Source organism: Pollicipes pollicipes, unplaced genomic scaffold, assembly GCF_011947565.3.
Source record: "Pollicipes pollicipes isolate AB1234 unplaced genomic scaffold, Ppol_2.1 Scaffold_7261;HRSCAF=8764_pilon_pilon_pilon, whole genome shotgun sequence".
NCBI lineage: Eukaryota > Metazoa > Arthropoda > Thecostraca > Pollicipedomorpha > Pollicipedidae > Pollicipes > Pollicipes pollicipes.
In genome coordinates this window covers 25,747,253-25,811,891 of record NW_023597054.1, presented here as the reverse complement: position 1 = coordinate 25,811,891, position 64,639 = coordinate 25,747,253, and the positions used below count along the sequence as shown (strand labels likewise).

The 64,639-nt window shown below is 54.4% G+C and overlaps 4 protein-coding genes across 4 annotated transcripts; 3 read left to right on the top strand and 1 right to left on the bottom strand.

Annotated features, from left to right (window-relative positions):
- Positions 1–9,728: 9,728 nt before the first annotated feature.
- Positions 9,729–19,568, top strand: LOC119112714 (translational regulator orb2; the record flags this gene model as incomplete). The annotated part of the gene is given in 6 exon segments (XM_037236992.1): positions 9,729–9,870; positions 11,279–11,391; positions 12,728–12,938; positions 15,604–15,785; positions 16,314–16,424; positions 16,818–19,568. Coding segments are annotated over 6 exon segments (876 nt in total), but the record flags the coding sequence as incomplete, so codon positions are not given.
- Positions 19,569–19,833: 265 nt separating this feature from the next.
- Hpd (4-hydroxyphenylpyruvate dioxygenase) lies at positions 19,834–35,039 on the bottom strand. Its single transcript, XM_037236156.1, has 9 exons — positions 34,917–35,039; positions 32,750–32,839; positions 25,801–26,031; positions 25,392–25,481; positions 24,582–24,881; positions 22,870–22,989; positions 22,291–22,413; positions 20,835–20,951; positions 19,834–20,213 (listed from the first exon to the last, which is right to left on the bottom strand). Exons 1-9 carry the CDS (start codon positions 34,917–34,919, stop codon positions 20,139–20,141), a joined length of 1,149 nt encoding a protein of 382 aa, XP_037092051.1. The 5' UTR covers positions 34,920–35,039; the 3' UTR covers positions 19,834–20,138.
- A 6,650-nt stretch (positions 35,040–41,689) lies between these two features.
- Positions 41,690–50,659, top strand: LOC119113137 (very-long-chain 3-oxoacyl-CoA reductase-B). Its single transcript, XM_037237486.1, has 8 exons — positions 41,690–41,821; positions 44,274–44,431; positions 45,032–45,078; positions 45,470–45,545; positions 46,038–46,209; positions 47,114–47,276; positions 48,822–49,037; positions 49,560–50,659. Exons 2-8 carry the CDS (start codon positions 44,284–44,286, stop codon positions 49,680–49,682), a joined length of 945 nt encoding a protein of 314 aa, XP_037093381.1. The 5' UTR covers positions 41,690–41,821; positions 44,274–44,283; the 3' UTR covers positions 49,683–50,659.
- Positions 50,660–60,278: 9,619 nt separating this feature from the next.
- On the top strand, positions 60,279–62,568 carry LOC119111231 (uncharacterized). The gene is made up of 2 exons (XM_037235051.1): positions 60,279–60,311; positions 62,257–62,568. Exons 1-2 carry the CDS (start codon positions 60,279–60,281, stop codon positions 62,566–62,568), a joined length of 345 nt encoding a protein of 114 aa, XP_037090946.1.
- Positions 62,569–64,639: the final 2,071 nt, after the last annotated feature.

Sequence of the window (64,639 nt, the reverse complement as noted above, 5' to 3'; positions counted from 1 at the left end):
ACTGACCGTCTGCGTGGGCGTGCCTCCGGCGGCCGGCGGCGGGGCCGGTTCGGATGCGGATGCCGCGTCCGGGCCGACCCCTCCAGCGGAGCGGGGGGAGCGCGGCGGGCCGCGGGCCGCGGGCCGCGCGCAAGGTGCGTTGACCCTCCTCTGCACTGGGACGGACGCCGAACACCCGGCGGGGAACAATCAATAGGTGGGGTTTTTATGCTCGCGTGCCGGCCGACGAGCTTTCACCGTGCGGCACAGCCGCTGGCAAACGGTGCCGCCCGCTAGCGATGTACTGTCGAGAGTGGGCGTGACGTGTCGCCGGCGGGTACGGGACCGGGCCGGCTCGTCGCCGAGCGGCACAGTAGATTAGATTGCCTTGTTTCTGAAACCAGCAGTGCGTACGAAACGGGAAAGAGCGTGCTGTTTGTCCCGGTTGATTGTGAAGGTGGAAACCTGTGCATTTTGACTGGCTTTAAATGATTGGGATCAGTGGTTGTTCGTCATGCTCATTCCTTCTATCCGTTTCAGTTAAGACGAATGTGTTAACCTGTAAAGGACATTCAGAAAAGGGTTATGGAGGCGTGAAATAGTCCTGCTGTATGCCTTTCTAGAAAAAGCTGGAAATATGTAGATTTTCGCTTAAAGTCGGCTTAGCCCCGTTTGGTCATGCCACATAAGTCGTCCATCATGCACAGTTGTGTCACACTTCTACGGGGCGTTGATCTCCCAGAGCTTGTATATTCTGACCAATGCCAATACTAGCGTGGCACGGTTATGTTTTGTGTCGTCAGCGTAGGTGTTAGTATGCTAGCAATAAAGTCGGATAAAGCAGACCCAGGGCTAATTGCATGCAAGCAGAGGAAAGTGCGCGTCTTGGGACTGACTAGAACGGTCATGCAAAGGAAGGTTGTCTTATTTTAGGTTTGATTGAAGGAGTTGGAAATTTTGATTTCAAACTGGTGCTGTGGGCGGCGAGTACGCATCGATCGCGTTTATATAATGGCTGGGTTTTGATCCAGAACTACGGTCGAAGATAAAGCGCAGACTTAATATTTCAGGAGTGTGAATTTATTTCAGGACTTTGAACACAGCTGGGGTTGGATAGCTGCGTTTTTTGAAATCACAGTATTATACTCGCTTTTTGGGAAAGCAGCATAGGAAAACCGCTTTTAGACCAAGGCCCTAAAAACGCAATCGTGTGTTGAGAGCGTCATACTCATTTCGGGTTCGCAATGTAACATCTTGTCCTTGAACAGCGCTTTGGTGCGAATCAGTTGATATCACGATAAACTGGACTACAACGAAGCTCATCGTGATGTTAAGGGAAGGCGCCTTAGTGTTGGTTGCCTTCTTCGATTGTTCAGTGACAGTGATATAGGATAAGTACAAACAGATTCGGTAACCAACCGAGTATGTTGTTTTTGTCTATTCCCTTTACGGAACGAATGTGTTTTCGGGCTTGGACATTGCACTACGCTGTGCAACGTTTTTAAACCCTTAAGTGTCTTTTCAAGCCATTCATCTCTGTTTTCTAACCATTTCCCCCTGCCCCCCACCCCCCTTTCCTCCTACAATGCAAATATTCAACCTTAGCAACATACCCCTTAAAATTGTTGTGTTGTTCCTTCCGTGATTCCGAACTCCCTTTCCATTGTCATGGTGTGAAGTTTCGTCTTGCTTCGTTGACGTGTGCAAAATCACATATATCCATACATGCTGAGGAAAGCCGTAGCATAAGAGCAAGCGTGACTGACGTTGTTTTTGCGCCTTCCGGCCCCGCGACCGCGTCCAGACTTTTAGGGCATTCTGATAGTCTGCGCCGAAGCACTGCCAGCAAATGAATACCTTCGGTGCTATGCAGCCAGGAAGGTACCGGAATTGCAATGCCAGCTCAGTGCTGGTGATTGTTGAATTTGTGACTGGTGGGGCATTGATGTATGCCGCGCACGTATTTTGCTGACATTTGGAAGATTTGTGGGATGCAAATTTTAAATTTCCCGTGTTATTTAGAAGCCATGCCAATTTTCTAAATCGCCTGGTCATGCTTGACGGCTGGTCGCCGTCTTGTAGCACGTTTGGTGAAATGAATGCTTGGTCGTCGCACGCATGATGCCGCACAACGTGACGCGGGGCTACGCAACTCACTCAGTTCACATGTGTGATCGCCGCGAGCTCACATTTCAGCAGCTCATACCGGAGGGCCCGGCTCCCCACGTGAACACGCTGCTTCCCTAGTAACTGGCTCTTAGGATACGGCACCGGGTTGCGTGGTAAATGCCTGTAAACAATCTGACATTTCTATTGGTAAAAAATTATGTGGAATATGATTTGGCCGCGGAGAGTATCCTGCGAGCGAAGGTTGCAAAAGATCTATCAACATATTAATGATCTATGTGCCTTGGCTGGTTGCTTCGATAGGTTGCAAAGTAGTTGAACCCAGCAGCTAAAACATAAAACGTACAGCATGTTATAGACGTGTAGAGATCCTCATGTTCTACACCTGGCTGTTGGCGGTGCATTCACGGTATTGTGCGTTTATGTTGAACTTTATCGCGATGTTTCGTCTCGGGCGGTACCGTCAGAACCCACATCTGAGTTATAAAAGAACTACAGCAAACCACACCGCTAGTGAAACCTAATCCATTAAAAAATAGACGAGTACACGACCGTCTATTTAGTATGGGTCTGCGTCGGCGGTGCGCTCCACGGCAGGCGGTGACTGGAGCTCCGCTTCCCGGCTTACAGCGAAGATCCGCCGGTCCGTTTGCGCTAGCGCTGCGGCGTTTTTGTCGCAGGCGGCTGGCGTTGTGCCTGCGTGACCGGTCGTGGTGCAACGCTCGTCATTGTCAAGGCCACGCGGGGCGGCGCCGCGTCGGCCGTGGGCGAGCCGGGCGCGGGCGGCGGACGCCGTGGCGCCGCCCGCGCCGCGCCCGGCCTCGCACTGCGCCGTGACACGGACCAGCCTGCGGCGCGGCCGCGACCCGGTGACGCGTCGCCCGCGGCGATATTTGTGTACAAAAGACGCCGCATCCGCGGTCGGGTCAATACGAGCCATCTATTGTCTGGCGCCTTGGCACACATCGATCCTGCCACCGGCATGCGCCGCCGGCGCTCTCCCCTCGCCGGCACTCCTCCGGCGTCCGGCCTGCAGCCGTCGCGCCCACTCCTCGGGTCCGTCGTTCGTCATACGTGCGCGGCGTCGGCAGCTTAAGTGGTATCGCGAGGCAGTTCAGGTGGGACGGACGAGCCGTCGTCCCGGACGCCCCCGCCGTGGCGTTGGTGCCGTCTGGCGGAGGCGGCCGGGTCGTCCGGTGCTGGCAGCGGCGCGGCGCCAAAACCCCGGTGACCCGGTCCCGGTCGCCGGATACGCCCCGGCGGCTCCAGGCTTTACGGCGGCTGACGGCTGGGCGCCCGTCCCGAGCACAGGGGACGGCATCCGCCCGAACGCCGCGCCGTCCTGCTGGCGGCGCGCTGCGCCCGCCGACGGAGCTCGACGGGGCGTGACTGTGCGCTTATGCGTGCCCCATCGTTGTGCGTTTGCGACGTCGGCCAACGGGCCTGCAAAACGTCCTAGTTGGATTCCCTTGGCAGTGATGCGCCAAGGCGATAACACAGGCCAAGTCGTGGGCGTGTTTCGTAAGCATGCCACCCACTAACTCACGCTATGCGGTGTTAATGCCCGCTAAATCCGCCCAGGTGCTCTGCTTTACTGTGGGTCCGTAATTATTGTCTGAAAAGCTTTGGTGCTTGTCCACGGAATCAGTGGGGTGTGGGAGTGATCGCCCATGTAAAACGAAAAGTTGGCGCGTGATTGCGCTAATTACGAACCCTGCATGTCGTTTGTCACCCTGGCCCCCAAAATAGCCGGCGAAGCGTGGCCAATTTGGAAAACCGGAGCCATTTGCGACCCGGTCAGTGTCGGTTCTATTGATCGGCTGGATTCTGTTTTGCTGGCTCCGCTGTTGGGCATCTTGCGCTCGTGAGGCTCCGTCCCTGGGCTGGCCGTGCGGCAGCGGTGGCCGCCACTCAGGACCGTGTCTGCCGCGCCACTCGAGGAGCACCGGCCGGCCCGGCCTCAGCTATCTCGAGTGTTGACTGTGGTCGCGTGCGGCGGACCGCCGCCAGCTGACGAGCAGCCGGCGTCGGCGGACGCCATCGGGGCGTCATCACCAGCGGGACGTGCGCGGTCACCAGCGGCTCCCGAGCGGAGCGTTAGCGCGACACCGGTGGGGTGTTCAGCTGGCGGTCGTGGAGGGAGGATTGTGGGCGGTCAGGCCGGGCTCGGCGGACGAGTCGGCTTATCCGTGCTGACAGCGGATGCGTTGCGCCCACAGGGCCGACAATCGGGTTCTGCTGTTGCAGACGTGTGGTTGACTGACTCGCTGACGTTTGTGCCGTCTCGGCTGTATGTGCAAGGCGAACGCCAGTTACGAGACTCATCGCTGTTTTGTTGCAGGTTACGTCAACTGCAACGCCAGCGCGCTGCATTCGCTGGGACAGCTGCAGGGTAAGTCCAGGCGCTGGGTCACCCACCGCGCTTGGAAAGCAGGCATGAAACTGGATGTAGTGTATACGAGGGAGGGAGAGAGGGGGGGGGGGGGATGCGGCCATATGCCCCACGTGGTCGGTGCGCCTCAAAGCCCAAATCATCATCAGAGAGAGGGGGACGTGCACGGTTTTCCCCCAAACATGCCATTTCATATGCGCCATTCTCCTCCGTCGATGTGCGATATCTGTGAACACACATTGTGCCTTTATACGTACATAACTATGCCGTTATTTGACCGATCAGGAGAGCTTCAGCTTTTGTGTCGACCATGTGCGGGATGCAGTGATAGCCTGCTCCTAATAGCCCATGTAATCGGCTTCTGTATAATCTCTGTGATGCGTGACTGTGTGCACAATATTGTGAGGATACGGTGCGCGAGCACCCGTTTGATGTTCCCGTGTGCAAATCCTGCCTCCGTCCGTTTGATGTGAGTGTTTACCAGTCTGCCGGCGTTGCCCGGCTTACCAAGAGCTGGTTTCTTTTATGCATCAAGTGTGTACAAACTCAGCCGAGGATTACTCAGGGAATTCAATCCCATGTGGCTCAGAGTGGCGCGCACTCGTCCGCGCTTGAACTGCGCAGGACGTGCTCGTCCGTGGGTGCGGCGCCGGCCTCTGCCAGCGGACGCAGCCCGTTCGAGTGGCTCGTGCGCAGCGCTAGTGTTCGTTGGCAGCGGTGCGCGGACGTAGGCCGGCCGGCCGGCTGACGGCTGGCTGGCAGGCGAGCGCGGGCTGGGTGGGGGCGGGTGTGGCGTGCCAGGCTCGCTCGGCCCAGCTGGGCTCGGGCCGCCGCCAGTGACCTTGGCTGCGGCACAGACGGCCGCCTCCGCCGGTGGCAGGGCTCACCTCCGGCCCGTGCAGGCGGCAGACGCGGCCCGCTGCGTGGCAGAGATAAATAAATGATGCGCGCTGCGCTGGCCGTGCCGGCTGAAATATGGATACGTTGGAAGTCGGCTGAAAGTTTCACGTGGGACAGGCGATTAATGGGACGGCCCGGATGCCAATGGGGCTCACTGAGGAGGTTGTGGCCAGACTCGCGGCCCAGACCCCGTCGTCGTATTCGGCAGCGTCATGGGTCCCCTGGCTGGCCGGTCTGGCGGCCTAGCGGCGGGTCGCTCAGGTCGCGTCCGGTGGCGCACTGACAGGCCGTGCAGGCGCTTGATGGCAACCCCCCGCCACCGGGTTCGCGGTCCGTACCCCACCACCGCCCGCCCCGCAGTGTTCTGGCCTTCCTGGCCCGCGGCCAGGTAACTTGCGAGTCGCAGGCGGCAGTGGCGCGACGTCGGTGCGTTTATAGACGTGTTTGTGCGCGGCGGTGCGTCGCGGCTGGCGCCCGACGGCCCGTGACGTCTGCCGTTGCACGCGCAGATCGAATCGGCCGGGGAGCCCGGCTGTGGCCGACCGCCGGCGGCCGGGTGTCGGTCACTGCACGTCACTGACGCTGTCATGCAGCGGCGGCGGAGGCAGCCGCGCTCTGTCGACTCGGCGCGCTGAAGCCGCGGCTGCCGTCCCTGCGGTGTGTCTGGCTGAGCGGCTCACGTCTGGCGCTGGCAGTGCGGCAGGGAGGCGGATCAGGATGGAGTTGCACTTTTCGAAGAACCGCTCCGCATGTCAGAGGCACCGCATTTCGCGTAACACCCATCTCATGTGGGCGTTGACATTGCCTGCCTCGGTCGCTGGGAGCAGGTGCGCTCTTGCGGTAGGGCGCACGGTGGGGCAAGACGACTCGTTCTGTTTGCCAAACCGCAAGGCTATCAAAACACAGACATGTTGAAAATTCACGGCCGTTATTAGGCCATGCGTCCCCAACGAGCTGGGTGCAGACGGCGAGGGAGCATGCGCCCAGCCAGTCGCCGGAGGGGGCAGGCAGCTGCTTCTCCGCGTCTGGGTGCTAACCACCAATCACAGGCCAGCCCGCGACCGCACCACTTCGATCTCACATGCCTTGCGGCTTCACGGAATTTAATTATCTCGTCCAGTGCTGTAAGACTGCTGTACGGCGGTGCAGTAAAGGGCCATTTGCGAAGCGTTGCCGTGACACGATTTCAAATTTCTGTGGGCATGCACTATGGTGCGAGCAGACCGGCGGGATATGGATGCCTATGGGGGGATAGAGGAAGCCGGTGGTGGACGCGAGCGGGTTGAGTAGTGCGTTTGGAAGTGCTTGCGATCGCGGGCAGCTTGTTCATCGCGCTGTGCCTTCTTCCATGCAGCGTGCGCGCCTCGAAGGCGGAAAGGTATAGGCTTTCCTGCACACTGCCTTGTCGCCAGTTTTTAAGTTTGCGTTGTTGCACGATCCTACATTCGCTGTGAGGTGATTCGAGCAGCGCACGCCCCTCCCCTCCGGCCTCGTGCAGACCACGTGAGGCCGCCTCACAGGCCTTGTCATGTATGTTCTGACCGGGGCGGTGGTGCCGGCCTGCCTGCGCGCCCGCAGTGATGCCGCGGTGCGGCCGGCTTGTCCCCGGCCGCGGAGCGAGCCAGCGAGGTCAGCGGGCGCCTGGCGTTGGCGGCGCCCCGGGCCCAGCGGCCGAACCCGTGTCGGCGTCCGCTTGCGAGCTCGCCGAGCCGGCTGCTGCTCGCGTTGTGCTGTGCCACTTAACAGTGTGTGCAGGGCCGGCCGCACCGTGCGTTTGCCCCCTCCGGTGCATTTTGATTATTTTAAACGGGTCCTGGCCGATTGTGTGGGTCAAGGGTAAAGGGCGGTGGTCCATATATTGACGTGGTCGTTTCCACCGCACTTGGTGTTCGAGTTTTAAGGCTATGCTGTCTCAGTGAGGCTGGTGAGACCTGTGGCGACAGCGCTGATTATGTGCCGCGACGATATGACCGGAACACGCTGCAGTGCCGCGTGACGGTCAGAACACTGTCAAAGAGAAAAACTTCCGTAGCTTCCAAATTAGCGCACACTATTTAAAGGAGCGAAGTGCTTTGGGCATGCATGGGTCATTTCACTGATTTCGAGTCCAGAAAATGCAAGCGGCTTGCGTGCAGTTTATTTCGCATTCCACCATGGTATCTTATCGTCGCATGTGCAACCAGTATCGCGTTGTGTGGCCACTGAACAGACGCTATGGAATGGAACGCAAGTTGACGTCAAGTAAATTACTTTCACGTGCAGCTAGAGGTCCTTCATCTATGTTAATAGACGTTAAAATGTATATCAGCTCACCCCGCACAGCCAACTGCGATCTGATTTAATATCTGATCCATGCCGTTTGCACTCAGTGATGTACATAACGCCTTTTTTGTAAGGATGCTTAAAGCTCTGATGAACATGACACATGGAGCAGCCTCCATTGCTTCCCTGCATGCTCACATGTGTACCGTCTGTCCAATGACGGTGTCGATTCCTGCGGTTCTGCGTCGGTTCTGGACATTTTACATAGAGTGACTCTTATTCCCCCGCGCAGCAGCCTAACTTAGTTGAAACATGCATTCGTGTTTTGTGCCTCCCCTTGCGCAGCGACGGTTCAGTTATGCTCAGTGACGTAAAAGAAAACATTGCCACGCTCCTATATAGCAAGTTGATGCGTCCGTGGCACCACCGCAACGTTCAGCAGAAGTTAAGCCTGCGTGTAACTGGTGTGTGCGTGAAGTTTCCCAAAGCCATGCTCAGTTTTCCCCAAAGGGATCATTGCCGCAGAATTCCGTCATATCCGCAGCCCAGCACTCACCGTAAGCGCCGTGACTCCGTGCATGTTTTGTGTTTCTGCCCGCGTCACGAACGTGTCCGCCGCCCGACTTGACGGGTCCCACCTCAGCCATCACGAACGGACTCGCCGTGCTCCCACGCCGCCGGCCGCATTGTGGTGGCAACACACCATAAAAATTGAATGTCTGCAACTCCAAACCATAAATGTGGGCAGCTGTCAAGAGCGGATGGAACATTGTACGGTACAACACAACGTGGTGCAGCGTTTGCCAAGTGTGTGTTCATGTTAGTCACGCGTATTCTGTGCAGCATAGTGTTGTCTTTACTCGCTTTAATACAAAACTACATTGGCTGTTTAAGCGTTGCGCATTTTGTTCCAATTTGCAATTCCCTCACTCCAATGGTGTAACTTGATATTCTACTCAGAAATCGCTGAACTATGGAAATTCGGTCTTTTGTTAAGTGGGCAAGGAAGGCCAGTGCAACGGCAGTACTGTTGTCTGCTTGTACTGTGTGATAGTCTTTGCCATTATCGTATCAATCATGAAAAGGCAGCTAAGCTGTTTTGAGACCTGGTAATCAGCCCCAATCTCGGAAGCCGCTATTGCGTTGCAATCTTTACCGCTCGATATAGGCCAAGCCCGATATAGACAGGGCAGCCACTGGCGATCAGAGGTCCAGTGGGCGCCATAGTGACTTCGGCAAGGTGGCTGTCCAAACTTTGCGGGGTCTTTCTCTGGTGTGCGTGGTTATTTGGAAAGCTATGAAATGCGTAGTTGACGCAGTTTTTGTTTTCGACTCAAGATTTATAAGTCACCTTATGCTATAAAGGGTTACCTAGATATGCACGCGAAACCGGGAGAGCGCATTTAGCAGATAACGGTCCCATGACATCAATGAACTGGCGCCTGAACGGCCGTTTTCACCCTAGCCAGCAACTGCGGTCCAAATGTGCCAATAATTCTGAGTTAATTACATCAACACAGATGAATGAAACAGCTGTTTCATAAAGACCCATGTGATTCAAATGTGGCATTTTCGCCAACGTAGCTGCCACAATGTTTGCAACGCTTGTGATCCCGTTTGCATCCAAGCACGGATTGATTGATCGCGTGTGCTTTGTGGAGGCCGGTCACGGCGTGAGCATTGAGCCTCGGCTTTTTTATATTCTCGGACGAACAACAGGATATGGGTAAGAAGTGCTCGAACTAAACCGGGTATTTTGGACATCTTAATGAATGTTGTTTCGCACCGCACACCATAATACCTTCATTCAGCAGCATTTCGCTGTTCTAGGCACCGTGAAACGCGCCCTCTTTCTGCCATTGACAACCCTCTGACGAATGCTTACGCTATCCCATTTCGCCAGCGGTCTGTTCGTTCCCATTTGTTCTCACCAGGCATGCATACGGGGTGTTCCGTCTCAACCACATAACCTGCCGCCGCCGCCGCCGTCGCTGCCGCCTGACGGGCCGCCCCTCCTCCGCCAGGCAAGCCGCCGTTCTTCCCGGGCCTAGACGAATCTGCGCACCTGCTGGACGAGCACGGCCTGCTGGACGGCCTGCCGGCGCTCAGTCCGTCGCGCACCTCGCCCCGCTCCTCCGGCTCGGGCGACAACGGCGAGCGCTACTCGCGCAAGGTGTTCGTCGGCGGCCTGCCGCCCGACATCGACGAGGGTGCGTTCCTTCCCGGCCCGGCCGGCCATCTTGCCCACGGGTGCGGGGTCACGGGACCGTTGGCGGCACTGTTTACAGAGGTGGCGCGTGTGTTGGCGGCCGGCGCTCAGCCCGCCGACTTCCAGGAGCAGGTGTGCGTCGGGGAGGCGTTAGCGACGGAGGCCGCCGCTGCTCCTCTCGGCGACGCTGCGGCACGGCCGGCGCCTCTGTCACGGCCGCTGCGCTCCTGCAACGGCCGCCCCACGTCCGAACGCACTGCATGGTCAGAGGCTCCCACGCACGCGGGCGCCTTGGCTGGGTGGCGGGGAGAGGTCTTTCGGGCGACCCACCGGCCATTCGTGACCTGTTGTGACCGCGGTGCGGCGCGTGGCTGGACAGGGATGTGACCTCTGAGAAAGTCGTGCGAGCGTTTGTTGGTATTTCTATTGTCGAGCTAGAAGCAGGCTTATCTTTATTTTTAAGTTCTATGCTTTGCAATTTTTGTTTGTGTTTGGTCCAGTTAGCTACTAGCTTACTCATGACAATCGTTTAATGCACCCTTACGCCTGCACGTTAGGCCCTGAATCTTGATAATCGTGTTAATTCTGTACTTTCCCCGCGTGCTGCATTGTGTTCCTTTGCGCGGGTCTTGTGCTCTTTCATCAGCTGGTCGGAAAGTTCGGGCGGTAGTTTGAAGTCTTTTCCTGGTCTTAATTACTAACTTTTCAAACTTTGAACTAACCATCCTTTAATGAGCCTTACCCTCTAAACCTAGCAAATCAATTGAGAAATGTCGCTTCAAATTCTCATTCTTTGCATGAAATGTTTTTTGGGCTCCATTTTGCGTCTCCCTCACTTATTGGACGTAAATAACCGGACTATTTAACCGTATGGTCATAAAATGCGATTGGGTGGGGCGGCGCGCGCACCATTTCCGCCGTCTGGCCGGTTAGTGTCGAGCGGGCGGGTCACCGCCGCCGGCGACGGCGTCAACAACAGCGAATCTCCCCGCTAGTAGGCCCAGCCCTTTTATCAAGCGGCAGCCATAAATTAGCCGGGCCGGGCCGTCCTTTTTTTCCTGTCGTTGCTGGGTGGCAGAGATGACAGTTTATGAGCGCGGGAGCGTTGTTTGCGTGGTCGAATCGATGCGTCCGGCGGGCGGCCGCGCGGCCATGATATACGCGGCCAGTCCGCCGGCCGGGATAGATGATGATGACGGTGGCCGGCCGGACCCAGGGGAGCGGGCCGGCCGGCTGCCTCGCCGCCGTGTGTGGTGCCTCCCCGCCGTCGGGCTATGCCAGCGGCGCCTCCGGACGGCCGCAGGACAGACGTCCGTCGCCGGCCGGCGGTTGCCGGCCGTCACGGGAGGCGGCTCATCTGCCTCGGCGGAGGACGCGGGACTGACCGCCGGTCGTCGGCTCTGTTGCAGAGGAGATCACGGCGTCTTTCCGGCGCTTCGGACCGCTGGTGGTCGACTGGCCGCACAAGGCCGAATCAAAGTCGTACTTCCCGCCCAAGGGATACGCCTTCCTCCTGTTCCAGGTAACAGACTGCTACTGCGTGGCGGAGTAGCCGCCATACCGCCGCGCTGTGCTGAATTGACACCGCCGTTTTCAGCTAAGTGCCTTTGGCGGCGCGTCGTTCACCTGACGGCTGGCACACTCGATTACGGGCACTCCTACAAGGTGAAACATCGAGCTATCATGTGCGTGCGTCGCAGCGCGGCGGCTATCTGCGGGCCAGGACGAGTCGCGGTCGTGTGATCTCCAACGGCAACTGGCGGCGATAGGGACGTGCTGACGGAGCGTGATAAGGCATGAACCGCACACAAAGGCAGCACCCGTGACTGCCGGGTGTGGAGTGTGGCGGGTGACGGGTCGAGGGGCGCTGGTGCGGCTGCCCGGCCGCGCCACGAGTGCCCATTTCCCGTGTTGGGCACAGCTGATGGCCGGGCGCGTCTGTGCGGCGTAACGAGCGCGGCGGGGGCGGCGCGTGCCGTGCGGGCGGGCGGCGGCGCTCGGCGGCCGGGAGCCCCGCCCAGGTGTGCGCGGTGGGCGGGTCCGGCGGCGCTATTGATCCGCCCACCGGCGGGCGGGGGCGGAGCGCCGCGCGCCTCGACGATCGATGTCGCTCCAGTCACCTGCCGATCGGCCCAGATCGGCCGCCGTCGGTCCGCTCGATACTATCGATCCGGCCCGGCCCGTCCGCCCCGACCGTCGACAGATGTGCGTGCCGGCGGCTGTGGCGCCCGCCCAGACTGCGCCGCCGTCTCGGGTTGGGCGGGCGCTCCTCCGGCCTAGGCGCGGATTAGTCCTCCCGCAACGGCCTTTTGTCTCGGCTATCAAGGGGATTTCGTCCAATCTGAAAATCTGCTGCGGGGCTTCGCGAGTCGAGCTTTGAAAAGATTTTCTAAGTGGGTGGAGGAGGCTGCGGACTTTCCCGCGGTCTTTTTCGTCCTAGCAATGCTCGACCCGTCTGGGCTGCGACGTCGTTAGCACCAGCGTTGAACGTCAATCAATACCACCGCCATCATCACCAGTGCCTTCAGTACTAGTGCCCTCAATACTACTGCCTTTGGTACCACGGCCTTTAGAACCACTGTTCCGAATCGAGCCACGCCTGGGTGACGTGTTGTGTTTTTTCACGCTGCCCTGCCATTGAACTGAACACATGGATGGATATTTCGTGCTTTATGGGAGGGCAGCTCTACCACGTACAGCGCATGCAGATGCCAATGCCAAATTGACGCTTGTTGTCAAGGTGTTCGCCCACCGGCGTGCTCTCAATGAGTGTGTGTGTGCTCTCAGTGTGTGTGTGACTGGTGGCGGCGCGTTCTGTGACCAGCGTCGATAGCCCAGCCCATCGCATCTGCCGCCAGGACGAGAGTTCGGTGCAGCAGCTGATCGACACCTGCATCCAGGACGACGACAAGCTTTACCTGTGCGTCTCGTCGCCGACCATCAAGGACAAGCCGGTGCAGATTCGGCCGTGGAAGCTCTCCGACGCCGACTTCGTGCTGGACGCGTCGCTGCCGCTCGACCCGCGCAAGACCGTGTTCGTCGGCGGCGTGCCGCGTCCGCTCAAGGCCGGTAGGTCAGCGCCTGTGCAGCCGGGCGGCCACCGCCGAGCTGGCGGCCGTGACCGGTCGCTGGCGACGCGGCTGTGTTGCGTAAGGACGCGTCCCGCGGTATTCCCCTCCCCCTCCCCCTTCGGCTCATTCCGGCCGCGGCCTGGATCGAATCGGCGCTACATACTGCGTCATGGAAGGGCGCATTAATGGCGATGCGGCCGAGGCTCCAGGACTGCGATGCCCGGCGTGGCGTCGCAGGCCAGCCGCTTCACCTCGCCGTCCGTTTTGCGGTCAGAGCCGGCGCGTCCCTGTTGGAGCCGGGTGACCGGGCTGCCGTGTCGACCAAGGCTGCCCTGGAGGCTCCAGGGCCTCCAGCTGTTCAGATGGCTGATGGGCTGGTCGGTGCGGGGCACCGATGGGACGTGTGTTCGGGCCGGCGCCGTCTCTACCGCTGTCCGCCCGCGACGACCTGGTGCTGGAGGCTCTCCCGCGGGGTCGCTCGCCTGCTGGGACGTTGTGAGTTAAAGTTGCAGGGTGCCGTCGGGGTCGATCGGAAACTTCTGCAGCAGTTTGTTGGTGTTTCGGCGCAGTCTGGTCTGTATTCTAACCAGGGGGCTGCCTCCAGCGTTGCTAGCGTGTCCGTGGGACGGTGTGCAGCCGGAGCTGTCCGCCCAGGCCGCCTTCCGCGTGCCGGCGCCGCCCCCGGCGGTCGTCACCGCCCCCAGGGCCGACGGCCGGTAGCTGCTCGGCCACCGGCAGAGCTGCGCGCGCCGCGGCGAGGTCGAACTCACGCAGCGTCACTCGGACCTCAAAGGCCCGGCGCCCGACAGCAGGCTGTAGAATGGACGCGCGTTGGTGGGCGCCGGCGCCTGCGGTGTGGAGACGCCTCCTTTGATGGAGCTTTCGGCGAAAAGCCTAGGCCTACTCTACTTCAAAGTATTCGCTGAAACCATCCCTTTTCTTGGCAGTTCTTCGTTCTCAGAGCCCACGAACCTCAAAAGGCCGATATTCAACCAGTTGACGTACTTGTGCGGGAGTTTCAAATTATTAGTGCGTTGGTGCGGATGTGCCTAACCGATAGGTCATAAGTTAATGGCTGGCAAGTTGTGGGGGTGCCATTTCGATGAAAAGCTCGACTGAATGGCCAAACCCATTTGCTATTGTCATTGTACCTGAATTCAATCGGTGACGTCAGCTTTTGGGTCCAAATAGACCCCTGCAGTCGAGTTCGTCGTGGGACGGAACTCGTATTGAGCAACTTCAAATGGTTCCACCTGCGACTCGGTGATGCGGTTCGGCGGGGTTTGCGGCGTCTGGCGCGGCGTATTCCCGTGCGTCCGGCCGCCTCGCGGCAGGTTTGGGTGAGATGGTCACCGCCGGCTTCGACCGGCGCTTGCCGTTCGCTCGTCCGGGGTGGCTTCCCTCGGGTGAGGCGCGGGCGCAAACGGGACCGGGAGACGCCGCCGCGTCCGAGCCCGCCCCGGCACGTCGCCGCTCCAGACCTGGAATCGATGTCGCCGGCGAGATCGACCGAGTCGCGGGCCGCCCGGCCGCTGGGTCCGCCGTTGCGCCCCTCAGCGGGTGGCGCCGGTCGCCCCCTGTCTGGCCGGCACATCGATCTACCGTCAGTCCCGGCGGCCCGGCACCTGTCCCGGCGCACGAGCCGGCCGACCTCGACCGGGGCCGCCAGAGCGCCCCGACTGCCCTCTGCTGCCGGAGGGGTGGGGGCTCCGTCCGGCCCGCCTGGTCAGATGGGCCGGGCGTTCTCCGGCGCGTTCTCCGCGCAGCGAGCTGCCCGTGGTGTCGGGCCGGCCGGACGCCCCGCGGCTGTCGCGCGCCGCTGGCCCGCAGTAGGCAGGCTGCCGTCGTGCTCCTGGCCGTCCGCACAGGTCCGCGCTCGACTGGCGTCTGCTCGACGGCATCCGTACCCGGAAACGCTTGTGTTGGCGCCCTCGAATGGACGTGGCGGTACGTCGCAGACCGAGTCCCGGGAAGCCTGCCACTGCGGGTTAAAACCTTTTGCCACGCCTGGGCGCAAGCGCAGTAAGTGTGCTGCATTTCTCCGAATTGATCAATGTTCATGTCAAACATCAGGCAAATCTGCCGGGAAGGATTGCACCGTTCAGAATTGCATGGTGGTTGGAGTGGTGCTCATGGGTCTGCTGAAACGTTAGGCATTAGGGTTAATGTTGTGGAACGCGGGCCGACTCCGTTCCAAAGATTTATCTCGCTAAGGCGAGTTTGTGCGGTGGCGTAGGAAGAAACGGGATCGTATTCTCCGCCTCGGCGTCTTACTGCAAATGCGCAGTCCATGCGTCGGGCTCCAGCCCTTGCTCATCATCCGCTAAGTCTTGGAATCAATTTTGACGGTGGCCTGAACTTTCGCTAAAGCCATCATTGAACTGACCTGACCGGCAGCCGAGCTTGCCACGACCAACGACCATTTGAACGTGGGTGTGTGGTGACCTGGCCTGGCCTGGCCTGACCTGACCTGACCTGACCGGACCTGACGTGACCTGACCTGCATTTGGGTTGCTCATGATCATGGACCGCCTGTTCAGGGTCGTCGGTGGCGACCTGACCTAACTTTACCGGTATTTTAGCTGGCCGCGATCGTGAACTGCCGTTACGTGGACGCCTGTGACGCCCTGACCTGAGCTGACCTGATCTGACCTGGCCGGCAGTTGAACTGGCCATGATCATGGACCGCCTGTACGGTGGCGTCTGCTACGCCGGGATCGACACGGACCCGGAGCTGAAGTATCCGAAGGGCGCCGGCCGAGTGGCCTTCAGCAACCAGCAGAGCTACATCGCGGCCATCAGCGCCCGCTTCGTGCAGCTGCAGCACGGCGACATCGACAAGCGGGTGCGTGACGCGTCGGCCGCCGAGCCCCGGCTGCGACGGCCGGCCGGCCGAGCTCCGACTCTGCCGCCCGGTCACCGCCGGGACGTGCAGGTCGCGCCTTTTTGCCGTGACAGCTGGGCTGTAATGAAGCGCATCTGCGCTCCGGCCCCGCCGGCGCTATTAGGAGGCCGTTTTTATCCGGGCCGCGGCACGCCGATCGATGTGCGTCGTGTTCTGCGGCCGGATGTCGCCCGGGCGCTGCCGCCGGGTTTGGCTCGACCGACCCGGCGGCAGCGCCCGGGTCGCGGGTCAGCTCTGGAGCGATCGCCGGACTCCTCGCAGCTGTGCTCGGGTCATGTGACGACGGGCTGTGCTGTGTAGCCGTCCGGGGCTATGCCTTTTCAGCGTTACTAATCACACGGTTGGTGCGAGTGGTGGTGTTGACGGTGAGCGGCCCGTCGTCTGGGCGCCTCTGCCGTGTCCGTGGCGGGCTCCAGTCAGCCGGGGCGGTAATCCGTTTGGTGCTGACGCCGCTCTGCCACCGCGCAGGTGGAGGTGAAGCCGTACGTGCTGGATGACCAGATGTGCGACGAGTGCCAGGGCACGCGCTGCAGCGGCAAGTTCGCCCCCTTTTTCTGCGCCAACGTCACCTGTCTGCAGGTGAGCGACGGGCCACGCTCGGACTGTGCATTACTGAGGCGTCGTCAGGCAGTGCCGGCTCCGTCCGGGGTCCGTGGGGCTCTCTTACTGCCGGTCTGTGGAGGCGGGCAGACGCCCACGGCTGGCCGCTCGCTGCAGCACCAGCTCGTCCCCAGTGGCGCGCTCGTGCTCAGCTCCGAGGAGTCGCCGTATGTTCGGTGTGTGCTGCGCGTTGGCCTCTGCGGGTGACTGCGCCGTTCACGGCGGACAGATGCCGGACGCCTGGGTGTGGCGCTGGCCGCTTGCCTGTCTATCGGTGCCCTCACGTTCGCGCCACCTGTGTCGCCTCGCTCGTGCTCAGCCGTGTCTGGCATGTCGCGCCGCCCCGTCTGACCCGACCGCCGCGCGTTGCAGTACTACTGCGAGCACTGCTGGGCCACCATCCACTCGCGGCCGGGCCGCGAGTTCCACAAGCCGCTGGTGAAGGAGGGCGCCGACCGGCCGCGCGCCGTGCCGTACCGCTGGTGCTAGGCGGCCGGCTGGCGCCGCACCCAGGACACGCCTAGTCAGCTCCGCTCCTGCGCTCCCCGGCCGCAGCGCGGCGCTCCCTCTCGCCGGCGCGCTCCCGGCTAGTTAATGTCCCGCTAGATGTGGATTTTCCAGGTGTGGTAGTGCCATAGACTAGGCATGCGCTGATGGGGCAGGACAGAGCCTGCCGAGGGAGAGGGTGCCGGGGCGGCGGCGGGCAGGCTGGCGGCGGTCGACATTTTATATACATATCTGTATAAACTATTACCGTAGCTGATAGCCACCTCGTAATTCGCCGAGCCTCTCTTGTATTCCAGCTGAGAGTCGTTTGGATACATTTTTTACTTTTTCACATTTTTGTATCGTTGGCGTTTGCAATTGTAAATAGATTTATGTACAAACGGCAGATATTTATATAACAGTACGTGGACTGGAAATCACATAGTTCCTCTTTATTTTTGGGGTTACATTTTTGTACATATAGTAATACCTCTTTGTAATCCAGTGGAGCGCCCCGCCGCTGTCGCCTCAGTCTCATGTGATCCCTGTTAACCGGCGCCGCCAGCCTGTGTGTTTCTCTATGTGGAGGGTGTTTTTAACACAGCCGACCGGCCGGCCCGCCGCCGCCCCAAGCGGTGGGGCTCGCGGGGGTCCGGCCTTCCGGCCGCACGCCGCGAGCCCTCCCGCACGTTTTCTATGTATCCTCGACACTTGAGTCATTTCGGGGACTTTGACCCCGTTCGCTCCACTATGGGCATATATATAATACGAAATACATGTGATAGTTGTATTTATCCCCCGATTGTGATTTAAGCTAATTTATGCAATTAATTTTCTAGTTCATACATTTATGATTTCAGAATGTTATCACTTATTTAGCTGGCGACGAATTATAGCTTAGACTTATCCAGCGTTTTACGTGTTTAGATAACACTTCATTAATTCATGTTAGCGTGGATATCTATGACTGTTCGGGTGATGACGCCGTTGATAAATTCGGGTGCGCGCGCGCGCCGCGTCGGTCCGGAGCTTTAGAGCAGCACGCTTATCTTGACCCGTGTGTTGTCCGGTGTTTGTGATAGTAGGCCGGGCCGGGTCGGCCTGCGGTCGCCCGCCCACTGAGCACTCGCGAGCCCTCCCTCCGAGCCACAGCCACCAGATGCGGGTCACCATGTCAAAGTGCGGCACGGCGGCGTCGCCGCGCGGTTCGGAATCAAAAGCGGTGTCAGGAATGGCCAGCGCGCGCGGGGCGGCAGCTGCGCCTGCGCCCCGCCGGCCGGCGCGGATCGCACGCTGGGCGTGGGCGTGTATCTTTCACGGTGTCGTACGGCAGGGGGTCCAGCTCCATAAGGATAGCAGCCTAACCCGAGCATAATCCGCTGGCGCCCGGCCGATTCCCCGTCCTCAGCCGCCGTGGCGCGGCCGTCCCGCCCCCTTCCAGGCCGCGCGTGGCCCGCCGTCCAGACGACTGCGGTGCCGACTGATGGAGGCGTCGCCGCGGGCTCCCTCGCGTCTCCCGCCAGCTTGAGCCGCCTCCGGGCCTCGCTGCTTTCGACCGCCGGCCCTAGCCCCTCCCACCCCACCCCTCCCGATCGAGGACGGCTACCAGTGTCCTGGCTCCCCCGGTGTGGTTTAACGGGTCCTGGCTTGCAACTTACCCATAGTTGAGCCTGAAATGATGGTAGTCGTCCGGCGGCAGCGGCGCCCCCCTGGCGGCCGCCGCGCGCGCTGCCCGTCGGCCCGGTTAGCGCAGTGCGGTCCGCCGCCGGACATAGCGTAGTGTGTCTGTCTCATTCGGTTCAGTTCGCTGCGGTTGCGCCAATCGATTGCAACTTGTGTGGTGTACAAACATGTTCTGAATGGTTTTGTACAAAAATTAAAGTCATTCATTTATTTTCCTAGTCCATGTTTACCACTAGCTGAACGGTTTTATATTATAATTTAGAAAATCGGATGTGATTTTATAATGCCTGATCATTATTGGCGGCGCTGAGCCTGGTTTGACGTAGCGACTACGCTTCAGAATGGTTTGCATTTCGCTAGAAGTTACAGTTGTCCGCGAGTGCGTTGCGGTCGGCGGCGCTGGCGGCGGCGCACGCGGGCCCGCGCCTGGTACCGCTCGCGGTGGCGGCCGGCCACCCCGCGCCGCCGCCAGCGCGCCCCGCTTTGGCAGTACCTGGGTGTTGAGTTACTTCCCGCGCCGCCCTGCGGGGGGGCGAGGGGTGTCCGCCGGCGGCCGCGCGCCCCCGCAGGGCTCCCACTCTGCGTTTTCAGTCACCTAGATGGTAAGTCGTTTTGTATAGCATTTTCTAATTTTGTACCGGCGTGCGGCCGCCGGCGGCTCGTGACCTCGCGGTCCCGGGCGGCCGGTGGCTTTCATTTAACCCATTTGGGGGAGTTTTTACGGTTATTTTGTTGTGTCAGACGTTTTTATGTTTTATAAATAATTACAGAAAATCCATAAATAGTGTTGTGTTTTATTTGTACTGCAGTTTTCTACAGAAGCTTGCCATAGTTGACCCTGGTCGGGTGCTGATTGACCAGGCGGCGTCCGGCGCCCAGCCACGTCTGTCCGAACCGTTTATGATCCACTCTGTATTAACTTATTGTAGCTATTTAAATAAACTGCGATTCAGCTCTCGCGTCTGTCTGGGCGCACGTGCCGTCAGGGAGTCCTCTGCTGGCGCCAGAACCCATCGCGGCGGGCGTGATAGCGTGTCGTTTGGAGCTGAAGGCGCCGAAACAAAACGCGGTCGTCACAGTAGAAACATCGACCGGCAGAACCGGAGTTGAATGCGAGCGTCCTGGAAGCGTAGCGTCTTCAAGTGGCGCGTTACACGAGTCGTCGCGTTCTGTCACGCGCTCAGAAGGCGGGCCGCTTATGACGCTCCAAGAGATCCGGCTTGTTTGTGTGAACATGTATTGGCTGACGTATGTCTGGGAACGACACAGCTAACCCGCCCGCAACCTTTGTTAGAGATTACACAGACGACACCCGGCGACTCTCCGCAGGAGTGTCTGCCTCGCACTGGGCATACGTGGGTGAGTACCGAACACTGCCGTGATTGAATCTACCGAACACTGCCGTGAGTGGGCACGTGCGAGATAATGGCACTGAAGTCTTGGCGCGCCTGGCTGCGTTCGCGGCCGCCGTCACGCGCCGCTCGCAGGCGCCCGCCGGCCCCGCTCCGTCCATCCTCGCGCCGCTCACAGATTCCCGCGCCGTGCCTGGTCGATCTCGATCGCCGTGAACAGCGCCTTGAAGTTTCCGGCTCCGAAGCCCTGGGGTCATAGCAAAGCAGAGCATCATTGGGCCGCGCAGTGCGTCGCCGGCCACGGCCGCAGACCGAAACGGAGGCCGTCGGCGACTCAGGGAACCGTGCACAGACGAGTTTGGCTGAAGCGGTGTTGGCCGGCCAGCGCGGGTCTCACGGGACATCTCGCCGGCTGGTCGCCTGGGGTTGCGCGGGGTCAAGCTGGTGCAGAGCGTAAGTGGAGAGGGGGCAGGGAGTCAAAACTTCGTGCCAAGGGATTCGAAAATAAACGACTGCAACGTAGCACACGTGGCATGGTTGCACGGACGATGACGTCGACAAATAACACTCGCCTGGTGAAAACGGGCCTCAAGGTATAAGTAGATGGCATTATTGTTGACATGTTTTTACAGTCGTTACAGTTATTACAGTTTTACGTTTAAAACGATGCCCTTGTGTTTTTGCATGTTCAAGGTGTCGTGTCTTTGGTATGCGGTATCCTTTCAACTCAACGTAACAGTCTTAACTCCAGGATCTACAATACACACCAGCGGCGTTGGAAATCGGGGTGTGTACGACCTATAGCATCAGCGCGTCCGCTCGCGACCTCGGGAGCCCTGCGGGGCCAGGGCGCAGACCGTTTTCTCACCTGGTGGTTGTGCCGCTGAATGGTTTCCATGAACAGCGTTGGCCGGTCCTGCATGATTTTGGTGAATATCTGCAGGAGGTATCCATTATCGTCGTAGTCGATTAGGATGTTCAGCTCCTGTAGAATGGTGAAAGTATACTGTTTAAGTTTTCCCGTACAAAACTGCGTGCATGGTGTCTCGCATCACATGCATCACGTACATTTGTATCATAACTTTGCCCTTGGCCTCACGCCCAAATATCGTGAAAATCCCTGTAAAAACGAAATTATTTTCCGGCCCGGCCATTGACTTATCACGTAGCACCGGGATATATGCCCGGTGTAGTACATATATTGGACACTTCAATGTAGGTGAATGTGCGCAAAACTGACGCCCAATGCGACAGGTGAGACGGGCTGTACGGAGCTGCCTCAGTGACACGCTACCCAACCCATCCATTAATTTGTCGATACCTGGGATCGTTGTCTGCAGGATAACCAATGATTGCACTTCCTGGTGACATGCGACGAAAAATTTACAAACTCGCCAGCTTTTAACAGCCAACACGCGATGCAAATGTTCACACCAGGCTGATTTTCATCTGCTGGGTGGTTCGGTCGACGTCACGTGACCATCTTCAGATGTGCGACCGAGGGCGCGGGAACACCACAGCAAATCATCGCGTATATCACCCGTCTTCCCAGCGGCGGGCGCATGACGCTCCGCCGCACCATCCCGGGTTGTGTGGCATTACACGGCAGCTGGTGCCCATTCCCCATACGTAGAGCACCAGCTGCGCCGGTGCACACCGTCACCGACAACGAAAACGCAGCACCACCCGCTACCACGCACCACTGAACATCCGTCCGCATGGTTAAGCCAAGCAGCACGGTCGTGAGAGCTGTGTGGGTTGATGAGCCAACTCGCAGGCGGGGATTAAGTTTTTCAGGGTTTCACCCCGCTTGTGCCAAAATTTCACCCCCGACCACATGTACATGGGTCACGGACACGTTTAGGTAGTTTTTGCCACCTGTAATTACTACCGGCCTCTCCAGCACTTTATTCTTTCACTCAAACCATATGAACACTCGCGCGCTCCGTGCCTCAGCCCCAGCAGCCGGTGAGCGCCTGCTGAAGACGTGAAATTTATTACAGGGTGAGCCTATGACGGCGTTCGACAACGTCATTAAATGGGCTATTGCTACGAGCCTTTGAGCCGCACGTTACGGACATGAGGCAAGGTAGGCTTCCGCTAGGCGACGCTGGGACCTTTGACTGAAATCATGCGTACAGAAGTCTCGCAATGTGCGATATCCCACTGGACGAATGTCATCCGCCCCGTTCAGACGGACTTGAGTCTGAGCAACCCCCTCCCACCTGAAGCCTGTAACCAACAACCTGCCAGCCATGTTAAAGGTGGAGTCCACGTTGGAGGGTACGCTCCACCCACCTACGAAGAGTCCGGGTCGCATTTACCTGCAGGACATCCAGGTCCTCCTCCACCTTGACCTTGGAATGCTTGAGCTGCTCGCGAAGCTGTTCATAGTAGGTGTCGGGGATGGTGAGGAACTCCAGGCCGCGGGCTTTCATGCTGCGTATCTGCCGGTCATTATCGGCGGCCGCGTCACGGCCGTGCCCCACGCCCAGCGTATCCTCTCAAATCACCGCTGCCATGTTCACCAACAGCAAGTGGTGCTGGCGCAGCTGGCTACCGCACGCCAGTGTGGTCCCACGCCCGCCGATGTGCTATCTCCACACTGACGGCGTCCAAGCCCTCCCTCGTTCGTATCCGTTCCGATCCCTGATGACCCGCGCTATGTCCCCTGATGGTATATGACAGATCCCCGTTGATGGCCGTTCCGAACCCCGATGACCTTCGCTATGTCCCCGATGGTGTCTGACGGCTCCCTGTTGGTGGCCGTTCCGACCCATGATAACGCCCAGTCCTTCCCCTCGTGGCGTCAGACCCCGCCCGTGCTCCTGCTCGTGTGCGTTCCGCGTCCGTCCGGAGACACCCGGACCCGACCGCGCCGGCCGCCAGGCGGCGCCACTTACTGCGCTGATGATGTCGCTAGTGTTGAGCGCGATGTGCTGTACGCCAGCGCCGCCGTAGAAGTCGACGTACTCCTGGATCTGGGACTTCCTCTTGCCCGGCGCCGGCTCGTTGATGGGCATCTGACGTCCAGCAGCGGGTGAATACACGGGCCCTCCGCCAGCCGGCCAGGGACAGATGAATACACAGGCACCCCGTCAGGTGGCCAGGAGCGGGTGAATACACGGACACCCCGCCAACCGCCAGGGGCAGATGAATACACGGACACCCCGCCAGCCGGCCAGGGGCAGATGAATACACGGACACCCCGCCAGCCGGCCAGGAGCGGGTGAATACACGGACACCCCGCCAACCGCCAGGAGCAGATGAATACACGGACACCCCGCCAGCCGGCCAGGGACAAATGAATACACGGACACCCCGTCAGGCGGCCAGGAGCGGGTGAATACACGGACGCCCCGCCAGCCGGCCAGGGATAGATGAATACACGGACACCCCGGCAGCCGGCCAGGAGCGGGTGAATACACGGACACCCCGCCAGCCGGCCAGGGATAGATGAATACACGGACACCCCGCCAGCCGGCCAGGGATAGGTGGACACGCTCAGCCGCGGAATAAGTGAAAGATCAGTGCACGGACACTAGGATGGTCACGAACGGGCAAAAACACGGCACTGTTACGCGGGAAGGGCCCGGTGAGGGCACGCTCGTGACGTGTCCCCTAGAAATAAGCGTGAAGCAATCTAGAGAGACAGCTGGGACAACTACCTAAACTTTTCTCTTGCGGATGCGTAGGGAACGTTTCGTCTTGCAAGTGACCAGGGAGAAAGGCCGGTGAGCGTCCCAAATTTTCTATATTTGCCACTGACATGTTAAAATCGTGCGCCTACGGTTAGCTTGACAGCTGCACAATCTTCCCACTCTGTCTCGATTATTTTACGTGAACCCATGGCTGAACAAGTCAGTTCAACATTGCGTTAACATTGGGCCATTTTGAATCAGCCATCGAGTAACTCGTGCCACTCTAGGCGTCGCCATATTCAAGAAGACGGACGATGGCTTGCTAGGTCATATTCAGTTCCATTTCTACCATAAAACTGATCGAAGTAACTCAGGTTGGGACATTGAACTCGACAACTATGGACAGTGTCGGGCTCACATTCGGCAAGCCTATAACCGATGGTCCCAGCCTCGCCTGCCGCAACCTGCGACAAACATGCCCTCAACACATCACGCTGCACACAATACCGTCTTGCTGCCACGTGCTCAGCGGCCGCCCGCGAACAGCCGGTCGTGGGCCCCTTGCCGACCGTGTGCCCCCTGTCAGTCGTGTGCCCCTTGCCGGCCGTGTGCCCTTCGCCGGCCGTGTGCCCCTCGCCGGCCGTGTGCCCGCTGTCGGCCGTGTGCCCGCTGTCGGCCGTGTGCCCGCTGTCGACTGTGTGTCCCTGCCGGCCGTATGCGTTCTGCCGGCCGTGTGCCCCTTGCCGGCCGTGTACCCTTCGCCGGCCGTGTGCCCCTCGCCGGCCGTGCGCCCCTCGCCGGCCGTGTGCCCGCTGTTGGCCGTGTGCCCCTGCCGGCCGTGTGTCTCTCGTCGGCCGTATGCCTCTCGCCTGCTGTGTGCCCGCTGCCGGCCGTGAGCGCACCGTCGGCCATGAGCGCCTTGCCGGCCGTGCGCCCGCTGCCGGCCGTGAGCGCCCCACCGGCCGTGTGCCCACCTTGATTGTCTCGTCCCAGTTGGTGACGACCACCGAGCGCAGTGCCGAGAAATCCGTGTGCAGCTGCTTGTCGTCGATGGACCAGAAGCGGTGAAATGTGAGCGAGCGCTCGTACCAGTTGGCCACGTTGTCCATCTGCAGGTCGGGCTGGTTGCCGACCACGTGGTCGATGAAGCGCAAGCCGACGGTGGGCAGCGTAGCCAGCAGTCGGCTCGCGGCGACTACCGGCTTGTGGTAACCGGGCAGGAACAGGCCGCTGTACGTGCCGCGCTCCACCAGCGTGTGCGTTGTGTCACCGTACTGTGGGCCATGCGGTGTCATTGTCATGTGATACTGTAAGCAGAGGTTTTTGAGCACCGGGGCCGGGGAGGGTTCACGCTCCCAGATTTCTGAACATCAGCGCCGATTTATGGGTGTCACGCATAACGGAATACCTTTAAGCCCTATTATGCCGTTTTGCTCAGCCTCCCCTTCCTCACGCAGGATGTCGGAAACGCTCTCCCAGCTGTTCGTGCTGCGTTCCGGCAGTGCTGACGGCACGTCGTGTGGCCGACATGGCCGCGGCATGGGCAGGACCGCCACCAGCACGGCGTCACCGCACAGGCCGTTCTCCACAATCCGTTGATTATTCGTCGCCGGGCACGTGGGTAAATGCCGTGGCTGTTAAGGTTAACTATGCGTTAGTTGCCAAGAAAGGTCAGTTTGCGAGCGAGAGAATCAGATATGTTCAGCTGTACAGCTGTTCAGCTTTGCTGCTCAGCGTAAAGGTCCCGGTACCGGCGTGGAAGGTAGTTTGCAAGCTGTACATACCGTTTGCACGACGGCGAATCGAACTGTGCCACCCTCGTCGCTCTCCTCCCAGATATCTTTCACGATTGTTGCGCCTCTCTTCTTCGCATGCTGTAAGCACGATGGGGTCTTTAAAACGCTTAAAAATATCACTTCTCGTCAGCAGAAGCCCTACCGCCGCGACGCTCACCAAAACAAGGCACCGCAGCGTCGGTAAAATACCGGGAGTAAGGAGGTTCAAAATTATTTTGGTCGTAGAAACAGCACGATGAAAATATGTCGTTTATGTTGCTTTAGCAATATCGTACTGAGACATGCTTTACATGACAACGTACTAAAGCTTGATCCCCTCTGCGGCGCCTGCTCGACGCTCGCTGCTCCTTGACGCCACCGTGAGCCTCAGCCTCATCCCGCGTGCGGCCGCGCTTACCAGGACTATGGTGTCCAGGTCCTCGACGGTGAAGGCCACGTCCTTGACGCCGTCGCCATGCTGGGTCATGTGCTCGCCCATCTCGGTGTTGCCCGGCCGCAGTGGCGACTTGAACACCAAGCGGATGTCGTTCTGGCCGATGCAGTGAGAGACGACATCGCAGCTGCCCGTCTCCAGGCCGGAGTACGAGTGCGGCGTGAAGCCCATGTGGGTGCAGTAGTAGGAAGCCGCCTGCGGGCGCGACAGACAGCTTGGCACCAACGCCACCATGCAGCGTGTGTGGTCAAGGTATGCTGCACGCCACGGGCCGAACGCGAGTGAAGGCAATGAAACACATGCACGTTGTTGGCTGACTTCCATTCCTTCTGGCTACGAAAAATGTCCTGAGTGCGACCGCGCAGGCAGCCGTGGATATTCGCGGTCGCCTCGCGCCCATGAGGCCATTTGACACAGTAAAGTCGCAACTATGCGCGTGTCGGTAGGATAAGCAGTTGGAGCCGGATGCGCCTGACACCCATATTAAAAGAGTATGCCACCTCTTCGCACTTTTCACGTATTGTTAGATCAGAGGCGTGCAAGCTGATCAGCAATGCCAGTTTCTCGGAACCCTTCTGAATAGCTTAGATTTTTATTTGAAGTAGCCGCCCATGGGCAAAAACATCGCTGGACTCCATGCTCACCACTTGGAAAGTGTTGCACTTCATTTGCCTTGATTTTTCCAACGTGCGTGTTCTGTTATGTTTGCAACGAACTGTGTCAAAATGTTTGTGTAGTAAATGCCACCAAAGCTTGAAGCATTCTGTTTAGACAAAGAGATATGCAAACATGAAGCTATTATCCCACGAATTTAACGAAACGTTGCATACGCTATGAACTGTGGCTTGTACTAAGGCTTTGATTTCTGCCCTATGGCGCTTATCACAGTGGCTTTCTTCTAGGTGCACTTTGGCTTTGGGAGTGGGAGTATCACATGTCCCATAGCGACGCACACAGCAGTTAATGCGCTTTTCGGTAACAGACTCTTTCCGCCCGCCGAGCCAACCACAAACTCTCTTTATTCACACCAGTAGAGGTGCCACGGCGACTGTCATGACGACGGTTGCTGCGGCAACCGCGGAGAAGAAGCGTAGTGCTGTGATAAGGCGTTGGCGGCGTAGTTTGAACAAGAAAATAATTAAAACTGATATCCCTATTATGTTTTAATGGTGCTGCAGTGGCACTATCCAGTGCTATTGTTATGCGTAACTAGTCCTGAGGTTTCACTACAGCATGTTTTTTTTTAAATTTATCCCTAAGGTATGATAGTCTCGTTAAAGGCTATTGTTTACGACTAGGCTCTTTTCAATTGCTCTGATTTTTTAAGACGTCCGCCTTTTCACAGAACTACTGAAATCGGTCCCGGTGGAAAATAACCTATATGTATTGAAAGCTGTAACTTCTTCCGGTATGTGTCTGGTGTCCTCCCTTTAGTTCTCCATTCGCTCTACCCACTGGTCTACCTGAAAGGCTATGGATTACACAGGTCTCTGTGGAAGGCCAGTCCCGACAGTGGTTCCCGCGCCTACAACGGTGATTTAGACGATGTTGTTGCGGCGCCGGAGCCGAATGCAAATATGCGAATGAATGACGATGTTTTCTCGGTTCTGCAATAAATACGCTTTGCGCTAATTAGTTCCAGAAAGCAGAAATGTTTTTAAATGTGTGCATGGTGCATGCAGAAATTGGCGTAACCTTATCGTTGAAGGCTTTTGACCAGACCTCCAATAATAACCGACAATGGTGTTCGCTCGAGTGTGCGTGGCCTGCCGTGCATGGTGATGTGCCATTGCGTCAGCGCGAGTGTCGGTCTTTTTCCCGGTCAGAATGTGTCGCCCTGGTGTTGATGCGGTCTTGGGCTGTTATAACGGCCCAAGTTGGACTTACGCTGCGCAGCATTTTGCCATTAGAAATGTTTTAATTATCTGTAACAGGTCGTGTTAAATGTGGGCAGGTTTACGCTGTTCACACAAATGGAGCCTAGGAAAAGACGTTCAAAGAGATGCTATGGAATTCCCCGTGGTGCAGTTGTTAAGTGTCGCAGTTGCTCAGAGCTGCATGCTGATAATCGGGTGGTGGGGATCGTCCCGATAGCCCAGTTGGTTGGAGCGTCTGCCAGCCTTTCTACCGATCCGTCCCACCCGTGGCGTGGTGGGCTCGAGTCTCTATGAGGCGCTCGCTGTTTGCTCCTGACTGAAATGGGGCGGATGGGAAGACATTGGGGCTGTTAGGGCGCTCCCTGACTGCAGTGGCCCTGCTGTTGGTGGCAGCGGCCGCGCTGAACTTGAGGTGACATCAGAGGGCAGGACGGACCGTTCCGAGCCTTGCGACGCGTTACACTTCGGCCGTGAAATTCTCTCGTTGACCTAGGATTTTCGCGATCGGATGGGAAGAGTCGGGGCGCACGCAACAAGTAGCGGTTAGTGTGAGCTCTGATCTAGACATATATCCATCGAGGGATTCTGATTCAATCTCTATGAAAGCATAAAAAGTGATTGCAAAGGTAGGTTTATAGTGATTGGACAGGCCAAGCTGAGTAAACGAGCCCGTGGTTGGGTCGTTGAGGCTAAAAAGGTTTGCAGCAAATGCTCTGTCTATTGCCTCGCCGTTATTAACCGCCCGGCATATTAAGTCTAGTCACGCCTCCTCATCTGCTTAGTCTGGCAGAAATACTACAGAGCCCCGTAGGGCTAGCATTGGCGATGGTCGGCTCCGCGCCATTTGAAGCGCAGGGCAGTGGAGAATATCGGCTGCCACGTGCTAATCGATTACATATGTGCCAGCTGTGAGGAGACGGATAGAGTGAGTACCAGAATATAACGGCTAGTAGAACACACGAACACAAACTAAGTGATGATCTCAAAAGGTGGGTCCTTTGTTCCTGTTGGTGTTATGACCAGCAAGATGTCAATAACAAGTCACGACAGAGCATCGGCAAGTATCTCACCATCAACGTGTGCGCACTTAAACGGCGACTAAGCAGCAGGACAGTCCTGCCAACCAACTGCCTAGAGCCAGCAACGGCCAGGTCCGGAGCCAGGACAGCCAAATCAAGCCTGCCTGCCGCGAAAGCGTATAATTTTTCGACAGCCTCCTGACCAAGGTCTTCCCGGCCCGGAAGAATGAAGCTAAGACCCAGCCTGGCTCAGCGAACAGGCGATCCTTGCGCTGAGAAACTTCCTTGCTGAGGATATGAGCTCCAGGGTTCTGAAGAAGCAGCGGCGGGGAGAAACAAGGACATGCAGATCGGTAGGGCACTGCACCACACCTGGCAGAGACCGGAACTACCAACCGGAGCTTCTCAGTAGCCTGGAGCCATCTGGACTGAAGCCACATAGCTTGGTGTTCAAACAAGACATGGGCACCATGCTCCTACGAAACCTGGAAAGCTCAATTTCTGCAATGACAACTACTTTGGCAGGCAAGGCGAAAGGAGCGAACGTCTTCATTCCAAGGATCCCGCTGATCCCATGTGGCATTTTCATCAGAGATCTTGCATAAATTGACCAACTGGCCATGACGTACTGGAGCTGCTTGTATCACAAGTTGCTCATGTCTTGTAACATCGTATGCGTGTCGCTGGCGTTGCGTCTCATTTGCATGTGTTGCGTGTTCTGTTTTGATCTATGTGGTATTTACTGGCGCGGCGTAAGAATAGCCACTCGCTGGCTTTCGCCAAGGTTTGCAATAATAATTATGACAATAATACGATGCCTTTCGAGCTCAAACGGGTTCAGTCTTCTGTTAAAGGAGTTTTCCACATTTATATAGGGTTTTGAACTGAAATAGCCATCTTGAAAATCAATCGGTGCAGTTCACAGGCCTGTACGTCTTAGGACCTAACACCTAGGACCAAGACCTTTCGGTGGCGTTCACAACCCTGCCCTTCTTAAGATCTAAGCCCCTCTAGTTTCTGAGCTACACGCCCACTAAAATGGGGAAAGATATAATGGGGAGAGCATTTCGAAGTCGCCTTGGCATTCATGGCGTCATAGTAACGTCATTCAAATCCTGCTATTCCATAAGCCATGCGGCGGTCAAGGCCAAGCAAAACATAATTATCGAGGCGTTCATATCCGACATTCGTGAGCGCGATCTCCAGATATTTCAGCCGCCCACTGGCTCTGAATCAATGTTGTGGAAGGTATGAGGACGTACTCAAACCGTGACGCATTGAGGAGCATATTTACTGGACAGAGAATTGTGCTGTCCAGAGCAGTCTTTTCCACTTAACAAGCATACCAATAGTTAAAGGTAAGCTTGTTTCATCATATCTGATGCTTGCTTCAATATGTTCAAATGTAAAGCACGTCCAAGGCACACATTCGAGAGGCACAACATGACTATCAGCAAGCGCCAAGAAAAGTCCCTAAAAGCAGTGGGTCTCAACCTGACGAAGTAAGTGTTCTGCTGGGGTCAGCTTTACTTTGACAGCTCCAGACCGGGCACCTGTTCTGTCCATCCTGTCCTAGGAGGGCGATGCCAAGAATGTGGTCCACCAGGAAGCAGGGCGATCGTGAGATTCCTTGAAACAAAAATGCAGCGCCGCAGCAGGATCGCAACGTCCACCGGTGTCCACGGTCTGCGCCCGCCCGTCGCCATGCTGTATCGTAAACGGTCTCGGTTACTCGACGCTCGGCCCGACTGCTGTAGGGAGCGCCCGAGCCGGATAGCGGAGCGTAATGCTGTACCTCGGAGGAGCAAGTGACCCAATAGCTGGTCAAACTGATCAAATGACTGGTCAAACAACGATTCTTTAGGCCATTTGACTTCTCTCGTGGCAGCTACCACCCTTCGTGTGTAATCTGTGACTGGTGTGTAACCTGTGTAGATTATATGTTCCAATTATGTTATAATTTTATGTTACGATGTTATGCTATGTTATGCTACAGCTGTATGTCACGATTGCCCTTGGGTTTCTTGGAAATTGACGTCAGTTGGTGGGGTTTATCCGATATTGCATGATTTGATATACGATAATGCAATATTGTCATAATACTGCTCCAGCAAATCAGTTGTACCCGGTAGTTTGATTGGCGCGTGCCTCACTACAAAATACAAGCAAAATGTGAATACTTACGACACAAGACGGTTCAAGTTTCGATCACAAATCCAACTAGCACTATTTCAAAACGTTCCCTTGCAGTACACCACTCTTTATTACCCGGGCATCGTCGGGCGTCCCCGCTAGTCGGTAAACATGGGGGTCTCAGCGCACGAAACAATGCCTGGACCGTGAAAGGGATGCTTGATCTATCTTCACCGAACAGCTAATAGCTTCTCCCTTTGAAGGGAAGGGGGGGGGGGCGGCTTCGTCTACAAGCCGAGATGCGCATGCGCTGCCTGCAAGTACTGAGAACCTGTACTGCGCGGCGTACGTTGTAACACCGCGCTCTTGCTCCAGCACGGCCCTGTGCGCCGCTCCACAGGCGGCGGCCGATCGGGTGCTGATTGTGAGGCGCCCAGCGCCAGCGCCAGCGCCAGCGGCGGCGGCGGCGGCGGCGGCGGTGGACCGGTCCGACCAGTCGGCCGGCACGTGATCTGACTCGGGCCGGCCCAGCCGGGGGTGACCGGGGAGCGGCGGCGACCAGACCGGGCTGAGCAAGGCGGCCGGCTGCTGGTGGATGAGAGGTGATGGGGAACGGCCGGCACCGGTCCAGCTCCTCATATTGACGTGTCTGTACGGGGTACGGAGTCGCTGGTGTACCCAATGGAGATCGTTGGAGACTTGCACGGGTCAAGAGACGTACGTCAGCGACCGTGAGACAAAAACCACGGGACGTAGGACAGAAAACGTGACGTGAGCACACGCACAACTTACGAACGGGAGCGGCTAAAGTTTATGCCGAACAATTTGCGATGCGTGGGGGAAAAACTGCAAAAGCGTGTACATAACGAAGGGAAACCCAATTTCTTTCAGATGTTCAAGTGATTTGACATGCACTAAACCCATTGCCCTTCAAATATTTTTTAACATCCAAATACGACCAGGGCTGTGCCGACAGAGTCTCAACATTTGTCTCCGACGGAGTCCAGCAAATCATTTATGAACGCCTGTGGTGCGCCACATCAGGTTTGCGGGCGAGCTTATTACGGCCACGGCCGAAATCGCACGCAAATGTCTAACATGCCGCTGCATAATAGAAAATCATCCGGCGGTCACACCAACAGAACTCCGCAGCAAGACAAGCAAAAGCCTTGGAACGCTGCGCCGAGCACGGGGCTCACGTTTCCTCTGCTCCTTCCGCGTCGCCTACTCGGCAGCTTGCGTGCCCCTCCGCGCAGAGCGCAGCTGATGCTGCGCAGTGTGTCGCACGTGTCTGCGTCGTTGCCAGCCCTCCGGCGCGGCGGCGTGACGTCACACTGTGGCGCAGTACGCCGCGCCACCCAAACGGGGCCAATGACGTCGAGGCGACAGGCCGTCGGCGTCAGCAAGCGCTCACAGGGCGTGTGGATGTACGTTCCATGTGAGAGCCGATTTTCTGTGGCAAAGCTTGTTTGGGTGCAGATCGGCGCGAGCTCGGGGTTCCCAAGCAATCTCATCTAACACAGGCGTAGCCTCCCCGCTCCTCGCCCACAGTATCACGGAATGTGTCGCTGAAGAGGTTTGCCGTGATCTCGTACCATTGCCGCGCCCAGCCCACCAGACCGCGGCGCGCCCCTGCGCCGGCGTGTATTGCTGCGGAGATTTGCGCAACGTACGGCCAACAGCAGGCAGCGGGCAGACGGTGGTTGAGGACCGTGCTGAGGTGGACGTCCCGCTCGCGACCGGCGGTCACCCTGCTCTGAGACGCGGCTGGTCCGGCTCCGGCTGCCCGGCCCCGGGGTGGCACGAGGCAGGCCCACCTGGTGGTGGTGGTGATTTGGGCTTTGCGGCGCACCGACTTCGTTGGTCATATGGCGGGAGGCTCACCTGCTTGGCATTGCCCACCCAGAAGGTGATGTGGTCGAAGTGAACAAACTTGCCGCCGTCCGGTTTTGGACCTTTATCCGTGTATGTCGTCTGCAATGGAGAGATGCACGACGTCAGGATGGCGCGGTCCACCGCAATGACTCCTGCACCTGACGACAGGCCATCTTGGGCGGCTTACCTCGAACCGGGTCATGACGATCACCAACAGTAATATCAGTAACCGGCCTGTCCCTCGCGGAGGAGCGCAAGGGAAGTAGAGCAAACAATCCCGTACATACTTACACACGGATAGATGACGTTTGGGTTTCTCAGAAAGCAAGAGACCGTCGATGCAAGGAATTAATCCCGGCGATAAAGTTTATTTTGGCATAGGAGTTGCGTTCAAGAGGTGTTTAGATTGGTGCAGTAGTGGTGTTCAAAGTGGTGCGCCGGTGGTGTCTTGCATATCCAGGGTGGTGGTCACGCGGCACTCACGGGAAGTACGGGCCGCAGCTGGTTACTAACAACGGTTTGCAAAACTGACCGCCATGGTTAACGTTGTCTGCATTCAGGGGCGTTTGATGCATAAAATAGCCGACTGCCGTTTTTCAATGATTCAGGGTCTGGTTCGGGCATGTAAATTGTGACCTCGGAAATCAGCTTTAAGGCATGTTCAACAACACGGGTGATCGATTTCTTGCCTGGGTTTGTAAATGTACATACTCGTGCTTACCATGAAGCGCTTCAATGACAGCAATAATCCGTATCTGGAAGAGCGACCTCGTGTCTTACATGTTTGTTCATCTCGTTCAATTGTAATCGTCATACAGTTATGAAGCCGGCTCAGTACCTCGGTCGGGTGACGGAGGCGGCTCCGTACCTGCACAGGTTGGGCTGGCTCTGTACCATCGTCAGGTGACGTGGCTGGCTCTGTACCATCGTCAGGTGACGGAGCCGGCTCCGTACCTCCACAGATTGACGGAGCTGGCTCTGTACCATCGTCAGATGACGGAGCCGGCTCCGTACCTGCACAGGTTGGGCTGGCTCTGTACCATCGTCAGGTGACGGGGCTGGCTCTGTACCATCGTCAGATGACGGGGCCGGCTCCGTACCTGCACAGGTTGGGCTGGCTCTGTACCATCGTCAGGTGACGGGGCCGGTTCCGCGCCTCCGTTAGGTGTCGGGAGGGGGGGGGGGGAGCACTCCGCGCCTCCGTCCAGCTCGTGCCGTGTTCGGCTGATGCTATCTCCCGTCGCGCACCCAGGCCCGTGGTCGAGAGGGGGATGGCGGACCGATAACAGCCGAGGCGGAGGGCAACCGAGGCGGCTACTGCGCAGGCTGTTCTGCGCAGTGGGCGCCCCAGCAGAGCTAAGCTAATTTGACCACTCGGCCAGCCCACGACCCAATAGCAGTGCTGATATTTCGCGCTCCATGCTGCAGACACACCGAAACGCGAACGAGGGATAACGGAGGCGACCAAGGTAGAGAATGTCAGACTGAGCGACGGGCACTTACTTCAGCATAAACGACTCGCGTGCATGACTCGCTACCATGCGAGTTGTGAGGTAACGGCATGCACACACGCAACCGTGAGCCATGTGGCTGCACAGACTATGGCTCATTGGAGATGGTTTCTTTTCTGTGCCGTCCAAAACTGATGGTAGCTCGTGGTATATGTAGGGCGTTGCACGACAGGCTTTGTGAAGCCGAATCGATGTAAACCCATTTCCCCGATTTCAAACACACTTGAAATGCATGCTTGACTTGAGCAAGAAAGGGAAAAAGTGCAACAGCACTAGACACATTATCACAGATTGAGTTATATAGTGCATCGCGTTCATCAGTCGCGTCCGCGGTACATATTGCGAGCTGACGAGTGCGGACGAAATATGTTTGATGCAACCATTTTGTGCTCAACTAGCCATGACTATACATTCCTTTCATCGTCAGGTTGACATGCGGTCAACCGATTCTCCTCACTGGGCTGGCAAACGCGTAAATCAAGCCGTGGAAGGCGTTTGTGTGCGCTTCTAAGATGCCGCGTAAATGCGTCATCGTATGGTACGTTTCAGACCAAACAGCAAAGTACAATAGCTTACGACACAGCGACAGCTTACCCAATACAGCGCAGCCACAGCCCAATACGCCATTTAAGGGGTCAACCCAGCCTGTACAACAAAAGCCTTACCATGGCGTGGTAATCCCAGGAAATGCGGTGGTGTAAAAGTCGCCTCCGATGGAACTTGTCTCACAGTTTCCCTCTTTTCGGTAAGCCCTCCGCGGCTCGGCCCGCGACTGGCTGCTGATTGGATGGGGCTGGGGCGGGCCAGCTCACCATTGGTTGAGGCGTGGGCTCGGCCTCGCGGCACCAGTCCCGCGATCTTGGAGCGTCAGCTGACGCTGCCCCCGGCGCCAGGCTCCGGAGTGCCCTAATATGCCAACAGTGTCGCGCTCGCTGTGGGTGTGACTGTGGCTACTCAGACCTGTCGGGCTGTTACCTGCCAGGTACTGCGCATTCATTCAGGGTTACTGGTGTTCATCGGCTCCGGAAATGCTGCATATAGTCAAAATACAAAAGCAGTCCAACCTTCCCCAAGTCGCTGGGTCTGGACTCTGGACTCAATTGACCCCCTTAATGTAAACGCCCTCTGTAGCGAGACTGCAAGCTGGCACTGCCCCCCGGCACCAGGCCTTGGGATAATGTCTACGTCTCTCTATAACCGGACCGGGGTCTGTAACAAATAAGGCTTTTATCCAATGTTTGCGTGCAAAGGCTTGTACAGTGGTTCGTGATGAAAACATGGCTATAGTAAAAACACGAATCAGCAATTGCATGGTGTCCGAACAAGCGTGGTTGATGTATGGTTGATGGAACATGTTCCTAAGGTGAAGGTTCGCGACGAAAAAGTTTTGCATACCAAGGTCCCGTAAACAAAAACAAAAGTATTTTAAAAAGGCTGCAAGGGGCAATGTCTATCTGCTTGTTTTGCGAGAAAATATTCCTTTTGTGTTTAGCAACCTTGTTGATGTCAAGTACAGTAAGGTCCGTAGCACAAAACAGATCATTAACTCCAGGTTGAGAGCATGAACGAGGCTTTTCGGGAGGTCTGGGGCATTTAACAATACCCATCGAAACCGAGCAATCAAGAACATCAAAGGACCGACGCATTTACAACCGAACACAAACAACATTAAATTTCCGTATGACGAATAGTTTTGCACCCTAGCACCCTTTGATCTCAGCCCATGAAGCCACATCGCTACGTCTTCTCGACGATGCTTCTTGCGCCACATAATTCGCTCATTTTTTCATAACGCAGTCTGTTGGGAAGGGGGTCGATGCGACCTCCCGCCGTTTCCAAACTAGAAAAGATAGAGTTTAGCGAAAAGACACCGTGAATTGGTCCCAACGAGCTATCACGCTTGGTAATGTGTTTTACTGTTTGGTAATGCGTTTTAACTTCTTCAGCTTCACTTCAGCTGTACAGGACGGCGACCTCATTGGTGCTGAGACTTCAATGCGGCGCGGTTGCCAGCTGTGGGACATGGCGCTGCCGGGCAGCCGTAACACCGGGCATCTCCGTACAGATAATGAGCGAACTGTTAGCGGGGGTGCATATGTTCAGAAAACCGGTGATGTAAAATCTTTTTACAAGTATGATGGTGTGTTCTGCAAATCTATGCCACCAACCATTGAAATGCAATGACATGATGAGTGAAAACGTATACACGTGAATTACACGAGATTGGACGGCCGGAGTATTGAGTCCTCTTCGTATCGATATCGAACAAACTGTTAGTCGGGGGACGTTGGTGGCACAGTGGTAAGGGTGCTCGACTCTGGCTCTGTAACTCTTGCACTTGAGCCCCTGCCACGCCACAACGCATCCCGCATGATGCCCAATAAAGGCATTCGTCTCGAAATGACCCTGGCAGCCGGCGAAGCATTGGGACCCAGTCATTGCTAATGTGATGATGTGTTTTGAAAGCTTCTGCGGTCAACCATTACAATGAAATCGACGTGAAAATTGAAAACGCTTGCGCGAGAACTGCTGCAGAGATTTGCAACTAGGACATCGGACTATCTTCGAACCGATAATGAGCGAGATTGGAGTAGGTACGTACAAGTTTACTTTTTAAAGGATTCCACTTCCTGGGCAACGCCGCTCCGTTGGCGATGAAAAAGAATACACAAATAATCAGATAACCGGGGAGCCAAATGCATATACTTCAATGAGGGTGTGGTTATGTGCTCATTGCAAGCTTACATGCCTAGCGGGCAAAAGGCAATCACGTGAAAAGTGAAACCAAGCACGCGCAAACTGTTGGGGATAGTCAGCATCAGTACCAGGCTACCTTTTTACCAGCAAAAAGTCCATTATTGCTAGTAGGGGCATTTATCCGCGAACCGAGTAGGTAGAATTAAATGGCAAACATGATCATGTACTTTGCGAGCTTACATTCAGCAAAGCCGTTAAAATTCAACCAACATGGGAAGTAAATCCACCTAAGTAGGACCACATGTACTAGAGATGGCGAGATGCCACCCACCTTTTTCATCACGCGCGCGGCTGGCCAGTTGGATATCCTTTGCTCTGGGGGACGGGGGAGGGAGTATTTGACCCTCTGTGACCTACAAAAAGAAGCTAGAGCACACTAAGACAAATTAAGAAAGCTAGAGACACCAAATTCATAGGGTGGGTAGGCCTGTATGTGAACTCACTTGCGTCAAAATTTAAGGTTCCTAGGCCTTGACTTTCGGGCCTAAGGCCAAACAGGTCAACCTTCAGATCGCTGTCCAAAGTGCTCCCAGACCTCTTCATACAACCACCTTGAGCCTAGGTGCCTGTTCGAAGCAAAAGGTCACTGGCGTTCATCTAAGGTCAGTGACCTTGTTTCACCTTTATAAGGTCATGGAAATTGTTTTGATTTTTTGCATTTGAATAGGTGTTGAGGATTACGCTGGGTGGTATTTTCCCAAAAACTACATGTCAGCCTGGGCCATTTTAGGACAGTAACCTACGTTGATCTTTAAGACAGTTACGGTCCGGTTTTGCCCTGTCATGGGTCAGCGAACTTACAAGGTACATCCAATCTGTTTATGCCAAAGGAGCTGCTATTAAACTTCCTACCGCTATGCAACATTTAGCCTTGCGCGCCGCGCCGTTCGGAAATCAGTCTGTAAAACGCAGCGGGGGGGGGGGGGGAATTGACCTCCAAACCCGAGTGCGCATTAACCCTCGCCCTGATCGAGAGGAAATATGATCACCTAAGGCTTTTTTCGGGAATACCTCTCCGGTATGTCGCGCTATCGCACCCAATTTTCTTTTGCCTATGGGGTATCCATTGCACGTGTTTTCACGCTAACACACGTGTCCCTAGCTTCCTCAGCAGTGGTAACTGTTGACGAACACCGCACGGCGATCTGCGGCCTGCACTGACGGCGGGCGGCAACCGGCGATGCCGTGGAACGCGCACAGCAGGCTGACGGTGTCACACACACGGGGCCATTCACCATCATATCAAAATACACAAAACTATGCACCATTGTACCCAAAGGCTGAACAAGAAACACGCCGACTGGCAACCGACGCCAAAATACAGCCAGCTATGAGCCGGGTTCGCACGGGCGCGCGTACTATCCATGAGGCATCAGGTACACGACAATCTGTGTCCACGTTATCACGGCTTCTGAACGGTCGTGACCATACGAACTATGCTCAGGGATGGAGCAGATGTGTTACTGTACCACACTGCCACTCGTGTGACACTCGCGAAAAAGATCGGATGTTCACTATCGGCGCATTAAGTGATGGGCGTCTCATCTCCACTCTTAGAGTATTATTGTTCCCAAAAATGATGGATTTCATGTTTGGTTTAGAACCAGGGTACCAAGATTCCACTTCGGTACCGAACCATCTCACATTCGGGCGGTGCCAAAAGAGGTGCTGAATGGTCTCCACGCACATTGACCGTCGGGTGCCGTTATTTGTGTCACTCATCCTATACAGGTTTAACAGCTTGCTTGGTGGCAGAATGCGAAGCAACACTGAATATTGCAGCCATAATAACTGCCATCATCGGGCGTATCATGAATGGTTTTAAACGTATCTAATCACAACTTTAACCATTTATCTGAAAGTAGGAACACCATGTATGTTCAGTTTTTGTCATTCTGCGTTCATTTCTAATCGCCGGTCAATTTCGGCATGGCCATCCGGCTGCCTCAATTTCGGTATGTCCATCTGGCTGTCTCAGTTTTGGTGACCCATCCGGCTGTCTCAGTTTTGGTGGCCCATCTGGCTGTCTCAGTTTTGGCGGCCCATCTGGCTGTCTCAGTTTTGGTGGCCCATCTGGCTGTCTCAGTTTTGGTGGCCCATCTGGCTATCTCAGGTTTGATGGCCCATCTGGCTGTCTCAGTTTTGGCGGTCCATCTGGCTGTCTCAGTTTTGGTGGCCCATCTGGCTGTCTCAGTTTTGGTAGCCCATCTGGTTGTCTCAATTTTGGTGGCCCAGCCGGCTGTCTCAGTTTTGGCGGCCCATCCGGCTGTCTCAATTTTGGTGGCCCATCTGGCTGTCTCAGTTTTGGTAGCCCATCTGGTTGTCTCAATTTTGGTGGCCCATCTGGCTATCTCAATTATGGTGGTCCATCTGGCTGTCTGTTTTGGTAGCCCACCTGGTTGTCTCAATTTTGGTGGCCCATCTGGCTGTCTCAGTTTTGGTGATCCATCCGGCTGTCTCAGTTTTGGTGGCCCATCCGGCTGTCTCAGTTTTGGTAACACATCCGGCTGTCTCAATTTTGGTGGCCCATCTGGCTGTCTCAGTTTTGGTAGCCCATCCGGCTGTCTCAGTTTTGGTGACCTGTCCGGCTGCCTCAATTTTGGTGGCCCATCTGACTATCTCAGTTTTGGTGGCCCATCTGGTTGTCTCAATTTTGGTGGCCCATCTGGCTGTCTCAGTTTTGGTGACCCATCCGGCTGTCTCAATTTTGGTGGCCCATCTGGCTGTCTCAGTTTTGGAGGCTCATCTGGCAATCTCACTTGCCGTCTCAAATTCAGCAAAAGCTACCGCTGTCAACGGGTGTATCGGTGTTTGAGCTTTTAATGAGGCCACCCATTCTGCAGCCAATGTTTCCTTTTAAAATGTTGGTGTAAGCATTGGTACATAGGCCCCAGACGAGGAATAACGCCCCAGACACCCCAGACGAGGACGACGTCTGACAGTGGTTTCATCGGCAATTGTTATTTCTTTGGCAGCGGCATTCAAACGGAACTTTTTGTATTCCAGGAAGTTGTGCGCATAGCTAACTGTCGGACAGCATATGCCGTCAACTCAAGCCACTCCATGTCACTTGAGTCGCCACGATTTCTCACTCGCGTAATAATCATCGTTTTTACTTTGGAACATTTTTTTGCAGAAGGGCTCAATGACTTAAACATGTGATTTTTCTGGCGGTTTCGCCGGACATAACGGCACCCTTACTAGTCATTAGAGTCATTATTGTCCTTGATTTTGATGGCAGTTAAATGCCAGTTTTTTCTCATTTGGTCTTATACCCTCGGAAATATTTCCTAGAATGGTAGAACTAATGAATATATGGACAAAATGAATGCGTCTCACGTACCTAAGAGCCATCTCTCGCCGTCCAGCGATGCGTCCAGTAAGACAGTTTCTCCGTATGCAAACCATAGGGATACAAAATTGAAAACTGAGTGCACGAAATCCGTAACTATTTTGCGGGGGCACCCGATTCCAGATGTCCCCACGTCGAACACGTTCGCCGAGTCGGCAACATATTCATATTCAGATCGGTATTTTCTCGGCAGTGGACATTTAATCACCCTGAAAATTTTTATACAGATGTAACGTGACCTGCTGGTCGTATTACGAACAAAAATTAACCGGCACGCAACTTCCCGTAGATCCCACTCCTGTTGCCGATTAGCGGAGTTGTACTGTGTGTTTAACTTGATTTTTAAACTTCAAAACTACGTGTAAGGACGCATGGCAAGAGCGAAGCATGTGCTATCTGGCAGAACTGTTGACAAGGTCCGGACATTTTGATTGATGTCGTCTATGCCAAGGTCATGTAACCATGAGGTAATCTTTGCAACTTTTTTTCTGACGGATATGTTTCCATGCGTTCTTAAACCATACGCACCTTTGCTTTTACGAACTTTTACCCATACTAACCGAATATCGTTCGCACTTACAGGACAAAAAAACTGGTCATTTAATCATTATTAAATAATCATTTTCATGCAGGACACCAATATTTAAAGGCTGGCTTCACCCTCGCCCTGATAGAGGAGGGGTCGATGTGCCCCCCCCCCCCCCCATCAGGTTTTTTGAGGATATCTCTCTGGCATGTTGTGAAATCGTGACCAAGTTTTAGGAAGCTTTATGGAGCATCCTTTGCATACTTTTTGATACCAGAAACGTATTCCTGGCTTTTCTGTTTTCGGAGCAAGCAGCGGTTTTTGGGGAACACTGCACGGCGATCCACGGCAGGCACGAGTGGCGGGCGGTAACCGGAGATGCCGCGGAACACGTGCGACGAGGCGACAGAGCCATTATATACTCATTATCATTAATATATGCTCAACAGCCTCCGAAAATAAAGCTGCGGTATGTTTCTTTTTTAAGTTTTATTTCGACGAAGAATTTAAAGAAAACTTGAGCTTTCATGCATAACTGGAGGCCAGTAGCACGTGATGAACGCTTATGCTTCATGATTTTAGCATGGACCAAAGGCTTTGAGATAATAAATCCCATGTACATGATTATTTCAGGAAGTTTTTAAACAAAATAAAAGCAATGACACTTCACTAACATTTTTCTCACTTTTTCGACTACTCTAGCTGGAGGGGTCGGTTAAAGCGCGGGCCAGACGAGAAGTGGCGATTCGGCCCCGGGTTGACCGGCGCCGGCAAGCCGTCCGCGGTGCATGACGAGGAGAAAGCCAGCTATCCAAGACCGGCTATCGCGCGGCGCCGCCAGGGAGTTGCGGTGTCGAGTGTTACGGAACCAGTACCTGGCTGTGTCGCCGACCTGTTTTGTGCGGAGCGAAGGCCATAGAGCAGGGACAATTAAGGTAAAACTTGAAGGCATTGTATATAGATCGAAAGATGGCACCGGCAAATGATCAAAGGCCCCATTGCTTGTCATGATGCGACGCCGAATGTTGTGAGAAGTGGGGTGCAGGGGGGATAAGTTTGGCTGTAACCAAATATGAATTTAAAATGCAATTATGCCTGGATTCTGACCAGCTTATTTAGACGCACACATGTGGTGTTCAATACCCGCCTCAACTTTCAATCATAATATGGATTACTGTGCTAAGTGAGAAACTGTACAATATTTGAATTACATAGTTTCTCATGTCAAATGCTGGATTTCTTTTCCCATATGCTTGCCTGTCATGTGTAAGTCCTATGACTTTCACTTCATTGTGCTTGCAGGGTTGTGAGGTCCTGTCAAGTCTTAGGTACTTGAGCCCCCAACTTTGAGGCAATGAGCTAAATCCATAGACAACCTTGTTTGTTCTCATATTTTGAGGTACATTTAGTCATTTTGTACTGCTCAGACCCCTCTCCATAGATCAATGGTGAGATGCTGCCCCATGCTGCCCCCGGCTGCTACATTACAGCAATTATTCTCACCAGACTTGAGGAATTTGCTTAAACTGAAACCTTGCTGGGCTTGTGTCACTTGTTCCATTCAGATTTGTGCCAGATTTCAACCCAATCAAAAATGGCACTGGTCTTTGAAATATAATTGTAAGCCTATCAGATTTGATGCAGGTTATGCCACAGCTATACTGCCTTTACATTTTAATAAGAGAGGTGCGTAATTTTCTGCTTTTTATGGTATTTTATGCTGGACATAAATCACCATCATAGTAGCAGTGGGAGCAGTGTAAACTCCCATCATATTGTGGTTTAAGCATGTGAAGGCAAACATTGAATATGCCATGTGTTGGGATATTTTGTTAATGCCATGATATTACACAGCACCCACCATTAAGGCCAGTGCCATAATTTAGCAAAATAAGCTAGGGGATGAGCAGTGTATGAGGTGACCCTCAGCCACAAAATATCCCAACACACTTGTTTCTTTGTTCTTGTTTCTCACAAGAATTTGCTCCATTTTCCTCTTAAAGGTGGTGGGGGTTTTGGAGCCTCTCCCCCAACTCAATCAAGAACCACACCCTGATTATGTCCAAACATGCATGATTTGCAATGTGGTTCAGATCTGTACAACCCTGTATTGTGATAAAGTGCATATGGTATTATTGTAAGTGCATTTCAGCATGTAGCCCTTTGACCACATCTTTTCCAGACTATGCTATGTGATGGAAATCCCCTGCAAGAAAATCAGTTCCGAAATAAAATCGCATCATCTTAATTTTGAATGGGATTCTGCCGGTTAAAAGAATGATTCCACATTTATATGGGGTTTTGGACTGGAGTAGCCATCCTGAAGATCTTTTGGTGCTGTTCACAATCCTGTCCTTCTTAGATCTAAGCCCCTCTAGTTTTTGAGCTAGCATGCCTGCACATATGGGGAGAGTGTTCGGGTGTAGAGAGATTTCAGTTACCTTGGCATTCATGGCATTATAATAACATAATTCAAATCCTGCCATTCCGTAGGCCATGGGTCAATCAAGGCCAACAATAATGTGATTGCGGAGGCGTTCGTGAGCGCGATTTCCGGATATGACCGCCGTCAATTTGCTCTCAGTCAACGTTGCGCAAAGCACGACGACGTAATCAAACCATGACGCATTAAGAAGCACATTTACTTAGCAGAGCACTGTACTGTCGAGAGCAGTTTTTTCCACCCATAAGGTGTACTAATAGGAAGTGAACTTGTTTCGTCTTATTTGCTGCTTGCTTCAATATCTTCAGATGTGAAACATTCTCTTTAACCTGCATGAGTTGCTTCGTCGACGGGTGTCTAGATCAAAGTCCCGCGAATCTGTCCCAAATTTCTGGACACTGACCCCACCACCAAGTAGGGCAAATGATGGATGATATGACACCGCCTGTAAGCCAGGTACTGTTGGTCAGGGGCGCAGCCAGGATTTATTTAAGTGGGGTGTCCTGTGGTGGGTGGGGGGGGGGGGGGGGAGGAGGGGTTTGATCTCGCAATGCGCTAGCCTCACAGCCGTGTCGAGGAGAGGCGGTGCCTTATGGGGCCCGGTCGGAAATGTCTGGTGTCAGTGATCGTATGATTCTCCTGATCAGCGAGTTTTTTAAACGGGGCTGGCTTGTTTACCACTGTAACACCGGGAAGACGCAGAACGCTTCTACCGCTTTGCGATGGAATTGACGTTTACGAATTGGCCGCTCTACTTGATGTGGTATAAGATGCCGCTGATATTTCGTCTAGCGTATTATCTTCCATGGTTTGTCCGTGTTGTACATCGTTTGCTGCTGTTGGAGTATGTTTTTATTCCCAATCCATGTATTAGCAGGCTGTGTTGGCCACTGCCAGCAGAAGCTGGTAATCTTTTGTATATTTCCCTCACATTCTGTTTTCAGATATCACAAAATGGGTTTCATCGATATGCTGGGATATGCAACTGCCATCTATCTGGCGATAAGACTGGGTCTGACGCTATTCAGATTTGTCTACACCAGCTTCTTGGGAGATATGCTTGGCCATACTCCTGACTACAAGAAGCTCGGAGACTGGGCAGGTAAGTGTTGGATGAGGTCATTCAGATTTGTGTACACCAGCTTCTTGGGAGATATGCTTGGCCATACTCCTGATTACAAGAAGCTCGGAGACTAGGCAGGTAAGTGTTGGATGAGGTGCGATGATTGGGCTCATTATAGAAGCATGGATAGATAGCATATCACGATACTTCTGCAGTCTCGTTGCGGGTTTCCTCTATATTGTACGGCTATCACACACGTGTCACAAAGTATCTCTGTAGAGTATTTGTCTGTGGCTCATATTCTCATCTTTTTGGCCTCGAAGTATGGATTCACTCTGTACCACGCATTTCTACTCGACAGTGATGTATGCGCTGACTGATGGCGTAAACCACCTATTTTTCTGCGAACCATTTGCACCCTCATCGTTAGTTGGTCACTTGAATGATTCCAGGACGGGTTGCCATGTTTCTCCTTGTTTTTTTTTTTGTCGTTTTAACAGTCGGGGTCTGCTGACTCACACAAGAGCAGAATGTGAAAGGTTGTTTTACAGGTGTGGGTCTTTTGGTTGTGTAAACTATGCGTTATCTCATGTACAGTTAGTCGATATGATCTCTCTAACAGCAACTGTTTATTTTCAGTCATCACTGGTGCTACCGATGGGATTGGAAAGGCTTACGCCTTTGAGGTTAGCAAGTTTCCTTGTCAGCTTTCTGTTACGATAATATGGTCTTACCTTGCATCAATTGTTCGTTGACCTTGCCGCCATTTTCATGAAAAAATAATTGCATTGCTGTTCAATGTTAGTACATTTATTATTGTCTCACCGTCATTGCTTTGCCCCCGTGGGAGCTTTGTCTTACTAAAAGCTGCCCGCCGCCGCGACGGCTCGGCGGATACGGCATACCGTATCCGCTGATCCGGGGGCTGCTGCCGTGGCGGCGATCAGAGCCCGCCGTCGCGATGGCTCGGCGGATACGGTATGGTTCCGGGCCGGGCGCTGCTGCCGGGACGGCGATCAGAACCCGCCGCCGGCGTGCCGGTCGGCGCCAGTCGAGCTGACCTGTGCTCCGTTACAGTTCGCGCGCCGCGGCCTGAACGTGCTCCTCATCAGCCGTACGATGGCCAAGCTGGAGCAGACGGCGAAGGAAATCGGTACTGTCCGCCGGCGGCCGCACCCCTGCCGCTCCGCGGAGGCGATGTGGTGGCAGTTGGAACAGTATTTTGCGACGCTTCGGTTTTTAATATCAGCCCTGTTTCGTCTTTCATTGACAGGGCACCCCTGAAACACTCCAGGCTAGGAATTGTGGCGCACTTTGACCATGTTTAGACGGGGGTGAAGTGGTTGCTGAGCTGGTATGAAGCAGTGTTGAATATATGAAAAAGGTTAACATTCCTGCCTGAGACTATCCTATCGGCTAAAGAGCTTCGCAGGTAACATGCCACCGGGAAACCGTGACAGGTTTGCGCGACTGCAAGCCTCGCACGTGTTCCGCTACAAAGGTTTTTGCTGTTTGTTTTCAAACCGGCTTGCTTTTTCGGACACAATCGCTCTTTAGCTCCAAACAAGCGTGCGCATGGTGAGACCGAGTGCAAGGCCCCATGCTCCCAACCTGCGTCCTCAACCGGGCCCGCACGGTGTTCCAGAGGCCAAGCACGGCGTGCAGACCCGCGCGGTGTCGATGGACTTTACTCGCGACCTGTCGGCCTACGAGCCGATCCGCACCGCGCTGGGGAGCCTGGACGTGGCCGTGCTGGTCAACAACGTGGGCATGAACTACGAGCACCCCGAGTTCTTCGTAGAGATTCCCGACGACAGGTGGGCAGACACCGTGCGATATGAGGGTCGTAGCCGGGATCGCGCCGTCGAAATGGCGCCGTGACCCGTCCCGTGATAGGCACAGCCGCCTCACAGACAGTCCAGGCTTTGTTTTATTGAGATGCTCAATCGGAGCTTGCTAGGATGGTTCGTGCATCTTCACTACCTTTTTTCTTAGAATCTTTTAATGTTTGATAGATTCGGATTGAATTGATGCTCGAGTAGTTTGAAACCTTTTTGCACTTGACTTTAAAGTTTCGTGTGCCTTAAGGCGTCTACGTCACTCAGGGTGAATGTACCCTCAAGACCTCACCTCGCGAAAGTGATCTGTGCGGACTCGCACGTTGTACCAATGTTGTCCTCTCGCACAAAGGTAAGTTCTGCAATGGAACGAACTCTGGCAATCGTATAGAAGATCACTTGATGGAACTGGACTGAATGTAAATATTGTTATCATTTGAACTCGGCCAGCTTTACCCTGCGGGCATGCAGAGAACATCGCAGAGATGGTAGCAATGTGATCTGACCTCGCGCCCCCGGGCAAAAATGGTGGGTTGTGTATGTGGTTCTTGATACCAGTCAATTTTCTGAAGAGCGCATTGGATGTCGAGTGAGCCGAGCGCTGCAAACGTGCGCCAACGCTGGCTAAGCTGGCGAAACAACTGAAGCTGATGAGAGCTGCGGAGGAAATTCTGTTTGATTGCCACCAGATATTGAATGCTCTTGTATTCACGTTCGATTCCGTTTCGGCCCCGTCAAGGGAATGTGTGCATTACCTGGTCACGGAATAGTTGCATGTCTGACCATATTTTGTGCTACCAAACTGGATGCTCATTGGAGTGTTCTGTCCTCCGTGAGTGAATTTATCGTTACTGCAATTCTCACTCTCGGACTTCCACGCCAGGTTCACGCAGGACATCTTGAACTGTAACGCGCTCTCAATGACGGCCATGACACGCCTGGTGCTGCCTCACATGCTGGCCAAGAAGAAGGGTGTCATCATCAACCTGTCGTCGTTCTCTGCCGTTATGCCGACTGCGCTGCTCACCCAGTACTCGGCCACCAAGGTACGGGGCGGCGCGGCCGCCTCGGTCACAGGCCAGCCGGGGTCGGGCCCTGACGCTGTGTCAGTGTTCCAATTTCCGTCCACTTGGGTGGCAGGGATGTTGATATTTTTCATGTTATACACCTCGGCTTGGGGCTCGCTGTCTATTGCTCATCCCCTTGCTTAAAATCAGCCAATCAGCATCAAACCAGGCGGCTGCCAACCAAGTATCTAAGCGCCTCAGGCTTTACAAACGGGCGGGGTAGGTCAGATGCATGGGCTCGGGGTCAAAGGGTGACGGATTAGTGCCAACGAATTGCGTGCAGGGGCCGCCGAAGAGCCAGGATTCTTGTAGCATGAATTCATATTTGCATCCTGCACACCCTACTGGATGAATTTTGGAACGCTGCGCTGTGTCGGCCGCCAGGGTACGGGGCGGCGCCGCCGCCTCGGCCACAGGCCAGCCGGGGCCGGGCCCTGACGCTGCGCCGGCCGCCAGAGTACGGGGCGGAGCCACCGCCTCGGCCACAAGCCACAGGCCACAGGCCAGCCGGGGCCGGGGCCTGACGCCTCGGCCACCAGGGTACGGGGTGGCCGACAGTAGGACGATGGCCTCCTGTTCACGGCCAGAAATAGACGGAAGAAACCAGCACGGCCACTGCTCTCTATTACTCTTCGCAGTTTTAGTTACTCCGTATAAGTTCGAGTGGCATCTGTGTGCTTTTCGCATCAATTTCAATCGCCATGGAGGTTGGTGGTGTTTTGTTTTCGTAAAGTGCAATTTTTCTAGCCCAAATCTAGAGCATTGTTTCCAAGGAAGTCTTGAAAAGCAACCTATAACATAAATTGCATATTTTTCCATGGATGAAAGCCGAAGGGTGCGCGCATGCGACATGCTATTGGCCAGTTGTAATCGATGTGATGACGATATTTGTGTTTTAGGTCCGAGTTGACTGCTTTGGTGACTTATATACGCGCTCATATGCGCCCTTGGGCATATGAGTGGACATATGAGTAGACATATTGCCATGAAAAAGTAAAGGCATATGAGCAGACATATAGCTATGAAAACCACCAACTCCGAACAAAATTAACCTGGCTGTGTTAAGCCCCTGTCTGCACTTCATCTGATAAACATTTATAATCTCAAGTCAACCTGCCAATCTTCTGTAAACCCGCAAGCGTATAACTCAGTGGGAGCACGTGAGGAAAAGCGGAATAATGACAACGCGGAATAAAATCTTAAGTACCTGCAACATATAATTGACTGCATCGGTGACGTTCCGCTCCTTCGGCGCATGTATGGCTCAGCCGCAGCGTACGAATGGAGACATACGCTCACGTTGCGGTTTATTCAAAAGCCGCGTGTAGCTGGCGTGCATTTCACCTCTCAGTCCGTGTCGGCCTTGCCTGCCGACCTGACATTGACGACCGGGCGGTAGCAGCTGCTCTGACGCTGACCTGACCTTGAACACTGGGCGGTAGCAGGTGCCCTGGCGCTGACCTGACCTTGAACACCGGGCGGTAGAAGCTGCCCTGGCTCTGACCCGGCCTTGACTCCCGGCAGGCGTACGTGAGCCAGCTCTCGTCGGGTCTGCAGACGGAGGTGCGTGAACACGGTGTGATCGTGCAGAGCACCACGCCCGCCTTCATCTGCTCCAAGATGTCCAAGTTCACCACGCCCCGTCTCTTCGTGCCCTCTGCTGACCAGTTCGTGCGGGCGCAGCTCAAGACAGTCGGCCTTGAGACGGAGACCTTTGGTTGCATGTCCCACAAGATACAGGTGCGTGCGGCGGACTTCCACCAGGCACCAGCCTCTCGTATGTGCCTACCGTGAGATGGCAGGCGAGGAGCTCGTGCACCCGAAAAAATCGCTAAAATGCTGCCCCTGCGTTGTTGTATCAAAGATAAAACAAAGCTCTTTATTGCCGACATGTCTGTACATGTGTGGAAGCGACAGTGCCTTACGAGAAGGTAGGTGTTTTGCAAGTGGCTGAGGGTTGCAAATGAACCGGGAGGTTCCTTCTTGATGCATTGGTACACCATTGTTTGCATCTCCCGTTCTTGCCGTCACCGCTTAACACGCCTGGTTGGCGATGCGGCCTGGCCTGCCTGTGCAGCAGACACTGTAAGGTTGCTGTATTGGGTGGTTTTGAATAGTTGTTTGACTGTTGAGTGCTCCTTCTCGACCCCACCACCTCCCACCCAGTGATATCTAACGGAACGGACAGACACCTGCTTGACACGCCTGCGACCGCCAGCGCAGGGTTCGTCCGTTTGGCCCTGACGCTCTGCTTTCTCTCAGGGCATGGCCGCCGGCCTGGCGAACCGCCACCTGCCCGAGTCAGTCATGAGCAAGTACTATTTCGACCGCATGCTGGGAGTGCGCGCGCGCGCCATCAAGCGGAAGGCGCGGAAGCAGGAGTGAGCCGGCGTCCATTAGGTGGAAATGACGTCCTCTGTGTGTGCGAGCACAGGTACAGGCCGTCCGTAGGGTGCGCTCTCGAGGGAAGTGTTACGGGCTGGGTCCAAGTTGCTTATTGTCTGTGGCGTTTTTGTGGATTTATTCGTAGAAATGAACTGCGTGTTTCAACCTAGATTCGAAAACCGGACCAAGAAATTGCGGCGAATGTTTTGCTTGTTTATGGATTCTGCATTATGTCCGACTCACGCTACCACGTGTGTCAGACATTCTGTGGCGGATCTCATCATGTTATTATGTCACGCGTAATACTCAAGAAGTAAATCAAGGTCATTGCTGCAGATTTTGTGAGAAAATGCTTACGTGTAAGCAGGGTGTGGCTCCCACTCAGCTGGGATGAGAGCTCCAGCCTCCTAAACTTGGGGTAGGGATTGGGTGAAATCCGGGAGAAGCAAGCTTTAATCTGCTATTTTGGTAGTAGTTTTGGTCATTTTTCACCGCTTAATCCCCAAACCATTCGTCTAAACCACACCTCTGAGTGCAAGCATGTGTTTAGCTTGTGTATATGTTTGTTGGTGTTATCACCTTCTCGTTCGGTACCGGGACCTACTTATTCGAGGGTTATGTTTATGACGATGTACGTTTTGCGCACTGCCGGCCCGGAACACCATCAGCAGACGTCCGAGCGCGGAGAGGGTGGCCTGTTTCACGCTGTAGTTGAAGTGCAGCTCTGACTGGGATAGCGCGCGGCGCCCGAGCTCGCTGCGAGATGGCCGGGCCGCCGGGCAGCAGCTCAGCAGCGGAGGACGCTCCAGAGTGGACGGGGTCCGTGCTCCACCCCGGCCGGCACACGCAGGCTCAAGTGGTGTCGCGCGCCTGGCTCGGAATCCGGCATTGAAGGCACCGGCCGAGACGTCCACGGCTTGGCGAGGGCTCCGCCGGCGGAGCGTGTGCTGGCCGGACGCCGCGCCGCGGGAACTGTGCCGGGCACGGACGCCGGCGGAGCGTGTGCTGGCCGGACACCGCGCCGCGGGAACGGTGCCGGGCACGGACGGCGGCGGAGCGTGTGCTGGCCGGACGCCGCGCCGCGGGAACGGTGCCGGGCACGGACGGCGGCGGAGCCGGGCTGTTGACATGCTATACGCTGTACGTGCATTCAATATATTACAAAGTCCAGCCGGCCTGGTTTTCCTCGCGGCGGCGGGACCACTTCTGGTAATGCATGGAAGCCCTCGGCCACGTGACACAAAATCACAAGACGTTAACCTCGTGCGAAATTCGTTTAGTACCACATTGTAGCCAGTCTGTCTGTCTTAGAAAACAACGTTGCTATGCAAATAGTTATTCTCCCGCTTAGACCCATTTGCCTGGTTCCCAATATTTCTTCCCGGGAACCGGTTCTTGGTTCCTGGTTCCGGAACCAGGAAGAACCCAGGGACCAGTCCGGCAATAAGTCAAAAGATCCAGCGAGAACCAGGATCCAGTTCGACAATAAGCCAAAAGATCCAACAAGAACCAGGATCCAGCTTGACATGAAGACGAAGGATCCAGCAAGAACCAAGGTCCAGCCTGATACCAAACTGAAGCAAGAATCAAGATCTAACTTGGATTGGGCATAGGGGCCCAGCAAGAACCAAGATCCAGCCTGGCGTTATGTTGAGGGATCCAGCAAGAACCAAGATCCAGCTCAGGCTAAGATGAGGATTCAATTTCCACAAGAACCAAAATCAATTCTAAAATTATGTTCAGGAATCAGCAAGAGCCAGAATCTTACCAGGAGTTCTTCACAGCAGTTGTTGCTCACACTCCCCACTTTTTCAGGTCCAGCAATGGTGCTGTTCTTAATGTAAATTAATAAAATTAAGTCTGTGAACATTGCTGGTTATCTGCTCAGGCTGTTCATCATATACCATAAAACACATTTGCTGTTCTTCAACGTAAATAACACTGCAAATCAGAAGAACAAAAGCAATAACGTGTCACGATACGGGTATGATGCAGACGTGCTAGGTCTGCAACTGGGCTGTTAGCTGCCTAATGCTATATATATATATATATATATATATATATATATATATATATATATATATATATATATATATATATATAGTTGACGACGAACTGAAGCGCGAGGACCTCGTCTCCCGCTCGTTGGGAAGCGAGCAACACTTCTCCGCACGAGTACTGGTCGGGGAGTGGAGCAGTGCGCGTGGAACGCAACAGACGCTCCACGTCATCGCCAGCGTCGTCTCGACACGATCACGACTTCGCCACACCGAGGGACTACTGGCGCCGCGAACGCTACGGCTCGCGGTCGCCTAACCGCGCGGTGGGCGGTGCCTGGCCTCGGCCCTGGACGGTCGCCGGAGCGGTCGGGTGCCACCTGGCGGGAGCCGCGCCAATCACCGTCTTCACGCTCCTCGTTAGATGGTGTTGCGCGCCGCGCTGGACGACCGCTTGTGCCCACTGAAGAGCGTCGACGGGAGCCTCAATGGTGGTCCTTGCTGGAGCCTCGGGCACTTGAAGAGGCACTGCTCATACGGACAGTCGGACAGGCTGGCAAGGGAGAGGTAACGCTCCACAACGCAGGGTAACAGCAACGGCTTTTCGATAAGCGATGGGCTTCTGGATACCGGCAATCAAGCCAGCCCCACTGGCAGCTGCGTCTTTGGTGGAGCTGCTCCTAACGTCCAGCCCAAGCCGCCTGCCCGGTTATCAGCGTCAAGTCATCATTTAAGCATGTTGGTTATCTGTTCCCTCAACAATAGAGGCTGTACGGGTGAGAGAAGAGGCAACTGCAGCAGAGTACTGTAGTACTCAACCCTTTGCACAATGCAGTTTTGGGATGGGATTTTCTTTCGAACAACAGTGTCATGGTGAACTGTTCTGTGAATACTAGTGCTAAGTTAAAGCTGCGACTCAAGAAGACTGTAGCTGTCCCTCTGCAGCCAGCTGTGTGTTTGGTGGTCAAGGTGACCGACCTTTACTGTGTGAGAGCGAGCATTTGTTGGTGGGACAACGCTCAAGCAACTTTGAAATATGCTATTCACTGAAAGCACCGTTTACGTCAACAGAGTTCCCAATATTCTTTCACCACCGATCTGACCGCCTGGTCACCATACACAGGCGGAGCGCCATTGGCTACGCAGAGCCGATTGATCATGCTGACGTCACAGCAGAAGTGAACACGGCGTCTGCTGACGACGGCCGGGATGTTGGAAAAACCAATGATGAGGTTTTATCAGAGTCTGTGGTCGGCTCCCCTATTGATAGCTCCCAACGAGATAGATAGATAGGAGACGTTGATCCGTTCATTTCCGGAGGTGTTTTCTAGCGGCTATTCATGCATTGGCCAGTACAGCGGTGGTGATATTAACTTGTAGTTGAGAGCCCGAGTCCGAGTGTTGACAGCACAGCTTTTGCACAGGTTCTGGAGAAACTACGCGATGGAGGGCTCAGACTCGCTCCAGATAAACGTCGTCTCTTTCAAATCATTTTGGGTTTTTATTGATCCAGATCGTATTCAGATAATTGCTGACCTGAAGCCATCTACGTCTGTGGAAGGAACTAAGAAGAGAGTGCTTGGCTTCTTTTTAGGGTTCCATAAGTTTGTCCCGTCTTTCAGTACTGTTTCAGAGCCCTTGGTCACGTTGTGCAACTCCTGATAATTTTGTTCTGGAAAGAGGAACTAGACCAGTGTTTTTCCCGCCTTCGTACGGAGATGGTGGAAGCCAAAATTCTTGGCTACCCGCGCAAATATTGTTCATTCATTCTGTATACAGATAGTAGTTCCACACGGGATTAGGCAAAATTTTGTCTCAAATACGGAGGGGGAGAAGCTCATTATTGCTGGGATAATAGACCAGGTCGGGCGGCAATATATATCGCTCGGCTCAGAGGAAATGGACAATTTTTTAGCTAGAAGCACATAGTTTCATTTAGGGCTTAAAGAAAGTTTACAAGCATTTAGCGGATGTCACGTTTGCATGGGTCTGCGACTGCAAGAGCGCTCTCAAAATTTGCACGATCGAGATCTCATCAACCCGAGGCTGGTATGCGGGGAGGTATTTGCCGATCAATTCCGTCGCTCCGCTGCGCATAGGCCAGCCACACAGATGCAGCACGCAAGCGTACTCTCCCGTTTGCACGAGGTCGGTACTCCGGCGCAACATGCATCGCTGCCAGACCGGGCGGTGCGAGGTACCCTGTCCGATGCTGGCGCCCCTGGCGGCGCATTCGGGAAGTGTGTGGAGCCGGTGAAGTCCCGGGCGGCGAGGCCGGCGGCTCGCTGCGCAGGTGAAAGCGGCTACGGTGCAGATGCCGGTGCTCGTAATGCTCAACCAAAAAGCGACGACGGGTGTAGATACCGAAAGCAACAACAGTCTGTGTTGACTGACACAAGTGATTGGACAGGCGTTCCACTTGCACAGCCGGAGGACAGTGCACACGGCACAAAGTCAGAGCGGGCTCGGGATGCCAATTTGACGGTTGCAGATCTTCTCGTGCAGTTTTCTCGCAAGTCGGATTCCCTTGCGTGGTACCCGAAACATGACTGGAATTGTAGAGCGATTGCCCGTTATCTTAGCCATGGGCCACGGCCTTGCTTTCCTTACCCATATCTGAAACGAGAGCAGCCCAATCAGTTTCGCCTAAGGGACATGATTATACTCCGAAAGGCTCAGCCAGCAGGTGTTGATTTCATTGTGCGGTCCGTTTCTAAGCGTGTGAGCTCCATTTCAGCCGCCTCGATGCATCCCATCGCGCTCATGGGGCTGGAGCTACACTGCATGAGCGGTTGAGCAGATGTGCTTGGTTGCGAGACTGCGGGGACCATATCCAGAGCTGCAGGCGGGGCGGTCAAAGAAGAAGCACCAGGCTGCAGAATTCACCACTTCTTCCCCAGGAGACCGGCCATCCGAACAAAACCCTTGTCATAGACATTTTGACCACGCCTCAGAGGTCAGTGACAGGGCGGCGTTACCTTTTGGCCTGTGCGGGTAAACTTTCTGTTTTCTCTGTGTGTCATCCGCTTGATTCTGCGTCGTCTTTCGGCAGCACAGAAAAGCCAGAACATCACTTTTGACGTTTGGGCCGCCCGAATTGGTAGAGAGTGGCGCGGAGTCAAATCCGCCAAAAAATTCGGGCGTTCAGCTCTGTGCGAGTATTTTGGGGTTCGGGCATGGTGCAGTGTTGGCTATCATCACGAGGCCGTGGGTTAAGTTGAAAGAAAACACCTGGGTATTGAGCGACGGTTACGCGCCGTGTCCGAGTCTCCTGAATCTGGCTGGGAGCGGCGTCGTCCTGAGGTGTGCAGTACCATGGCTACACCCCATTCTTTATTCATATTCTTCGCCATCCAAGCAGTCCCATTTCTCAGCTAGTTGGAGGCTGAGTGAGTTTGTAAAAAGGCGACGTTGTCCACGAGAACTTTCCAATTCTCTCGACAACTTTACAGAAAGCTCGGAGGGAGCAGGCGGAGCGCATGAGAAAATGCAAAGCGCATTACGATAAGCGAAACAGGGCGAAAGAACGAGAGATGGGATCAGCTGACGGAATCTGGTACCGTAACTTCGACATAGGAACAAAGCTGGATAGCCCGTGGGTTGGACCATTTGTTGTTTTGTGTCGCGCGGGCCGCCGAAATCCCGGTGCTTTCGATAGGAAGGGTACTGCTCGTTGCGCACGTAAAATAATGTAAATAATAAAATAATTGACCACTGTGTGTAATGTCTGGACCTGCCCACATACTTAACTGGCGTCATCGAGCGACATGTGCACAGTGATTGTAAGCAAACTAGTGAGTGGTGAGTCATATTTCCCTTGGTTTGTTACTAGAACCGAATTTGAGTTTTGAGAGGGGAAATATCACGCCCCGCATCGCCCTGGATCCGGCTCTGTCCAGTGTGACGTAGGAATGGCTTGAGGCGTTTGGGGCCGCCGACGTCAGCGCAGAATGTGCACGAGGCGGGCAGTTACATACAGGCCCCGTTTGGTTACATGTGTTGCCCAAGTGAATGTGGACCTCGTGACTCGTCAGCCGGGTTGCTCCGTGACAGCCATAAGTCAACTGCCATCAACCACGTAAACAAGACATGCATGTTTGATTGATGGCTCGTAACAAAGCTCAAGCTTGTCCATTTTCAGTACGAAACAACACAACATGCTACCACACTCCGACAGCGTTACACCACATCTCGTTATGCTGATTCAGAACATAAAATATGTTTTGTTCTACCAGCGGCGACTCTCGAGGCATTAGACGCCGAACGACAGAGCCTCCAATTTATTATATAAGCCTAGCTGAGATGCCGGCGATGCCCGGGTAATGAAAGCAAATGTACTGCAAACGAATTATTTAAGACAGCCTTGAGTGGTTTAATAATCGCAAAGTGATTCGGCTTGTATCGTGGGCGTGTTCTTAATTGCTCTTGAATTTTATAAGGGAGACACTCCAATGAATGCTGGCCGCAACTCCTTCTCTGGAGTAAAACAATTACCACGACACCAAAAATGGCTCACCGCCTGGCGATCGACTTTGAAGAAAGTATGGCGAGCCGGCTGCATACAATCTGCAGAAGTTACGCACCAGTTTCAGGTTACCCGCCAAGGGACTCACGCACGACATAGGTCGCTCGGTTCTGTGGAATCCCTGATCAGTCAGTGGGGTCATGCGCCCCGCCCCCTCCCTCCCCCCCCCCCGAAGTACAGCCTCACGGTCCCGGCTTGCGCACTTCCGGAAGCGGACTAGTCGAGGGCTGAGTTAACGAGGCCATACGTGACGCAATGCGACCATCGGCAGTGCAGGCTGGATACCACGTTGTGCACTGCGATTCTGCTGCAGCTGAATTCCTGCGTCAACAAATCATACGGTTGCGGCGTACACAACAGCCGTACCTGTGCATCACGTCTTTGGCTTTCTCTTTTGCAACAAGATCCTGCAGAACGTTTGAGTTAAATAGTTTATTTGCCTCTTCCCATTTGCATCATCGCTGCTGATGAAATTCCCGCGAAGTTGAAGGTATCTCACGCCGCCTCCCATGACTGTGTCCGTGTGGTGTGACTGGAAGTTCAGGTAGCGCTCGGTTGCTGTTGCTTTCCGCAACACCGATGTCTTGAAACTGATGGCGCTTCTCTCGACTGATAAGCACATCTAGGGACGATAAGCACATCCTGATGTCGTCTTCACGTCCCATGGTAAGCTGGATGGGGTATAAGATGAGATATAAGCTGGATGGATGGTCGCGAGCTGTCGCTGCGGTCGAGGAATGTTGCTACACCTTCCCTGTGTTGCCAGAGGACAAAGGTGTCATCGACGGAGCGCAGCCATTCTGAGGGTTTGATGACGCAGGTTCGCCATGTTTTTTAAATGTTCCAGGCGGATGTTGACAATCACCGGTGACAGGTTGACCATATGCCACCCCTCGGTTTTCTGGCAGCATTGCTCGCTTAGCTGGAATGCTGTTCTGGTGACGTGGACAAAAGGTGTCGTTCGAATGGTTCGGTTTTCGAACCTCATCAATCTCACCATGCATGCCATTTCTGTTTTTTTCGTTGTAAGCTTCGGGATAATTACTTCGCGGCCCAAATACAGCTAGTTTGTTAAATGGTGCAAATAGTAAGACTAAACTCACCGCTCCGCATAAAGAAGACTGCGTGTATCGGTTGAGAAACACGCACACCTGGAGAAGGTCAGCTTGTCCAGCGGGGTTCCTTTCCCAACACTTGGGCCCAGCGGGGTTCCTTTCCCAACACTTGGGCCCAGCGGGATTCCTTTCCCAACACTTGCAAGTGGTCGAAAGATGGTAAAGGAAGTAATAGGCTCAGCAGACTGAAAGTTGAGGCGCACTGGATGTCACGTGGTGATACTGAGTAAAGCCCGTTCCCGGGCCGCTCTGCCAACGATGGACAAAAGGAACCATTTAATGACTGGCCTCGACTGAGCATTCTCGGGGATGTCCCAGGCTAATGACATGTAGTGCGCTACAATGCAATAAGGAAGCATCGCTGTAGTTCAAATGCGTCAGCAATGTTGGTGGCTCATGATGTTTCATGACGAAGATAATGATGAAGGATATGGTGAAGGCTATAACTATGGGGATGGTGTGCTTCCATGTCTTCTGACGTAATGTACACAGCGTTAGGCGACGCCTGGGGCGATCTACGAGCGGAATGACGAAAAATAGCAGTGACATTAAGATTGATATTAGGTTAACCTACCATGGGCAATCCCTAAAGCAGTAGAGGCTTCACGTTTGTCCAAGTGTTTTGTTGTTTTGAAACCGCTGTGTGTGCTCTGCCTAGAACAATTCGTTGTTTGCTCCACCACAATGTAGAGAGGCCAACAACAGCACAATGCGTGCGATTTATGTCACCACCGCCAGGGGGGTGGACATTCAGGGGTCCAAGAATCCACGCCCCTCTACTGGCGACACCCGTAAATGATCCAAGGTATGAATTCGAGCGGAGAACCGTTGCATCGCTTAAGAAGGAAGTTCTATCCACAGACGTCAGTGCGAGGACGTCGACTTCCGTACATGGGTGGGTGTGGGCGAAAGTCCGACAAGCCAGGCTCATCAACTGTGCCTTCAAGGTATGCGCATCCACTTTAAGTTCAATGGTAATGTGTAGTTCTAGTTGCGTGTCTGTGTAGTTATATTTCCCAGAGCCAACATCAAAGGCGGCTTCAGGATTTCGTCAAGGGGGGGCGGCATGCAACATTGTGGGCCTGCCCTAGGGCTTAGGGCCCCCAAGATCTGCGAATTCTGACCGTTAGATTTTAAGTTTGTTATCTTATTTGTCATACGGGAACCACTGTGCGCAGCCCTAGACAAATAGGCGTGCTGCGTATGCACATGCATGCAACGCATTTATTTTCTACAGGTCATGGTGAATCCTGCAATTGTAAGGCTACGTTGTTCGGAAAAAGGAAAAACAAACTGAAGTTGACTGCTAAATACCGTAAAATCAAGCACGAACGACGCAATTCCTGGCTTATTTACAGCCAGCCAGCTGGTCGATGTGATCAGCTAATGGCTGATAACTTATTTGAGGACTGTTTGCTTTGTTCCTATGAAGGAGTACAAAATATCCCAGCATTTGAAATGTGTTAAGAACGTGATGCACAAATATTGTATGTGCTACAAATTCAAAAACCAACGGAAATGACGCACGCGACGTCGGCGACATCTACAATTATGTTCGATAATTGCGGGTAAAAATTAATCGGCGCATATCAAACTGCTGCTCTAAAGCTAGCATACCAAGGCCAAGGGGGACGGAATCTGAGCTATCACGACGGGCCAAAAAGAGGCTTCCGTCAGCAAGTAAAGGGTACTCAGAGCAAGCGAGAAGAACTCAAGACCAACGTGGTGGGGCGCTGAACGATTGGGGGTGCCCCGGCGGGCTGACATAAAGGGCCCCGTCCAGACCACAGGGCCCTCTGAGAAAAGGGAAATTACATAAGACCAGTGTTCATACGTGAGTTAATGCCCCTGTGCGACCAAAAGTGCCCGGAAAAATTGAACGGAGCGTTGCACGTTTATCTGGGGTCTTGAACTGAAATAGATATCTTGAAGACCTTTTAGTGCTGTTCACAATCCTGCCCCTCTTAAGAACTAAGGCCCTCTAGTTTCTGAGCTACACGCCCGCGAAAAGGGAGAAAGGTATATCGGGAAAAGTATTCCAAGGCCCTCTTGGCATTCAGAAGGTCATAATAACGTCATTCAAATCCTGACATTCCGTAAGGCATGCGGCAGTCAAGGCCAAGAAAATTATAACTGTCGAAACTTTTCGTCGCTGTTCACAGTCCTACCCTTCTTAACAACTTAAGGAAGGGCCCCGATAGGAGTGAAGGGTCCTTCAAACGTGAGATCAAAGAGAAAGAGCCCTAGGTCGATGTAGAGCTCCCCCGAGCATCCAGTGATTCGGCGTCTTACCTTACATAGGCCTTAGTAACAGCACAAGGCCCTCCGAGCCAGTGGAAATAACCCGAATATTATATGAAGGGTCCCTGAGCAACTGAACATGCCCCGATCGTTTTGGTATATGGTGCCCGGTAAAAACGCATGGAGCCTTTCGAGCGAATGCAAGTAATCCGTGGAGGGCTACTGATGGATCATGAATGTTCAGGCGTGTTAGCAGATAGCGCCCCAACAGCAGCGTAGGGTCATACGAGAAAATGCGGAGATCAAGGATGACGTGGAAGACTCTTAGCAATCGGGTTAACCTAACAGGTGAAGGTATAGAGCCCTGGCAGCAGCGTCACACCTCTGGACAGCCTAATGAGCTTCTAAATGTCCCCCAGTCATCACCCTCTCAATCCGTAAAGAATTGCTCGTGGTGTCTTCACCTATGGTTGTGACTGCTCTTGGTCGTCTGAAGGACCAAAGACGGCCAATTTTGTTGTATTTTGTGCTCGAAAACTGCGTCCGTTCGGCCAGTCATGAGCCCCTTCGAAGTCTATGCCCCCCCCTTGGAGCACAAGGGGGGGGGGCATGCTTCCATAACTCCCCTCCGGATTTCCAGTGGCCCCAGAAATTTGATAGATGGAGCCCCAACAAGATCATAGGGCCATCCATTGAAAATACAAGTACCCAAGACAACATGGAGAGCCCAAGAACGATCGAGTGCGCCCGGGTAGGTTAACAGATGGGGCCCCACGACAAGAACGTAGGGCCCTCCATTTCAATGCTAATTACCCACGGCACAATGTGGCGGGCCCCCAAAAGGTAGAGTGCACCCGAGCAGGTTAGCGGATCGGGCCCCCGACAAGAACGTGGGGCCCTCCGTTCAAAAGAAGGTGCCTACGACCACGTGCAGATGGTCCATGAACGATCGAGTGTGCTCGGGCAGGTCATCAGAAAGGCCCTCAACAAGAGCGCATGACCTCTCACTCAAATGAGGAGCACCGAGACCCAGGACTCTCAAAAGATTAAGTGCACCCAAGAAGGCTATCAGTTGGCCCCCGACAGGAGTGTTGGACCTGGATTTAAATACCATGTCCCAACGTGCAAGGCCCCCGAACAATCTAGTGTGCCCGAGAAAGTGAACAGATGAGATTCCCGACAAACGTATGGGGCTCCCCATCCAGATAGAAAGTACCGAAGACACAATGTGGAGGGCCCCCAGCGGTCGGGTGGGCCGGACCAGGTTAACACATAGGGCTCGACAAGAGCGTAGGAACCTCCATCCAAATTGGAGGTACCTAAGACCCAATGTAGAGGGCCCAAAACGATCGATTGTGCCTGAGCAGGTTAACAGACGGAGCCCCCAACAAGGGCAAAGGGCCCTCCATTCAAATAAGAAATACTCACAACACAATGCAGAGTGCCGTCCAAACGATTAAGTGTGCCAGAGCAGGTTAGCAGGTAGGGCCCCCGACAAGAGCATAGAGCCCTCGGAGGGCCTCCGAACGATCGCATGGTTCGGAGCAGGTTAACAGATAGGGCCCCCGACATGAGCATAGAGCCCTCGGAGGGCCTCCGAACGATCGAGTGGTCCGGAGCAGGTTAACAGATAAGGCCCTCGACAAGAGCGTAGGACCATCCATTAAAGAAGGAAGTACCCAAGACCAATGCATGCATCATGCATGCATTGTATGAATGTATCGCCGGAAGTTGCCATTTCAGTAGCAAGTAAAAATAAGGTCTTCTTTCCAGATGCCGCAGGGATTTCGCAAACTTCCTAGTCTCCAGGTAGTTTTTAAAGTATCTAAGGTATTTGCAAGATCCCTGGCTAACCAGAGAGTTTGCAAACTCCCGGGTTTTTCGCGCTCACTGTAATACGCATGCAATGTAACCCTCATACGCACGCGCACACCCACACGCACACGCACACACCCTATGAACCATTTTTGCTGATACCTTAAAGGTGGACAGCATTGCATCAGCTGATTCTCCCGAAACTACCGGGTTGCATCACCGCATGTTTCGGAAAGTTATCTCTTGAGAATGATGTCGGCTCAATAACACAAAAAAATGTTGCTTCCATTAGAATGCTATCGCCTTGATCTGCCTGTTCCTGGAACTACCTCGGTGAAAAAAGGATTATGCAGAGACTTAAATCGCTACTGAACCGGCTTTGTCTCAAGGCTTTGACGATTGGGTGCCATGCGTGTTTAGCCACAACTGGGGGCATGGAAGTTTGCTGGTATGATTCATTGCAAAGGTCACTGGTTGCGCCTCATGCGGCCCCTTTGCCCGGTAGGCTTAGCGTGCCTGTAATACGGACGGCGGTCACGGCTTTCCCCGGCCGCAAGATGCCTCTGTCTGCTTGGCGGCCGGTGCTCAGAACAGGTTTTCGGTCCGGCCAGCCGACCCTGGGCATCCACTGGAGGCACCCGCCGCGGCCGTCAGTGCCACCCGTGACCGCCTGCCGACCGGACGCCATGTCTCGGCCGCCGCTGCCGCCGCTGCCGCTGCCGCTGCTGCTGTTGCTTCTGCCGCTGCCGCTGGCTGCCGCGCAGGCCGGCCCGGCACACAGGCTGGCCCGGCGCCAAACGCCGCCCGCGGTAGACGTCAGCAGAACCTGCCTGCGCTGCATCTGTGCGGCGCGAGGCTGTGACTGGAGCACCGGCTGCCAGAACGACGTGTGCGGCGCGTACTCGATCAGCGAGGGCTACTTCCTCACCAGTCAGGTGACCAGCCGGTCGCAGCTCTACAAGAGCTACACCTACCAGGCGTGCGCCACCAATCCCACGTGCGCCACCCTGGCCGTGAAGCTCTTCCTGCAGCGGGTGCCCACGGACTGCGACGGCGATGGCGATATCGACTGCGACGACTTCGTCAGCGAACACTACTACGGTCCGGAGGCGTGTGTCGGCGCCGGCTGGATCAAGTTCTCCGACACGTGGCGCAAATACCGCGACTGTAAACGAGAATACGGACTGGTGTGAATGCGCTCAAGCATTCTGATAAATATGCGCCTGTGCACGTCATCTGGCTGCAAATCGCCATAGGCGTAAGCAATGTCGTAAGCATGGTGTGTGTGTGTGTGTCTCAGAAATGGCGTAAGCAATGTCTCTGAAAGTCTGGGGGGCGGCGGAGCAATACCAATTTCTAGATCTTTGCTCATGTACTTATGGTTAAATATTCTTCAAAAAGTCAGGCTATCATCCGCGTGCCCCTCAAACGGCCCTGTCCGCACGCTTATCCAATCGTCGATCCTTTGTGTCGATTCCACTTGCGGCGAGTCTTTTCTGTTGCCGCTCTGCATGTTAGTGGGAACGTGCCTATGCAGTGGGACACAGCTTATCACAAGTTGTTCTGCAACGTATGAACACGCATACCAGGCGGATGAGAAACAATGATTGTGTTAGGAATGGAGGTCTCTACCGCATTTTGAGGTTTGCCCGAGAGTGGAAGTCGGAAGAGGAAAACTCAACAACGAACAATGTCTGGCAAAAACTATTTCAACCCAGACTGTTTCCATAGATGCATAATACTACTAGATCGGAGACAGTTATGCCCAGTGTGCTTGGCATAAAGGGGCATTGTGCACAGGGGAAGTAAAACTCGCTGACCTTGCCGATGACGCCGGTGGCAAAGTGCATATTTTCATGAGACGCTTGGCGCCTAAAATGCTTGCAACAGAACATTCAGTTGACGGGCGCGACAAAATATTGCATCGCACTATGTCCGATCTAACATACATTTCGTTATACAACGTCAGCAGGCCTCTCCGTAAAGACCCTTACCGCGCTTCATATCCCCATAACATCTTTGTTAGATTTCATCCTAACCGCGCAACAGAAATATTGTGGGATTTTTAGTTGGTCGTTCGACTCGGTGTCAGATCGGCGACAAATTAGTGTAGTTCCTACGACCCGACCGGTCGGCGGATTCGCCCTTTTGACCAGGCAACTCGCAGTATCCTAAACTACTCGGTACAAAATACTGAAGAAAACCTAAATGTGGCGATTCATCTGGCCGCAAAGGTATGTTTCAGTACTTGCGATGCGGCCTGATATGATGCGGGTGGTGACTTTCAACGCACTGTGACATTGCGGAAGGCATTCGCATTGCAGTTTCATAGCTGCCTGCCCAGTTTTAATCTTTGGACCCTGTTGACTTTATTGGCAATGCCTCGATTCTGCCCCCCGTCCCCAGTGACGAGAGACATTGGCAGTTTAAATCAAGTCGGCAGGATAACCCGATCAAGGTAAAAGCTGATCTGTGTTCATTCAGACTGCGTTTTAAAGACACAGAAAAGGGTGTTACCTCACTGTGACAGTCACAAGCAACTAGCTTCCCTCCCTTTGATAAGAGTCGTGGGTTCAGTTTTGGATGCTGATAGTACTCTTCCTGAAAGGAAAGGACAGGAGGTGCGAATGGTCAGTTGCGAGTGCCAATGTTAATTTATGCCATGATTGCTTTGGTTCTCATTGAACATGGTCACATATATATGTGCGTTTACATATTTTTTTTTCTCTCTCTCTCTCTCTATTTATATATGTATGTATATATATATATATATATATATATATATATACAATTTTAAATGAAAGTGTGCACTCACCAGCCGGTAGCATCGACATAAATGGTCGAAGATTGGACAAGCGTACGGAAACGAGTGCAGAGTACATGTTTTTTGTGTAGATGTCGCTGGCGGCAGTACGCTGAGAACTGTTCAATAATCAAATATAGTCTCAAGATGTCCGCAGAGGCATGCCGAGAACTTTGTGAAATCAACGAAGAGTCTCAAAGTCACCGTAAGCGGGTCGTTCCTCATGGTCTGATGAAATAATATGCTGGTCTCAGATGAGACTATGTAGCAAGAGGTCTCATCGTTAGGAACGTGCAGCATCCTCCCAAGGGGACCTTAAGTACAAGTTCTTAAAAGTGATGATAGTTGAAGGTGGGCTCGAAGCGCACGCGTGGTTTTCATAATAGGGCATGGCCCTGAGGAGTCCCGCATCTTAGGTGTCACATCCGAGTGTTGCCTACCACCAGTGTAAATTCTGCAGT

Excerpts from the sequence above, each read along its gene's own strand:
- LOC119113137 (XM_037237486.1), top strand. The coding sequence starts at position 44,284 with ATGGGTTTCATCGATATGCTGGGATATGCAACTGCCATCTATCTGGCG. Across the intron at positions 45,546-46,037 it reads GCAGACGGCGAAGGAAATCG|AGGCCAAGCACGGCGTGCAG; the intron begins GTACTGTCCGCC and ends ACGGTGTTCCAG. Across the intron at positions 49,038-49,559 it reads GCATGTCCCACAAGATACAG|GGCATGGCCGCCGGCCTGGC; the intron begins GTGCGTGCGGCG and ends GCTTTCTCTCAG.
- Hpd (XM_037236156.1), bottom strand. Across the intron at positions 22,414-22,869 it reads CTAGCGACATCATCAGCGCA|ATACGCAGCATGAAAGCCCG; the intron begins GTAAGTGGCGCC and ends AATGACCGGCAG. Across the intron at positions 20,952-22,290 it reads AGGACCTGGATGTCCTGCAG|GAGCTGAACATCCTAATCGA; the intron begins GTAAATGCGACC and ends ACCATTCTACAG.
- LOC119111231 (XM_037235051.1), top strand. The coding sequence starts at position 60,279 with ATGGAGAGCCCAAGAACGATCGAGTGCGCCCGG. Across the intron at positions 60,312-62,256 it reads GAACGATCGAGTGCGCCCGG|AACGACGTGTGCGGCGCGTA; the intron begins GTAGGTTAACAG and ends ACCGGCTGCCAG.